Source organism: Tenrec ecaudatus, unplaced genomic scaffold (genome assembly GCF_050624435.1).
Source record: "Tenrec ecaudatus isolate mTenEca1 unplaced genomic scaffold, mTenEca1.hap1 Scaffold_534, whole genome shotgun sequence".
Classification (NCBI taxonomy): domain Eukaryota; kingdom Metazoa; phylum Chordata; class Mammalia; order Afrosoricida; family Tenrecidae; genus Tenrec; species Tenrec ecaudatus.
Window position 1 is genome coordinate 536,482 of NW_027459449.1, and position 72,089 is coordinate 608,570.

Here is a 72,089-nt window from a genome sequence, read left to right on the forward strand (position 1 = left end):
TTATAGAGCTCTAAATATAGGCATGTACATATGTAAATATATTTATATATGATGATGGAGAAATAGAACTATGCATATATTTATAGGTTTAGTATTAAAGTAGCAGATGGACATTTGGCCCCTACTCAAGTACTCTCTCAATGTAAGAACACTTGTTCTATTAAACTGGCATTCCATGATGCTCACCTTCCAGACACAATCACTGAAGGCAAATGTGGTGAAGAAAGTCAATGGTGTCGGCTATCAAAAGATATAGCATCTAGAGTCTTAAAGGTTTGAAGGTAAACAAGTGGCCTTCTAGGCCAACCAAAGCCCACATGGAAGAAGCACACCAGCCTGTGTGATCATGAAGTGTCAAAGGGATCAGGTATCAGGCATCAAAGAACAAAAAATAATATCAAAGCCCATCTGTAGGCAACTGGACACCCCCTTACAGAAGGGTCACGGGGAGGAGATGGGCCAGTCAGGGTGCAGTGTAGCAATGATGAACATACAACTTTCCTCTATTTCTTAAATGTTTCCTCCCCACCACTATCATGATCCCAATTCTATCTTACAAATCTGGCTAGACCGGAGGATGTACACTGGTACAGATAGGAACTGAAAACACAGGGAATCCAGGATAGATGAACCCTTCAGGACCAGTGGTGGGAGTGGCAATACTGGGAGGGTGGAGGGAAGGTGGGGGTAGAAAGAGAGAACCAATTACAATGATCTACATATAACCCCCTCCCTGGGGGATGTACAACTGAAAAGTGGGTGAAGAGAGACGTTGAACAGTGTAAGACATGACTAATAATAATTTATAAATTATTAAGTGTTCATGAGAAAGGGGGGCAGGGAGGGAGGGTAAAAAATGAGCTCATACCAAGGACTCAAGTAGAAAGCAATGTTTTGAGAATGATGAGGGCAACAAATGTACAAATGTGCTGACACAATGGATGTATGAATGGATTGTGATAAAAGTAGTATGAGCCCCCAATAAAATAATTACCCCCAAAAAAGAACTGAACAATAGAATGGAAGAAAATGAAAATTGAATCTATGAACTTGAAGACAACCATGCAGACTTCAGCAAATGAGAGAAACAAACAAAAAAGTAAAATAATCTGAAGTAAACCTGAGGATGATGTGAGAAACCATGAACAGAAGTAATGAATGTCTTGTTTGGAATACTGGAACGGGAAGAAACAAACAAATCTACATATAAATTAGTAAGAGAATTTGTGGAGGAAATTTTCCCCAGTACTATAAAGGAGGAGATAATATCCATTCAGGAGACAGAGAGAACTCCAAGGAGGTTAGACCCGGGGGGTGGGGGTAGGGGACATGTATAGGAGGGCATCAGGACATATGATAGTCAAAATATTCAACTTCAAGGAAAAGGAGAGAATCTTGAGAGCAGCTAGAGAGGGAAAAAGTCACCTTCAGAGGTAATCAGATTGGAATAAGCTCAGAGCTCTCAGCAGAAAATATGCAGGAAATAAGAAAATGGAGCAACATAGATCAAACTTTCAAAGTAAAAACCTGCCAACCAAAATCCTGTATCCAGCAAAGCGATATATCACATATAAAGAAGAAATAAAGGTATTCCCAAACAAGGGAATAGTTAGAGAATTCATAAAAACAAAACCAGCATTGCCGAAAACACTAACCATATCTCTATGGTCAGAAAATCAACAGCACAAAAACATTATGAGATCGCCACAGTCCGTGCTACTATCCAGAAGTCAACACACTAAAACAACACCCAAAACAGTAGATCTAGACGGGAAACAAGGACATGAATAGATTCCTCCCTCCCAAACACAGATAATACAATATGATAGTAACTCACCTGCATTTGGAATTAATACCAATGAAAATCAATGGGCTAACTACCCCAGTCAAAAGACAGAGTAGCAGACTGGATTAGGAAACAAGATCCATCAATCTGCTGCCTTCAAGAAACACACCTCAAACTCACAGACAAAAACAGACTGAGAGTCAAAAGATGGAGAAAAATTTACTAAACCAATGACAATGAAAGGAAGACCTCACACAAATAGAAAACTACAAGCCAATATCTCTCATGAACATAGATTCTCAACAAAATCCTGGCCAGTAGAATTCAACAACATATCAAAATAATAATAATACTTCATGCCCAAATGGGATTCATACCACCATATAAACAAAATATAGAAGAACCAGATGATCATATTGATGGATGTAGAAAAAGCATTTGACAATATCCAACACCCATTCCTAATAAAAACAATAATTAAATAAGGAAATTCTTCAATATACTAAAGTCCATATCTTAATATCCAACAGCCAGTATCATACTGGATGGAGAAAAGCTGAAATCATTGCAATTGAAAATGGGAACCAGACAAAGATGCCCATTATCCCCACTTTTATTCAGCATTGTGCTAGATCCTAGCCAGAATCAAAAGGCAACAAGAGATTAAGGGAGTGCAATTGGGCAAAGAGAAATTAAGCTCTAGTTATTTGCAGATGGTATGATTTTATAGAGAGAGAAAAACCCAAGGTCTCCACAAAACCCTGTTGGAAATAATTGGAGCTTGTTTCAAATAAGCACCCATCTAAGTGAGATGTCAGTAAACTCACCTGGAAGAAGCACACAATCATCGATGATCCAAGGATTATCAATTATATAAACCAGATCTGAAGAAGGGAGTGCTGTCAGAGCTGAAATTTGTGACATTCTGGTGTTCACAAAGCTATGGCTGACAGTGGGAGCCCAAAATACATGTTCAGGTTCTCCACAGGGAATAAGCCTCCAGTGGCCCCCCTCTGACTATCACTGAGAGATAGGAATAACCTGGTTATCAGGCAGCTGGTATTGGAAAGACGATTATAGTAAATTAAAATGATAAATAGGGCTTGAATGGTTAAAATCTTGTTATTTGAGCTCCCTTTAGATACACTTTGACTTTTATCTAGTTTTTAATATTTTCTGGGTTTTGCTGTTGTTTTCTAGATTAGGTCTTATCTCTGCTGTATTTTGTTATTTTGGTACCTTTCTTGATTCTCTGTTATGTATCTTTCTGTGTTTGGGGGTTTATCAAACCCAGATTGGGTGAATCTGTAGAGGTAATAACTGGAGTAAGAGTTCTTGGGGTGTATTGATGGGGAGGAAAGAGGTAATGGGGAGCTGACATCACGTAGTATGAAAAGGAAGAAATTGATTATATGCAGTAATTGCACAACGCTGCTTGATCTGATAGAGCTATTGGTATGATGTCTGGATTATGCCCTAATAAAATGATCTGGGAAAAACATAAATTTTAAAAAATCCATTTTCATTTACATCAGGGCTATCACATTTTTAACAAAACTCAAGTGAATATTCCCAAATTAATTAAGTTTTCCCACAAGTTTACAGGAATGCTGCTGCTCCACATAACACAATACTTTTTAGCGTTTTAATGAAGGTCGGGAAGACCTCAAAGATGAATTCAAGGCAAGTCACCTCAGAAGGCTTTGGAGACTCTCTTTCTGGGTTTCAAAGGAATCCTCTGTATATTTTCTCAAGGATGATCACAGAGACTTCTCAGGAAGACATCTGAAGAGAATGGAAAGCTGCGCTGGGGAGGAGGAAGAAGGACAGGAAAATGTACCACGGCGTGTGTTCTGTTACGGCGCCATACCTGCTCCTCCTGGAGGGTAGCAAGGACTGTCTGACGAGCTCCTCATTGGGAACGACCCATCCACCTGACGCAGCCTTATCTGCCTTCCACACTGCTCTGTGTTCCCAAGCTCAGAGGACATTTAAAACGAACATGATTTGCATCCCTTGAACATGACAAAACTCCCATTTGACATGACATAAATTGAAGAGTGAGAATTCTTTGGGAAATGAATAGAAAGATGAAAACACTTCAGAAGCATATAGGCATAGATAAAGATATGACATGAAACAGTAGCTTCATATTTTGATAGTTTTGTTTAATTAAGGTTTCTTTTTTTAATCCTTTTATTGGGGGCTCATACAACTTATCACATTCCATACATACATTCATTGTGTCAAGCACATTCATACATATGTTTCCATAATCATTTTTAACAAGTTTCTATTATACAATGCTTTGATACTTACCCTTGTGTGTGCGTATTAAACCTACAAGATAAAAATGATATGATTCTGCTCATTGCTGAACCATAGGTATTCACACCAACGTGGGAATACCTTGGAACTGTGGTTGATCTCTCCCCTGAAAACTAATTGTTGTGAGAAAAAAAGAAAGGCAATCCAACAAAAATGTAATTTGATTCTTTTAAATTGCAATTTATTGAAAGATGCTCCTGACCAGTGGTTGACAGTAACTGAAATCTCTATGGTGAAAAACTGAGAAATTTTCTAGCAACTGTTGGAACACACGGCCATTTGTGTATACACCAAGAGGACATCTGTCAGACACTCTAATTTCCTGGCCCAGTGGTACTGAGAATATCAACAACTTACTGCCAGATAGATTTGGATATCAGGGACAGGTCAGAGGTCCTTTTGAAGAGTTTCATATGCTTTAAGTTTCTTCCTCCCCCCCCCTTAACACGATGTTTTAAATAACTTAGATAAAAGTGGGAGGCCTTCAGAACAGTGGTTTGAATGTTCTTAATGGTCTAGATGTATTCTCACTTCTTCTCAGGAATAAAGCAGAGTTCTCAACTTCAGCATCATTGCTGTGTGAGACTGGATAAGTCTGTATAGGGGCTGTCCTATACACTGTAGGATATTTAGTAGCATTTCTACATGTCAGTAGCCACCCCTACCTACCCCAATTATGACAATGAAAAATGCCTCCAGATGTTGCCACGTCCCACAGTGAGACAAAATTACCCCTCATTAACCACTGAAAGGATCTGCTGGGGCTTCGTTTTTGTTTTCAATCATTGTTTTACCCTTTTTTGCTCTAGAGTCAGAAATACAAGGATCAGTTATCTCAGCTCAACCATAGGATCCTTCACCTGGGTGAGGAGGCCTTTGTCCACAAGGCTCAAAATGAGTAAAACCAAGTACCCGTTCAGTTGCTGACACTGAAGATGGATCGGGCTGGTCACCAGGTGAAAGAGCAGGTGAGTGGGCAGTGCAGAGTGGGAATATGAGAGCAACAACTTAAAGATATGGAGACATACACTGCCCCACACATAGCCAGGAAGCCTGGGGGAAAAGAACATGGAATATCATAGTTTTTTATAAATCTGCTTTATTTAGAAGAGTAGCATAAAGGAATTAAATCTTAAAAAGAGAGTAAATTCCTACAACCTTTCTGAAAAGACAAGTTGAAAATATAGATAGCAAGAGCCTCAAGAATCTCATTATAAGAAGTGAAACTTCACTGTTTGCAAATAATATGATTTTATATATTGAGAATCCTAAAGGGTCCACAAGAGACTAGCTGGAAGTCATAGAGGAGTTTAGTAGAGTAGCAGTATACAAGAGTAACAATTGACTTCTTCTATACCAGGGATGGGGGTACAGAAAAAGATACCAAGGAATCAGTATCCTTTGCAAAAGCTGAAATACCTGGGAATAAACTTAACCAAAAACCAAGACTTGTACGAAGAAAACTATAGAACATTACTATAAGAAGCCAACCGGGATCTACACAAATGGAAGCATATTCCGTGTTTGTGGATCAGAAGACTCAGTATTGTGAGAATGTTGATACTATCTAAAACAATCTACAAATAAAATGCATTGCCGATCCAAATTCTAACATCATTCTTCAAAGAAATGGAAACACTGATTATTAACTCCATATAAAAAGGGAAGAAACCCAGGATAAGCAAAGAACTCCCCAAGAAAAAGAACAAAGCAGGTGATCTCACATTACTTGACCCCAAAACCTACTTATACAGCCACAGTTGTCAAAACAGTCTGATACTGGTATACTGATACATGCTCCCTGTCACTAGCCACCCAGGAAATGCGAGTCAAAATGACCATAAGATCCCACCTAATGCCCATAACTAGCCCAATTAAAAAAAACCAGAATGTGAAAGGGAGGATAGGGCGGAGGTAGGGGGAGGAATGAGGAGCTGATGCCAAGGGCTCAAGTAGAAAGAAAATATTTTGAAAATGATGATGGCAACAAATGAACAAATGTGCTTGACACAATGGAAGGATTACAATAAGTTGTACAAGTCCCCAATAAAATGATTTTTCAAAAGAAACAGAACAACAAATGTTGGAGAGTGTGTGGTGAGATAGGAACTCTTATCCCCTGCTGGTGGACTGGTAAATATGTACAGGCACTCTGGAAGGCAGTATGGCGATACCTAAAACAGATGGCAGCTGAACTACCATATGATCCAGCAATACCATTGCTGGTATGTACCCCAAAGAAATAAGAAGCAGATCACGGACAGATGTTTCCCTCCCCTATGGTCATCACAGCAGAGTTCATAGTAGCAAAAAGCTGGTGGGTGGGCAGGAAGAAGCTGGAAACAGCCTACATTACCATCAGTACAAGAGTGGATAAAAACTCTGGTACATACATACAATGGAATACATCCCTAAAAACAGCAATGAAACACCTCAAGTTGTAGAGGCATCTGGAAGATATTATGCTGAGTGAAGCTAGTCAAGCACAGAAGGATAAACACTGTGTGAGTCCACGATAATAGGAACATGCAGCAGAACGGGCACAAGTTCAAGTGTGCAGGCCATCCAGTCGTCTGGCTGGGGACCAGGCAGGCCGCTAAAGAGCCACACATCATCTGCTCAAAGTAAGTATCATGTAGGTCACTTGGCCGAAGGTCACCTCATGAGAGCTGGAATCAGATGGATGGGGTGGGGTTGATGCTGGTCCCTGAGAGGTAGCCATGTGGATTTGGGGTGAGGTCTCCCAGAGAGGGAATCAGCCCTGTCAGAGGAATGGGGCTTACTGATGCGAGGGGCAGCACAGGAAAGAAGAAAGGCAATGGTCAAATTTGGGGGAACATAGGTGCATGCCTGTTGAGGGGAGAAGAGGGAGGGCTGATATTGTGGGGGGAGGGGTGTCCAGTGAGGTTGCTCTTGGGAGGACCTGATGCAGAGGGGTTAAGTGGAGAGCAAATGCTTTGAGAGTGATTAGGGCAAAGAATGTATGGATGTGCTTTATACAATTGATGTATGTATATGTATGGATTGTGATAAGAGTTGTATGAGCCCCTAATAAATTGTTTAAAAAATAATAATAAATTTTTTTTAAAGTTGTATGAGCCCCTAATAAAATGATTTTTTAAAATACTGTAAAAAAAGAAACCAAACTTGACCTACAGTTACCATGGGTGAAGGGGAAAGATCTGTTGCTTTGGGAGCATTGAGTTTCTGTCACTGTGGTCGATAGTTTGAAAAAGGATAACAATGATAGTTGTACAACATGAAGAATATTATTGAGCCTCTTCTCGCTCTGAATTATACAACTAGAAGTTGTGCAATTGGAAAATATTTCTGTATATTTGTGCCACAGTTAGAAAAAAATAAGTACATGAATTACAATGAGTACAAGGAAGAAGAAAAAGGTTTTGAATTAAATATTGTAACAATTGGACAACTTTTCTTGATCTGATTGAATTGTATGACGTGGGTGAAGTGCTAATACAACTGTTTTAAAAGATGTGATGCAAAACAATAATATGGATTATTCGGGAGAACATGATGCTGAGTGAACTTAGTCAATCACAAGAGACAGATATTGTATGAGACCACTTCTGCAAACGGTTTTCATATTGAAAAATAAATAACGAGATAGAAAGAAACTCCATGTGGTTACAGATCAGATCAGGTTTTCTGGGATGTTAGAATTACAGAGTCAGATCATGACCAAGAAAGCCCCATGGAGCACTTCGACTCTGACAAATACATGTGTTGCCGTGAGTTAGAACTAACTCCACAGCATCAGTTTTCGTTATTAACTGCTGTCTCTTGTTCCCATTCAGGATGACGCTTAGGGTTGCCCGTAGGCATGCCCTGTACCCAAGATTAAAGTTTCATGCAGAATAATTTCACTGCCCTTAAAATTCTCTGCTCCACCTGTTTGTTCCTCTATTGTTCCTTGAACTCCTGCTAGTCGCTGACCTTGTTTCTGTCTCTTTAATTTTGCTTTATAATTGGAATCATGCATTATGTAGCTTTTTCAGACTGGTTTCTTGTACTTAATAAGTACTTAAGTTTCCTCCATATTTTTTTCATGGCTTGATGGCTCATTTATTTTTTTTGCTAGATAATATTTCCATGATACAGATATGCTCATTTGTTTAGCCATTGACCTGTTGAAGGACCTCTTGATTACTTCCAGTTTGGGGCAATAATGAATAAAATTACGATAAATATTTGTATGCAGGCTTTTATGTGGATACAGATTTTCAACTCATTTGAGTAAATACCTAGGAACACAACTGCTAAAACATATGACAGGCCTTTGGAATAGTGGTTACATTACCAGATAAGTATTGGACTGCTGACAGCGAGATTGACAGTTCAAATCCACCAGATGATCCGAGGGAAAAAGATAAGCCTATCTATTCCCATAAAGAAATCCTGTCAGAAACTCTATAGAGGGACGCTGTGAGTCAAATTGGCTTGATGGCATTGTTTTTGTTTTTTTGTAAGCCTATGTAAGAAACTGCCACTGTCGGATTCCTATGCAAAACACTACGCCCTGCGCCACACCTATACTCCTGACAGAGCTTGTTAGCATCCCATGTTCAGACAGAGGCTCGTAGCTAGTAACTTGTAGATGTGTACATTTCGCCCAAATACCATTTTAAATGTCTTGAAGTTAGTTCTTTTAAAACATAATTTTTTGATTGGTAACCTCCTTTTGTCAGGAAATACATGAAAAACAACTTAATACCACAGAAAAGCAAGTGGATAAAGTGGAAATGATCTTAAAGAATATGGAAATGCTTCTACAAGAAAAAGTAGATGAGCAGAAGGACCAGGTGAGTGATAAGTTCTTGTCATTTCCTCACAAACATCTTATATCTGCACACTTCTACCTCCTGGGTATTCACACAGCTGGTGTAGTAAGAGACTGTCTGGTCACAGACTCCGAGAGGCCATGTTCATTAGTTACCCCTCAGACTGAGCCTCTGTCAACACCTTATACTTGAACATAAAGTAATTTTCCACAGGATTCATAATTAATAGCAGTCAATAAAAGATTCTATTATATATATATATAACTAGCTTGTTTATTGTACTTATTTTCTTTTGGGTATCATTTTAAGGTTTCTTTTTTGAGATGGCCACATAACCTCAGGAAGGTTATGGATTTATTCATGCATCCATCATTCAGCACATTGCCTACTGAGCACCTACTGTGTAGGAAAGCATTTTTCTAGGTAGACCTGAGATAAATAAGCCCTCATGGAACTTAAATTCTAGAGCTGATGAGAGCTAATAATAAGATTGTAGTTGGCCAAGGGCTTTGAAGAAAACACATTTTCCTGGACTGTAGAGTCAGGGTGTTAGGGGAGACTATACTGCACAGATAAGGTATCTGAGCAGCCCCTTAATCATGACCTAACATATATGAGTGGGTAAAAAAGAAAAACTGGAAAACTCCACTCTGTGGAGCTTTCATAGGATGCATTGTTCCTACTAGCTGAACATCGAGCAACTTGTTCTGAGTTAGTGCACCCAGCGGCGTCGCCTGGGAAGGTTCTCTGGTCACAGTGAATTTTTTCATAAAAGCAGTTTTGCTCACACCTTGTTTTTTTGTGATGGCTCATTTAAGAGAATTGCGTGTGGCTGTGAAAGTTTGCTTTCTGCTCCAGAAAAATGTCACAGAAACTGTTGTGATGTTGAATACAACTTACAAGGATAGCACTCTGAAAAAAACTCAAGTGTACCAGTAGTTTTCTTATTACCAAAAAGGTAAAATGTCGATCGATAACAAACCTTATTCTGGATGTCCATCAACTTTCCAAACAGACAAAAATGTCCAAAAAATTCATCCACTTTTGCTTGAAGACCAATGATGGACCATTAAAAAGATGGGGAAGTTATCTGGACTATCTTGGAGCTTAGTTCAGTGAAGTTTAACAGAAGATTTGTGACAGGCCACCAAGAAGGAGTGTCAACTGGAAACAAGTCATTCTTGGAAAGAACAACTCTGAAGTGATCCAGACTTTTCTCAAGGTCATTACTGGTGACAAGCAAACTTCAGTCAAGCCAGGGGAAGACACCATCATCACCTTGCCCAAGAAAAACTCGTCAAGTGAAATTAAAGATCAAGATTATGCTCATTTGATTTTTTTGATGTCCATAATATAGTGCATTTAGAGTTCCTTCCACTAGGTCAGACTGTTAATCAAACTTTCTATTTAGAGGTTTTGAAAATATTGTGTAACAATGTGCAACAAAAAAGACCTGATTTGTGGCAGATGGGGGACTGGTTTTACCATCATGACAATGCAACTGCTCACATGCCATCTCAGTGTGCCAATTTTTGACAAGAAACAGCATGCCTCTCTTGTCCCATGCACCTTACCTGACTTCACTCCATGCAACTTCTTTGTGTTTCCACCAATGCAGAGGAACATGAAAGGACAGCTAGTTGATGATATAGAAGAGATGAAGCAAAAAAATGAGAGAGGTGCTGTCAGCCGTCCAAACAGCTGAATTTGAAAAAAAACAATGTTTCCAAGAATGGAAGCGCAGAATTGACAAATGTATTAGGTGTAATGGAGAGTACTTTGAAGGTGATAAGGTTGTTTTGTAAAAAAATTTAAATACAAAGCTTTGAAACAAAATTCCAGGTTTTGGGGGTACCCCATCGTATACCTCAAGTAGAAAACAGATTAGCATTGGGGGAAGCATGTTGCTCACTGGTGGAATATCACATGTGTTGTACTTGAGAATCCTTCCTGACAGGTGCTAAATACCGGTAACATACTACTTCCAAACAGCCATTCAGTGCTTCAAAATAAGTACTCATCTAATTTAATTATGACGACTTCACCAGACAGTAACAGCCCAAGATGATGTTTACAAAGGCACTTGTCACTCCCTTTAGAAGTACCAATGTAGTTGGTGGGGGGAGGGGGGTGCGGGGAGTGGGTGTTTCATACTTTCGGTGTGTTTATAGTCTGCAACCAGTGATAAAGTGACACTTGAGATTATTTAAAGAGCAAAGCACTTCAAGTTTGGGACCTCCCGTAAATTATCCTACGTTCACTGGGTTGCCTCAGCCCCCAGGTACCTGGGACAGGTATTCCGAGTCGCCATGTGCTTGTGCTAGGAAGCACTCTAGGAAGGGGCCCCGGGATGCTATTTTACCCGCCGACGACAGGCTCCAACATTAGGAGCTACTCCAGCGGAGCTTGCAGCCACACCACAGCAGCTCGGAAATAAACGTGACCCGCCCAGCAGCCAGGCTTCGGCCAGCGGAGCGAGGTGCAGCCTTCCCAGTCGCTACCATTCACAAGCACTTGCGCTCTGGCCAGGCAACCTTTTGGACACGCATTCTTACCCACTTGGGCAAAGTAGGGCATTAGGGGTGAGGCCCCAGGGCTCCTCGGCGGCGCTGGGATTTAAAAACACGTCCGTGAAGCCCACCACAGGTTTCCCGCTCCTAAAACACACTTCTGCGTGAAGAGACACCTGAGTGGCAGGCGGGTCCGGGGCGCCCGCGTAGACGCGATGGCGCGAACGCCGCTCTCCGCTCAGGCGCCCTCAGGAGGCGCCCGAACGCGCCACCCGCCCGCCAGGGACATCCGGCCGCGCCTCAGCAAGGCGTCCTGTGGGCCGCTCAGCGCGCGTCTTCCGAGCCGGCAGGAAGCGCGGCACGGGCGCCGGAGCCGCCTGCCCGGACCTCCAGGAACTCGCCGCCGGCCAGCGCGGGGCCCAGGCGCCGCCGCGACCACCGCCCTTGGCCGCCCTCAGCCGCGCCGCATCCGGGTCCCGCGCCGCCGCTCTCACCTGCCCGGCGCCCCGCGCAGTGCGCTCCGGATCCGGTGAGCCGTCAGTAGCCCCAGCCGCTGCCCGCCCCGCTCGTCACCTCACGCCCGCCGGGCTTGGCACTCCGCCTGCCCGCCGCCGCGCCGCCTTCGTCCCCGTCGTCATCGTCCCCGCCGCCGCACCGACTGTCGGAGCATGCGCGCCCGCGCCTCCAGTCGAGCTGTATGACTGGCGGGTCCCTGAAGGGCCCCGGGACCCCCAGACCCCCGCCTTCCATGCACGCAATAGGAAGAGGAGGGATTGGGCGTATATTTGTGACAAGATGGGCGGATCCTACATTTAGGATGGCAGTTTAACTTTGACTGGTCTGGATCTCCATATGAACCATATCAGTAGGGTGTGAACTCCACCTACAGGAACCAAGCTATTGGTTGCAAGCTTGAGGGAGAATTAATCCATTGTCTTCAGCAGCAGGGAGCAGAGCACGCCCATCCCAGTCAAGGAGTATTTGTAATTCCTGCATTTAACATTTGAATGCTTACTTTCTTGGAATGTTCGAGCTTGGAGTCTTAAAAACATATTGCCCAGCCCCTCACTTTACACAAAGAACAATAAAAGTAAGGTAAAAATATTTGCATAAGGCCTTCAGTCATCATCTTCAGGCTCTTAAAGGGGTAGGTTTGGCTGCTGGTCTCACATATCAAAGAGCCAGCAAAGCATCAGACATCCTGTCCTGCCCACAGATAGTGGCATGTTCAGTCCCTTTCACTGCCCTTCTTCTCCCAACTGCCTGCAGAGACCTGCACAAAAAAGGTCGAGCAACACACACAGCAATGGTGTGGCCAACAGTGGGAAGAGAAGGAAGGGAAGAAAGGTGGGGGGGGGCAGAGGTGACAGAAGAAGAATAAGCATCAGGTGTCAGGGGAATCCAGCCCCTAACACATCATTATGAGTCCGGTGGGCGCAATTGTATAGCGATAATAAATAAATATTATAGTAAAGTTACAGAGCATAAGAGAAATATTGAAATAAATGGAGTCAGACACAATTCATAGTAGCATACTCAGCTCAGCCCCGCTTGGTGGTCTACGTGGAAAGAGAGATATTTGATGCTAACCCAGGTTTTTATATTCTCTGGGGGCATGCAAGCCCCCTAATGACAGGTGAGGACCCATGTCACAGGAAGGGGATGTGCTATAGGTGATACAGTAATGAGAGGGGATGGTCTATGGAAATGCAATAGCAAGAGTAGAGATTGGGGGGTATACATGTGACAAGATGGGCTGATTCTAGTTTTAGGATGGCAGCCTAACCTTGGTCATCTTTGGATGGGTTTGACCTCTCTGGTGTCTCCTACAAGGAAACAGACAACTACTATCCTTATCAGAAGGGAGTGAATCCTACTTGTTGTGGGATAAGCAGTGGTGTCTGCTTGCACTAGATAGCTGATAACTCTTAGGGAGAATGACCCCTGATCTATTCCTGATGACCTCCAAGTGCATAGTCATTTGCAAGCAGCTGAGTTTGGAATATATTTGGGGTAGACAGCTTGGGAGAAATCCCTCTGTTTCCCACAATCAGGCACTTGGGGAGAGAAAGAAAATCTGCCATAAAAACAAACCAGCTTGGGGAGCTGATTAAGGCACTGTGATGTAATGAGGTAGATCAGGGAGGAGGTGTTGAAACCAAACCCAAACCACATCTACTGTCCTCACTAGTCTATTCTGACTCTCATAGGACAGAGTAGAGTTGCTCTGTGGGGTTTCCAAAAGGATATATCTTCAGGGGAACAGACAGTCTCATCTTCTTTGGAGCATCAGGTGGGTTTGAACTGCCAGTATTTGGGTTAGCAGGCCAATGCCTTCCTCACAGCACCACTGGGTTCCTTGAGGTTGTCAAAAGGGAGGTACAAAGACACAGATTCTTGGATTTTTCTTCAGGCAAGAGTGCACGATTAACGACAATTATTACTACTGGCAAACTCATACATAAAGAATGCTGTCTTTAGAAGCAACATCTGTACAGGTGGGATCAAATTTCCTAGCTTCTATTGGTTTGTCTACTGCTTCCCCATATCTGACATATAGTAGAAACCTGGTAAAAAATAATTTTTTTAATTGACCCAGAAAGGTAAAGAGGCTTGATCAAGGTCAGAGTCAGCTGGTATTCAAATTGCTAAGCCCTTTAATTTGGCTGAAATCCCTACTAGTCATTCCTCATGACCCCCTGAAATGACCTCACCATGCTCCTTGGATTCCCAAATATTTTTGTGCCAACCTTCCTCAGCTTCATAAGAACATAGAGGAACCATTCTCAGACTCAGGAGGCTGGTAGCACCTGGCAGAATTTCTGAGAAGAGTCAGGAAGCATTTTTGTAGAGGCTGTAGGCATGACACAGCCTGCCTGCTGATAGCTCTTCCTCCTTCCTCCCTAGGGAGCGTCAAATGAACTTAAAATTTGTGAGGATCCTGGACCAGGTTATTTTTAATCTTTCCTTCCCTACACCACTCCACATCTGTTTATCTTGACCAAACTTTTCCCAAGGTCTCAGCCTCAAATTCACTTTCCTGTGAAGCTTTCTACTCCTATAAAGAGTTACAGACTCTCCCAGCCCTCACCCCACTATCATGACTCCAGTTCTACCTTACAAATCCGGCTAGACCAAAGCATGTACACTGGTGCAGATAAGAGCTCTGGACACACAGAATTCAGGACAGATAAACCCCCTAGGAACAGTAATGGGAGTAGTGATACCATGAGGGTGGGGGAGAGGTGGGGTGTGAAAGGGGGAACTGACTGCAATGATCACTGTATAACCACGCCGCTCCCCAGGGGGTGACTGGGGGGCATGAACAACAAGAACTTGGGTGAATGGAGACAGCGGATTCTGTACAATATGAAAAATAATAATTAATAATTTATCAAGTGTTCATGAGGTAGGGAGGGTTGGGAGGGAGGGAAATAAAAGGAGTTGATACCAAGGGCTCACATACAAAGAAAATGATGATTGCAACATATGTACAAATGTGCTTGACAAAATTGATGTATGGATTGTTATAAGACCTGTAAGAGCCCCCAATAAAATGATTTACAAAAATAGAGAGTTTCAGACTTGGAAACTCAGAGGTAGTTCTACCCTGTCCTGTGTAAGGTTGCTATGGGTCAGAATCAACTCTATAGCAATGCGTATGGTTTTGGGAGTCAACCTTGAGATTCTTACCTCAGTCTTGCAGGCAATTGCTGGCTTTCCTGAGGTTTCTGCAGTAGTTTACAAGTAATCTGAGGGATGGAATGATCTCTTGGTTCTCTCTACACCATCAAGTGAAATTTAAAATGACAATCGGTTGTAAGCGAAGGCATTCTTTTAAGAACCAATTTCTCTGCTCAACTCATATTTTTAGCTATGCTGTTTAGGAGGGAGTAGTGTTATGGTGTAGTTTTATGTTAGGTAGCTAGAGCTGGGACCAGGGTGTCTACTGGGCAGGCTCCAAATTCAGGCACATGAGGCAGGGAGGCAGTGCACTTAGGTGGGTGCAAACCAGGACAGGTGGGCTTAATTCAGCCAATGGGGTCAACCAATAATGTCAACCACGCCTCCCAGCCGAAGCCACTAAAGGCCGAACCTGGAGACCACCTCCCTGTTTTTCTGTGGGGTCTCTCTCTCTCTCTCTCTCTCTCTCTCTCTCTCTCTCTCTCTCTCTCTCTCTCTCAATCCTTTCTTTCCCCCTTCCCCCTCTCTCCTCTCTTTCTCTTCTCTTCTCCTCTATCACCTTCTCTCCTTAATACAAACCCATTTGGATCAACAATCAGTCTTCGACATGAATTCTTTCTCCTGTGATGCCAAGAACTGAGGTATTTCCCACCCGAGAAACCTAACAGTTATGCTGTGATCCACATGGTTGGCAGTTCAAAACTACCAGCAGCTCTGAGAAAGACTGGTTTTTCTACTACCATAGACAGAGTTTCAGAAACTCAGAGGGTCACTGCAAGTCAACAGTGACTTGATGACAGTGAGTTTGGGTTTTATTTTTTGATTTTAGGGAGAGGGTTCACAGTTCACATACCAGCACACCTGCACAGAGATTGGTTCTGAAGAGGAGGAGGACTCCAGGCCCTAGGATTCAAGGGGTACTAGACTTAAGGTGTCCCTGAAAGCAAACTCAGATATGGTCAATTTTGACAGGAAAATTGGTAAAATACACAGAGAAAAAAGAGAGGTTGGTTAGATGCATTTTATCATAGCTGTATTGTGTAACAGCATGCACTCTTAAATGAATGAGGTCATTCTGTATGAATCCATTTGGAAGAATCTCCAAAATATAATATTTAATGAAATAGGCGATACAAAAGAGTAAAAAGTAAGCTTTACTTGGACATGCGTACATGATCATCAAAAAGAAACAGAAAGGCCATAGTTGCCTCCAAGGTGGAGATTCAAAGGCTAGGAAGCGAGTGGAGGGAATAATGGATTTGTTCTGGTGATCATCCTTTCCCCAGCTTCCTGGGTGACATAACAGCTAACTTCTTGACTACTACCTAAAAAGTTGGCAGCTGGAATACACCCAGAGATGCCTTGTGTTTTAGGGTAAGAGGATATCCCAAATCTCAAAGATAATTTATTAAATCTTAAACAGGACAAACACATGCCATCGAGATGAGGGGAGGGAAACTATTAGCAAGAGGTCTTATTGATATGTAAGGGTTATCTGAGATTCACAGACTTGAAAGGACATGGCGGCAGATCCCAACATCACAGTTCCAGGTGGGACTACAGAAGCAAGAATAGGACAAGGATTGGGACCTGTGTTAAACAGGACAGTTTACAAGAGTGGTCCAGGGCCAAACAACCAAGGCTTTGGGGGCATGACTCATGACTGTGCAGCCCAGAATGGCAGCCTCGATTCAAGGATACACTTAGGCAAGTCTCTAAGCCCCACCATGGGCTGCCTAAGGGCCTAAGGGGTAATCCACTTTCCAATGCCCTCTGCCTGGTGGCAAGAGTGTTCACATCCCTGGTCAATGGTCTGAAGGAATTCACTGGAAGCTTAATCCACGTGGGGACTGTGCAAATAGAATTTTGGCTTTCACTGTTATCCACATACTTCTGAAAATTGTGAATTCTCAGAATTTCAGTTGAAAGGTAGGCTTGATGATCTGCTTCTGAGGGGTCACTATGGTGCACACAGCAGGTCACTGTGCATGCGCACCGGAATCAGTTCAACAGCAGCCAACAGCATTCTCCCTTATGTTGCTTGATGTTTGTTTTATGCCCACATCTCCTCTCTCTCTCTCTCTCTCTCTCTCTCTCTCTCTCTCTCACACACACACACAAACTGGTATTTCAAAAAGTCCCTGAAAAATTCCATTCTCTTTTGATTCCTTGTTCCACTAACTTTTGGGAGCCTGCTTGTGTGCATATATGACACCATTTGTTTGCTGAAAATGAGGAGGAATTGAACTACTTGCTGAAGATCAAGGATTGCAGCCTTCAATATGGGTTACAATTCAATATAAGGAAGACCAAAATCCCCAAAACTGGACCAATAGGTGATAAACAGAGAAAAGGGCTTCAGTTGTCAAGGATTTTGTCTTGCTTAGATCCACTATCAATGTTCATAGAAACAGCAGTCAGGAGATCAAAAGATGTATTGTAATGGGTAAATCTGCTGCAGAAAACCTCTTTATAGTGTTGAAGAACAATGATGTTACTCTGAGGACTAAGGTGCACATGACCTAAGCCATGCTATTTTCCATTGCATCATATGCATGTGAAAGTTAGACACTGAATAAGGAAGGCTGTAGAAGAACAGATGCATCGAATTGTGGTCCACCAGAAGACTACTGACAGTACCATGGACTGCTGAAGGACTGACCAATCTGTATCAGAAGAAATAAGGCCAGAGTGCTGCTTAGAGGCAAGGATGGCAAGACGCCATCTTACATACTTTGGACATGTTGTCAGGAGAGACCAGTCCCTGGAGAAGGACATCCTATTTGGTACAGTGGAGAAGCCATGAAACAGAGGAGGTCCTCGAAGAAGTGGATGGACTCAGTGGCTTCATCGGTGGTTCAGGCACAGGAACAATTGTGAGGATGGTGCACGACCCTACAGTGTTTCATTCGGTTGTATGTGAGGTCACGACGAGTCCAAGTGTCCTCAATGGCACGCAACAACAACTAGCCAGAGCAGAGAGGAGCAATCTGCCCTCTGGGACTTCCCTGGGAAGGTCCTCAATGGAAATTGGGAAAGTCTAAGACCTTGTGGTCATGAGTTATAGTGGTCGGAAGGCCCCAGAACAAATCCAGTAAGCCTTTCTAATCTGTGATCGTCTCCATGTCTCCATAATGGCCCCATTCTCACTTATGTAGTCCTGCCTGAGAGAGTGATGAATTGCTCTGCCTCCAATCACATTTTTGTGGCAGATTTCATCCATTTCTATAATTAGCGACATGGCCACACAGCCTTTGGACCCCATTATGGCCTCATGCTTATGGTCTCCTTCATCTAAATCATTTCTCCTACTTTTGTCTTTCTTCATTAATTGAATATCTGAGATACATATGGAAGGGGCATTATCTCTACAATAAGAGAAAGGGATGAGGTGGTGGTGGTATGGAGTGGGGTGGCACACCATCTCAGAGAATGAGAACAGCTGTTTCAATGGTTCCCACTGCAGTGTGGAAACTGCAGGTACACTAAAAGAGGACAGCAATGACAGCATTAAGGTCTTAGAGCTTAAGGACTCCCTCCCTCCTTAGGCCTCTCTTTCAACTATAAAATGTAGCTCTAAAATGCAGAGCTTCTCGGACACAGCTTGGAGGAAGCCTGTGGATCCAGGAAAGCCCCAATCTCAGCAGAACCAATTTGGCAATCCACAGGTCTGATTTTTGACCAGTCAGCTCACTTGGTCTAGCTCACTTGGTCTAGATCACTCAATTATGTTCACATAAACTACAACAAACAGGTTCACACTGTCACCACATTTTCTATATAAGAAAACTGGAACAGAAATAAGCTGCCAAATTACTTGGCTTCTTATAAAAGAAATAGCCAAGTGAATGTTTGGGAAAACAACAGCTCCCGCTATGTGGCACAGGGAGCCCTGGTGGCATAGTGGTTTTCACTTGGCTGCTACCCACATAGTTCAAAACCACCACCCGCTCTGAGAGAGAAACGTTAGGGCTTTCTACCCCTGTAAAGAGTTGCAGTCTCAGAAACTCACAGGGGCTGCTCTACCCTGTCCAATAGGGTTGCTGAAAGTCAGGGTTGCTGTGAGTCACAAAAGATGCAATGGCAGTGAGTTTTCAGTTTGATTATTAAGCAAAATTATCAAATTCTGAAACTATTGTTTCTCAATCTATCCTCCATCAAGATCTACCTAAACACTTTTAAAAAATTGAGTCATTTTATCGGGGGCTCTTACACCACTTATAACAATGCATACATCAATTGTATCAAGCACATTTGTACCTACGGTACCATCATCATTTTCTTTATACTTGACCCCTTGGTATCAGCTCCTTTTTCCCCCTTCTCTCCCACTCTCCCACCCTCATGAAACCTTGATAAATTATACTTTCATATTTTACAATGTCCAAGGTCTCACTTCACCAATGTTTCTGTTGCTTGTCCCCCTGGGGTGTGAGTGTTAATACATCAATCATTGCTATCAGTTCCCTCTATCTCATCCCTACCCTCATGTTATCACTACTTCCATTACTGTTCCTGAAGGGTTTATCTGTCCTGGATTCTGTGTGTTGAGAGTTCTTATCTGTACCAGTGTACATGCTCTGGTCTAGCCGGCTTTGTAAGGTAGAGCTGAGGTCATGATAGTTGGAGGGAGTGAGCGGGAGAGGAAGCATTGAAGAACTAGACAAATGGTATGTACTGTGGTATGAGTTGGGGTGCCAGCCCCCCACCAGTAATCTTGGGTTCAATAAGCACAATTGTATGGTTGAGATATATAAATATTATATTAAAGTCACCGGGAGCATGAGCGATAGAAGAGACATTACAATAATGCAGTCAGACACAATTCATGGTAGCATGCTCACCTCCTGGATGGCCATGATCTTACCAGCCAGGTCCACGCTCAGTGTGGACGAAGGGAGGTGGGATGGAGACCAGGCAGGAGGCTCAAGGACTGGGCTGGAGGCTGGAGCCCCAGCACAAGGCGGGCTTCCCCAGACAAATGGCGCACAACATGGGACAATATGAGTTATATCCCATATAACAATTATATGGCCCCATTGGTATGTAGAGTGAATTTGAAAATTGTGTGAAGTGAGGATCCGGTGTGGGGATTGACAGAGAAGTAGTGGAAATAGTGAATTAGAATTTTAAAGAGGATAATGGGAGCAAGGTAAAAGTAAACCTGAAACTTATGGTACCATGCTCTCTACTTACTGAAAAGACAAGGTGTAAAAGTAACGAAGAAAAAGATACAATGTTTTCTAAAAGTAGTAAAAAGGTATAATTCATGGTTCTCAGAGGAAGGAACTTTTGATTTAGAGACCTGGGAGGAGGTCATTGTCAACTTAAAGGAAGCACAGAGATGGGGAGAGTATCCCTATGGAGAAGTGGTCTCTGTGGGTACAAGTTAAGATGGTTTTAAAACTTTTGCAGGAGGAAGAGAATAAGGATGAACAGTCTAGTGAGAAGTCTTGTGTCTATTCAAATCTAGAAAAGCAAGCTAAAGTGTCTGTGAATAAGCATGATTTAGGTTATGAAACTTTAGGAAAAACTGAAAAGGCAGGGATTGGTTTGTTATCTAAAGCCTCCAATTCTAGAACAGAACCTCATTGCCAAAGCCTGTATGCTCTCGCGAGACTGCAGACTCCGAAGGTTTAAAGGTGATACAGTACTAGAGGCAGTGGATTGCAAGATCCAAAGCATGGCTATTAAACAATCCCAGGAAGCTCCCTTGCTTTCAAAGGTAGAGAAAGCCAAGAAGCAGAACAGGCAACGTCTAAGATGCCCAAATTTAAATCAGATGAGAAGCAGTGAGAACGGGTTTCAGGCAGATGAGAAGATTTTAGGCAGAGCTAAAAGAATGAGCCTGAGTCAGAAGGGGACATAGTAAAAGCAACTGCTCTCCTGCTGGAATTTAGTGTAAGAAAGGCCAGAGATTGTAAAACAATCAAGCAAGCCAGCCCTGAAGGTAGAGAGATTAGCTCCAAAGAAATGCAAACTAGGAGAGCTAGCACAGAAGGTGAAGTTCAGGAAGTGGAACTCCAAGATATCCAGATTGAAAAGAGTAGCTCAGAGAATAGATGTAAAGAAGCAAAGTATAGGAAAGCACCTTTACTCTCCAGAGTAGGAAGAGGGATTGCAGAAGAAGATTTAGAATGCAAGATGTCTTATCCTGTTAGAACCAAAAGGAATTCACAGTGCCTTTGCCTTTTAAGTTGCTAAAAGATCTCAAGCAGGCAATCAATGACTAGGGCCCAGACTCCCATTTTGTAATTAGCATGATAAGGGCTCTAGCAGAGTCTGACAGCTGGACCCCTACAGATTGGAAAGCTTTAGTGAGAATTTGTCTTTACTCTTCAGAATGCTTGTGATATCAAATGCTATGGAAGGAAGCAGCCCTTGCAAGAGCTGGGAAGAATGCTGAGGATGGGATAGATATAGGAATTCATCAATTGCTAGGGGCTGCAAATTATATTACAGTTGAGTCTCAACTACAGTTTACTGAACAGACAATAGGACAGATACATGAGGTTTGCTTAAGGGCCTGGGAAAAGATAATTCCATCAGAAGAGAGAACGCCGCGTTACAGGGCTATAAGACAACAGAATGATGAGCGTTACGCTGACTTTGTGTCCCGACTGGAAGATGCTATTTCCAAATGTGTGAAGAATGTTCAGGCAGTAAGAGACCTAGTGCACAAGCTATCTTATGATTTCTCTAATAAGCACTGTAAAAATGCCTTGCATCCCTACAGCGAACAGGGCACTTTGCTGGGTTATTTTAGGATATGCAGGAATGTAGAGGCAGAGGAATACAAGGCAGACCTCATGGCAGCTTCATTGGCAAACTATATCAGACCTGGAAGAAAGTGCTTTAGTTGTGGGAAGACAAGTCATCTTCAAAAGAGTGTAGGCAGAGCAGGCTGCGGCCAATGTCAGAGCATGGGCCAGGACCATGGAGATCGGGTTTAAACGAACCTGAACTCTGCCTCCATTGTAGGAAGGGAACTCATTGGGCGAGCCAATGTCGTTCAAAAATCAACAGTGAAGGGTCGCCATTAGCAAAGACTTCCCGGCGGGAAAATAGTGGAAGAAGCTTGATGCAGAGCCCTCATAGCAGAGCGTGGTAGGCAAGGTGTCTGCCTACTGGAGCAAAGAAGATCTTTGAGAGAAATCGCCTTTATCTAGCAGCCTCACAGCAGGAGAACAGACCTAGCCAAAGAGGCAAAAACCTAGTCTCTGTTCTCACTGCAGTTGGTTTGAATAACCAAGAGATGGCTCAGAAGCCTTCACAGGAGCTTGATCCTCAAAAGCAGGGACCTCTTATTGAAAGATTAATACAGTTTCTATCAGGAAGATTTAACCTTAGTACTCAAGAAATTAAAATTGATACTGGAGTTGATAAGAGTTGTAAGAAAAAACCCAAAACTGTGATTGAATCAGAAATGAAGAGCAGTAATTGGGGTCCACTACCTAAAAGAACTATAGGATGTTTATTAAGAAAGTCCAAAAAAAAAAAAAAAAAGAAAGTCCAACATAAATTCTCAATGTGTTGCTGGAGTTATTGGTCAGGATTGTGAAGAAGAAATTAAGGCAGTAATGAGTTCTGATATACCATGGTTTGTAAAAATGTAGGATCGCTTAAGCCAATTTTCCCTTCCTTGCATTTCTAGAGTAAAAATTTATACCTATCAGGAAAGAGTACTTGAGAAGTTTGACCACCCTATAAATCAAGCAGTCTTCTGGACTGCTGTTGTGGAGAAACAGCGCCCCCACATGGAATTAGAAATGGAAGGAAAAAGGTTTGTTAACTGTGGATGCCGGGTCATTTCCTTAGGGCATTCAGGGGGGCCTAGCCCTCCCATTAACTTCCCCTAAAGCCAGCATAGAGGGAATGAGTGAAGTTAACCAAGACAGAACTCTGGGGGCATGCAAGCCCCCTAATGACAGGTGAGGACCCATGTCACAGGAAGGGGATGTGCTATAGGTGATACAGTAATGAGAGGGGATGGTCTATGGAAATGCAATAGCAAGAGTAGAGATTGGGGGGTATACATGTGACAAGATGGGCTGATTCTAGTTTTAGGATGGCAGCCTAACCTTGGTCATCTTTGGATGGGTTTGACCTCTCTGGTGTCTCCTACAAGGAAACAGACAACTACTATCCTTATCAGAAGGGAGTGAATCCTACTTGTTGTGGGATAAGCAGTGGTGTCTGCTTGCACTAGATAGCTGATAACTCTTAGGGAGAATGACCCCTGATCTATTCCTGATGACCTCCAAGTGCATAGTCATTTGCAAGCAGCTGAGTTTGGAATATATTTGGGGTAGACAGCTTGGGAGAAATCCCTCTGTTTCCCACAATCAGGCACTTGGGGAGAGAAAGAAAATCTGCCATAAAAACAAACCAGCTTGGGGAGCTGATTAAGGCACTGTGATGTAATGAGGTAGATCAGGGAGGAGGTGTTGAAACCAAACCCAAACCACATCTACTGTCCTCACTAGTCTATTCTGACTCTCATAGGACAGAGTAGAGTTGCTCTGTGGGGTTTCCAAAAGGATATATCTTCAGGGGAACAGACAGTCTCATCTTCTTTGGAGCATCAGGTGGGTTTGAACTGCCAGTATTTGGGTTAGCAGGCCAATGCCTTCCTCACAGCACCACTGGGTTCCTTGAGGTTGTCAAAAGGGAGGTACAAAGACACAGATTCTTGGATTTTTCTTCAGGCAAGAGTGCACGATTAACGACAATTATTACTACTGGCAAACTCATACATAAAGAATGCTGTCTTTAGAAGCAACATCTGTACAGGTGGGATCAAATTTCCTAGCTTCTATTGGTTTGTCTACTGCTTCCCCATATCTGACATATAGTAGAAACCTGGTAAAAAATAATTTTTTTAATTGACCCAGAAAGGTAAAGAGGCTTGATCAAGGTCAGAGTCAGCTGGTATTCAAATTGCTAAGCCCTTTAATTTGGCTGAAATCCCTACTAGTCATTCCTCATGACCCCCTGAAATGACCTCACCATGCTCCTTGGATTCCCAAATATTTTTGTGCCAACCTTCCTCAGCTTCATAAGAACATAGAGGAACCATTCTCAGACTCAGGAGGCTGGTAGCACCTGGCAGAATTTCTGAGAAGAGTCAGGAAGCATTTTTGTAGAGGCTGTAGGCATGACACAGCCTGCCTGCTGATAGCTCTTCCTCCTTCCTCCCTAGGGAGCGTCAAATGAACTTAAAATTTGTGAGGATCCTGGACCAGGTTATTTTTAATCTTTCCTTCCCTACACCACTCCACATCTGTTTATCTTGACCAAACTTTTCCCAAGGTCTCAGCCTCAAATTCACTTTCCTGTGAAGCTTTCTACTCCTATAAAGAGTTACAGACTCTCCCAGCCCTCACCCCACTATCATGACTCCAGTTCTACCTTACAAATCCGGCTAGACCAAAGCATGTACACTGGTGCAGATAAGAGCTCTGGACACACAGAATTCAGGACAGATAAACCCCCTAGGAACAGTAATGGGAGTAGTGATACCATGAGGGTGGGGGAGAGGTGGGGTGTGAAAGGGGGAACTGACTGCAATGATCACTGTATAACCACGCCGCTCCCCAGGGGGTGACTGGGGGGCATGAACAACAAGAACTTGGGTGAATGGAGACAGCGGATTCTGTACAATATGAAAAATAATAATTAATAATTTATCAAGTGTTCATGAGGTAGGGAGGGTTGGGAGGGAGGGAAATAAAAGGAGTTGATACCAAGGGCTCACATACAAAGAAAATGATGATTGCAACATATGTACAAATGTGCTTGACAAAATTGATGTATGGATTGTTATAAGACCTGTAAGAGCCCCCAATAAAATGATTTACAAAAATAGAGAGTTTCAGACTTGGAAACTCAGAGGTAGTTCTACCCTGTCCTGTGTAAGGTTGCTATGGGTCAGAATCAACTCTATAGCAATGCGTATGGTTTTGGGAGTCAACCTTGAGATTCTTACCTCAGTCTTGCAGGCAATTGCTGGCTTTCCTGAGGTTTCTGCAGTAGTTTACAAGTAATCTGAGGGATGGAATGATCTCTTGGTTCTCTCTACACCATCAAGTGAAATTTAAAATGACAATCGGTTGTAAGCGAAGGCATTCTTTTAAGAACCAATTTCTCTGCTCAACTCATATTTTTAGCTATGCTGTTTAGGAGGGAGTAGTGTTATGGTGTAGTTTTATGTTAGGTAGCTAGAGCTGGGACCAGGGTGTCTACTGGGCAGGCTCCAAATTCAGGCACATGAGGCAGGGAGGCAGTGCACTTAGGTGGGTGCAAACCAGGACAGGTGGGCTTAATTCAGCCAATGGGGTCAACCAATAATGTCAACCATGCCTCCCAGCCGAAGCCACTAAAGGCCGAACCTGGAGACCACCTCCCTGTTTTTCTGTGGGGTCTCTCTCTCTCTCTCTCTCTTTCTCTCTCTCTCTCTCTCTCTCTCTCTCTCTCTCTCTCTCTCTCTCTCTCTCTCAATCCTTTCTTTCCCCCTTCCCCCTCTCTCCTCTCTTTCTCTTCTCTTCTCCTCTATCACCTTCTCTCCTTAATACAAACCCATTTGGATCAACAATCAGTCTTCGACATGAATTCTTTCTCCTGTGATGCCAAGAACTGAGGTATTTCCCACCCGAGAAACCTAACAGTTATGCTGTGATCCACATGGTTGGCAGTTCAAAACTACCAGCAGCTCTGAGAAAGACTGGTTTTTCTACTACCATAGACAGAGTTTCAGAAACTCAGAGGGTCACTGCAAGTCAACAGTGACTTGATGACAGTGAGTTTGGGTTTTATTTTTTGATTTTAGGGAGAGGGTTCACAGTTCACATACCAGCACACCTGCACAGAGATTGGTTCTGAAGAGGAGGAGGACTCCAGGCCCTAGGATTCAAGGGGTACTAGACTTAAGGTGTCCCTGAAAGCAAACTCAGATATGGTCAATTTTGACAGGAAAATTGGTAAAATACACAGAGAAAAAAGAGAGGTTGGTTAGATGCATTTTATCATAGCTGTATTGTGTAACAGCATGCACTCTTAAATGAATGAGGTCATTCTGTATGAATCCATTTGGAAGAATCTCCAAAATATAATATTTAATGAAATAGGCGATACAAAAGAGTAAAAAGTAAGCTTTACTTGGACATGCGTACATGATCATCAAAAAGAAACAGAAAGGCCATAGTTGCCTCCAAGGTGGAGATTCAAAGGCTAGGAAGCGAGTGGAGGGAATAATGGATTTGTTCTGGTGATCATCCTTTCCCCAGCTTCCTGGGTGACATAACAGCTAACTTCTTGACTACTACCTAAAAAGTTGGCAGCTGGAATACACCCAGAGATGCCTTGTGTTTTAGGGTAAGAGGATATCCCAAATCTCAAAGATAATTTATTAAATCTTAAACAGGACAAACACATGCCATCGAGATGAGGGGAGGGAAACTATTAGCAAGAGGTCTTATTGATATGTAAGGGTTATCTGAGGTTCACAGACTTGAAAGGACATGGCGGCAGATCCCAACATCACAGTTCCAGGTGGGACTACAGAAGCAAGAATAGGACAAGGATTGGGACCTGTGTTAAACAGGACAGTTTACAAGAGTGGTCCAGGGCCAAACAACCAAGGCTTTGGGGGCATGACTCATGACTGTGCAGCCCAGAATGGCAGCCTCGATTCAAGGATACACTTAGGCAAGTCTCTAAGCCCCACCATGGGCTGCCTAAGGGGTAATCCACTTTCCAATGCCCTCTGCCTGGTGGCAAGAGTGTTCACATCCCTGGTCAATGGTCTGAAGGAATTCACTGGAAGCTTAATCCACGTGGGGACTGTGCAAATAGAATTTTGGCTTTCACTGTTATCCACATACTTCTGAAAATTGTGAATTCTCAGAATTTCAGTTGAAAGGTAGGCTTGATGATCTGCTTCTGAGGGGTCACTATGGTGCACACAGCAGGTCACTGTGCATGCGCACCGGAATCAGTTCAACAGCAGCCAACAGCATTCTCCCTTATGTTGCTTGATGTTTGTTTTATGCCCACATCTCCTCTCTCTCTCTCTCTCTCTCTCTCTCTCTCTCTCTCTCTCTCTCTCTCTCTCTCTCTTTCACACACACACACACACACACACACACACACACACACAAACTGGTATTTCAAAAAGTCCCTGAAAAATTCCATTCTCTTTTGATTCCTTGTTCCACTAACTTTTGGGAGCCTGCTTGTGTGCATATATGACACCATTTGTTTGCTGAAAATGAGGAGGAATTGAACTACTTGCTGAAGATCAAGGATTGCAGCCTTCAATATGGGTTACAATTCAATATAAGGAAGACCAAAATCCCCAAAACTGGACCAATAGGTGATAAACAGAGAAAAGGGCTTCAGTTGTCAAGGATTTTGTCTTGCTTAGATCCACTATCAATGTTCATAGAAACAGCAGTCAGGAGATCAAAAGATGTATTGTAATGGGTAAATCTGCTGCAGAAAACCTCTTTATAGTGTTGAAGAACAATGATGTTACTCTGAGGACTAAGGTGCACATGACCTAAGCCATGCTATTTTCCATTGCATCATATGCATGTGAAAGTTAGACACTGAATAAGGAAGGCTGTAGAAGAACAGATGCATCGAATTGTGGTCCACCAGAAGACTACTGACAGTACCATGGACTGCTGAAGGACTGACCAATCTGTATCAGAAGAAATAAGGCCAGAGTGCTGCTTAGAGGCAAGGATGGCAAGACGCCATCTTACATACTTTGGACATGTTGTCAGGAGAGACCAGTCCCTGGAGAAGGACATCCTATTTGGTACAGTGGAGAAGCCATGAAACAGAGGAGGTCCTCGAAGAAGTGGATGGACTCAGTGGCTTCATCGGTGGTTCAGGCACAGGAACAATTGTGAGGATGGTGCACGACCCTACAGTGTTTCATTCGGTTGTATGTGAGGTCACGACGAGTCCAAGTGTCCTCAATGGCACGCAACAACAACTAGCCAGAGCAGAGAGGAGCAATCTGCCCTCTGGGACTTCCCTGGGAAGGTCCTCAATGGAAATTGGGAAAGTCTAAGACCTTGTGGTCATGAGTTATAGTGGTCGGAAGGCCCCAGAACAAATCCAGTAAGCCTTTCTAATCTGTGATCGTCTCCATGTCTCCATAATGGCCCCATTCTCACTTATGTAGTCCTGCCTGAGAGAGTGATGAATTGCTCTGCCTCCAATCACATTTTTGTGGCAGATTTCATCCATTTCTATAATTAGCGACATGGCCACACAGCCTTTGGACCCCATTATGGCCTCATGCTTATGGTCTCCTTCATCTAAATCATTTCTCCTACTTTTGTCTTTCTTCATTAATTGAATATCTGAGATACATATGGAAGGGGCATTATCTCTACAATAAGAGAAAGGGATGAGGTGGTGGTGGTATGGAGTGGGGTGGCACACCATCTCAGAGAATGAGAACAGCTGTTTCAATGGTTCCCACTGCAGTGTGGAAACTGCAGGTACACTAAAAGAGGACAGCAATGACAGCATTAAGGTCTTAGAGCTTAAGGACTCCCTCCCTCCTTAGGCCTCTCTTTCAACTATAAAATGTAGCTCTAAAATGCAGAGCTTCTCGGACACAGCTTGGAGGAAGCCTGTGGATCCAGGAAAGCCCCAATCTCAGCAGAACCAATTTGGCAATCCACAGGTCTGATTTTTGACCAGTCAGCTCACTTGGTCTAGCTCACTTGGTCTAGATCACTCAATTATGTTCACATAAACTACAACAAACAGGTTCACACTGTCACCACATTTTCTATATAAGAAAACTGGAACAGAAATAAGCTGCCAAATTACTTGGCTTCTTATAAAAGAAATAGCCAAGTGAATGTTTGGGAAAACAACAGCTCCCGCTATGTGGCACAGGGAGCCCTGGTGGCATAGTGGTTTTCACTTGGCTGCTACCCACATAGTTCAAAACCACCACCCGCTCTGAGAGAGAAACGTTAGGGCTTTCTACCCCTGTAAAGAGTTGCAGTCTCAGAAACTCACAGGGGCTGCTCTACCCTGTCCAATAGGGTTGCTGAAAGTCAGGGTTGCTGTGAGTCACAAAAGATGCAATGGCAGTGAGTTTTCAGTTTGATTATTAAGCAAAATTATCAAATTCTGAAACTATTGTTTCTCAATCTATCCTCCATCAAGATCTACCTAAACACTTTTAAAAAATTGAGTCATTTTATCGGGGGCTCTTACACCACTTATAACAATGCATACATCAATTGTATCAAGCACATTTGTACCTACGGTACCATCATCATTTTCTTTATACTTGACCCCTTGGTATCAGCTCCTTTTTCCCCCTTCTCTCCCACTCTCCCACCCTCATGAAACCTTGATAAATTATACTTTCATATTTTACAATGTCCAAGGTCTCACTTCACCAATGTTTCTGTTGCTTGTCCCCCTGGGGTGTGAGTGTTAATACATCAATCATTGCTATCAGTTCCCTCTATCTCATCCCTACCCTCATGTTATCACTACTTCCATTACTGTTCCTGAAGGGTTTATCTGTCCTGGATTCTGTGTGTTGAGAGTTCTTATCTGTACCAGTGTACATGCTCTGGTCTAGCCGGCTTTGTAAGGTAGAGCTGAGGTCATGATAGTTGGAGGGAGTGAGCGGGAGAGGAAGCATTGAAGAACTAGACAAATGGTATGTACTGTGGTATGAGTTGGGGTGCCAGCCCCCCACCAGTAATCTTGGGTTCAATAAGCACAATTGTATGGTTGAGATATATAAATATTATATTAAAGTCACCGGGAGCATGAGCGATAGAAGAGACATTACAATAATGCAGTCAGACACAATTCATGGTAGCATGCTCACCTCCTGGATGGCCATGATCTTACCAGCCAGGTCCATGCTCAGTGTGGACGAAGGGAGGTGGGATGGAGACCAGGCAGGAGGCTCAAGGACTGGGCTGGAGGCTGGAGCCCCAGCACAAGGCGGGCTTCCCCAGACAAATGGCGCACAACATGGGACAATATGAGTTATATCCCATATAACAATTATATGGCCCCATTGGTATGTAGAGTGAATTTGAAAATTGTGTGAAGTGAGGATCCGGTGTGGGGATTGACAGAGAAGTAGTGGAAATAGTGAATTAGAATTTTAAAGAGGATAATGGGAGCAAGGTAAAAGTAAACCTGAAACTTATGGTACCATGCTCTCTACTTACTGAAAAGACAAGGTGTAAAAGTAACGAAGAAAAAGATACAATGTTTTCTAAAAGTAGTAAAAAGGTATAATTCATGGTTCTCAGAGGAAGGAACTTTTGATTTAGAGACCTGGGAGGAGGTCATTGTCAACTTAAAGGAAGCACAGAGATGGGGAGAGTATCCCTATGGAGAAGTGGTCTCTGTGGGTACAAGTTAAGATGGTTTTAAAACTTTTGCAGGAGGAAGAGAATAAGGATGAACAGTCTAGTGAGAAGTCTTGTGTCTATTCAAATCTAGAAAAGCAAGCTAAAGTGTCTGTGAATAAGCATGATTTAGGTTATGAAACTTTAGGAAAAACTGAAAAGGCAGGGATTGGTTTGTTATCTAAAGCCTCCAATTCTAGAACAGAACCTCATTGCCAAAGCCTGTATGCTCTCGCGAGACTGCAGACTCCGAAGGTTTAAAGGTGATACAGTACTAGAGGCAGTGGATTGCAAGATCCAAAGCATGGCTATTAAACAATCCCAGGAAGCTCCCTTGCTTTCAAAGGTAGAGAAAGCCAAGAAGCAGAACAGGCAACGTCTAAGATGCCCAAATTTAAATCAGATGAGAAGCAGTGAGAACGGGTTTCAGGCAGATGAGAAGATTTTAGGCAGGGCTAAAAGAATGAGCCTGAGTCAGAAGGGGACATAGTAAAAGCAACTGCTCTCCTGCTGGAATTTAGTGTAAGATAGGCCAGAGATTGTAAAACAATCAAGCAAGCCAGCCCTGAAGGTAGAGAGATTAGCTCCAAAGAAATGCAAACTAGGAGAGCTAGCACAGAAGGTGAAGTTCAGGAAGTGGAACTCCAAGATATCCAGATTGAAAAGAGTAGCTCAGAGAATAGATGTAAAGAAGCAAAGTATAGGAAAGCACCTTTACTCTCCAGAGTAGGAAGAGGGATTGCAGAAGAAGATTTAGAATGCAAGATGTCTTATCCTGTTAGAACCAAAAGGAATTCACAGTGCCTTTGCCTTTTAAGTTGCTAAAAGATCTCAAGCAGGCAATCAATGACTAGGGCCCAGACTCCCATTTTGTAATTAGCATGATAAGGGCTCTAGCAGAGTCTGACAGCTGGACCCCTACAGATTGGAAAGCTTTAGTGAGAATTTGTCTTTACTCTTCAGAATGCTTGTGATATCAAATGCTATGGAAGGAAGCAGCCCTTGCAAGAGCTGGGAAGAATGCTGAGGATGGGATAGATATAGGAATTCATCAATTGCTAGGGGCTGCAAATTATATTACAGTTGAGTCTCAACTACAGTTTACTGAACAGACAATAGGACAGATACATGAGGTTTGCTTAAGGGCCTGGGAAAAGATAATTCCATCAGAAGAGAGAACGCCGCGTTACAGGGCTATAAGACAACAGAATGATGAGCGTTACGCTGACTTTGTGTCCCGACTGGAAGATGCTATTTCCAAATGTGTGAAGAATGTTCAGGCAGTAAGAGACCTAGTGCACAAGCTATCTTATGATTTCTCTAATAAGCACTGTAAAAATGCCTTGCATCCCTACAGCGAACAGGGCACTTTGCTGGGTTATTTTAGGATATGCAGGAATGTAGAGGCAGAGGAATACAAGGCAGACCTCATGGCAGCTTCATTGGCAAACTATATCAGACCTGGAAGAAAGTGCTTTAGTTGTGGGAAGACAAGTCATCTTCAAAAGAGTGTAGGCAGAGCAGGCTGCGGCCAATGTCAGAGCATGGGCCAGGACCATGGAGATCGGGTTTAAACGAACCTGAACTCTGCCTCCATTGTAGGAAGGGAACTCATTGGGCGAGCCAATGTCGTTCAAAAATCAACAGTGAAGGGTCGCCATTAGCAAAGACTTCCCGGCGGGAAAATAGTGGAAGAAGCTTGATGCAGAGCCCTCATAGCAGAGCGTGGTAGGCAAGGTGTCTGCCTACTGGAGCAAAGAAGATCTTTGAGAGAAATCGCCTTTATCTAGCAGCCTCACAGCAGGAGAACAGACCTAGCCAAAGAGGCAAAAACCTAGTCTCTGTTCTCACTGCAGTTGGTTTGAATAACCAAGAGATGGCTCAGAAGCCTTCACAGGAGCTTGATCCTCAAAAGCAGGGACCTCTTATTGAAAGATTAATACAGTTTCTATCAGGAAGATTTAACCTTAGTACTCAAGAAATTAAAATTGATACTGGAGTTGATAAGAGTTGTAAGAAAAAACCCAAAACTGTGATTGAATCAGAAATGAAGAGCAGTAATTGGGGTCCACTACCTAAAAGAACTATAGGATGTTTATTAAGAAAGTCCAAAAAAAAAAAAAAAAAAAGAAAGTCCAACATAAATTCTCAATGTGTTGCTGGAGTTATTGGTCAGGATTGTGAAGAAGAAATTAAGGCAGTAATGAGTTCTGATATACCATGGTTTGTAAAAATGTAGGATCGCTTAAGCCAATTTTCCCTTCCTTGCATTTCTAGAGTAAAAATTTATACCTATCAGGAAAGAGTACTTGAGAAGTTTGACCACCCTATAAATCAAGCAGTCTTCTGGACTGCTGTTGTGGAGAAACAGCGCCCCCACATGGAATTAGAAATGGAAGGAAAAAGGTTTGTTAACTGTGGATGCCGGGTCATTTCCTTAGGGCATTCAGGGGGGCCTAGCCCTCCCATTAACTTCCCCTAAAGCCAGCATAGAGGGAATGAGTGAAGTTAACCAAGACAGAACTCTGGGGGCATGCAAGCCCCCTAATGACAGGTGAGGACCCATGTCACAGGAAGGGGATGTGCTATAGGTGATACAGTAATGAGAGGGGATGGTCTATGGAAATGCAATAGCAAGAGTAGAGATTGGGGGGTATACATGTGACAAGATGGGCTGATTCTAGTTTTAGGATGGCAGCCTAACCTTGGTCATCTTTGGATGGGTTTGACCTCTCTGGTGTCTCCTACAAGGAAACAGACAACTACTATCCTTATCAGAAGGGAGTGAATCCTACTTGTTGTGGGATAAGCAGTGGTGTCTGCTTGCACTAGATAGCTGATAACTCTTAGGGAGAATGACCCCTGATCTATTCCTGATGACCTCCAAGTGCATAGTCATTTGCAAGCAGCTGAGTTTGGAATATATTTGGGGTAGACAGCTTGGGAGAAATCCCTCTGTTTCCCACAATCAGGCACTTGGGGAGAGAAAGAAAATCTGCCATAAAAACAAACCAGCTTGGGGAGCTGATTAAGGCACTGTGATGTAATGAGGTAGATCAGGGAGGAGGTGTTGAAACCAAACCCAAACCACATCTACTGTCCTCACTAGTCTATTCTGACTCTCATAGGACAGAGTAGAGTTGCTCTGTGGGGTTTCCAAAAGGATATATCTTCAGGGGAACAGACAGTCTCATCTTCTTTGGAGCATCAGGTGGGTTTGAACTGCCAGTATTTGGGTTAGCAGGCCAATGCCTTCCTCACAGCACCACTGGGTTCCTTGAGGTTGTCAAAAGGGAGGTACAAAGACACAGATTCTTGGATTTTTCTTCAGGCAAGAGTGCACGATTAACGACAATTATTACTACTGGCAAACTCATACATAAAGAATGCTGTCTTTAGAAGCAACATCTGTACAGGTGGGATCAAATTTCCTAGCTTCTATTGGTTTGTCTACTGCTTCCCCATATCTGACATATAGTAGAAACCTGGTAAAAAATAATTTTTTTAATTGACCCAGAAAGGTAAAGAGGCTTGATCAAGGTCAGAGTCAGCTGGTATTCAAATTGCTAAGCCCTTTAATTTGGCTGAAATCCCTACTAGTCATTCCTCATGACCCCCTGAAATGACCTCACCATGCTCCTTGGATTCCCAAATATTTTTGTGCCAACCTTCCTCAGCTTCATAAGAACATAGAGGAACCATTCTCAGACTCAGGAGGCTGGTAGCACCTGGCAGAATTTCTGAGAAGAGTCAGGAAGCATTTTTGTAGAGGCTGTAGGCATGACACAGCCTGCCTGCTGATAGCTCTTCCTCCTTCCTCCCTAGGGAGCGTCAAATGAACTTAAAATTTGTGAGGATCCTGGACCAGGTTATTTTTAATCTTTCCTTCCCTACACCACTCCACATCTGTTTATCTTGACCAAACTTTTCCCAAGGTCTCAGCCTCAAATTCACTTTCCTGTGAAGCTTTCTACTCCTATAAAGAGTTACAGACTCTCCCAGCCCTCACCCCACTATCATGACTCCAGTTCTACCTTACAAATCCGGCTAGACCAAAGCATGTACACTGGTGCAGATAAGAGCTCTGGACACACAGAATTCAGGACAGATAAACCCCCTAGGAACAGTAATGGGAGTAGTGATACCATGAGGGTGGGGGAGAGGTGGGGTGTGAAAGGGGGAACTGACTGCAATGATCACTGTATAACCACGCCGCTCCCCAGGGGGTGACTGGGGGGCATGAACAACAAGAACTTGGGTGAATGGAGACAGCGGATTCTGTACAATATGAAAAATAATAATTAATAATTTATCAAGTGTTCATGAGGTAGGGAGGGTTGGGAGGGAGGGAAATAAAAGGAGTTGATACCAAGGGCTCACATACAAAGAAAATGATGATTGCAACATATGTACAAATGTGCTTGACAAAATTGATGTATGGATTGTTATAAGACCTGTAAGAGCCCCCAATAAAATGATTTACAAAAATAGAGAGTTTCAGACTTGGAAACTCAGAGGTAGTTCTACCCTGTCCTGTGTAAGGTTGCTATGGGTCAGAATCAACTCTATAGCAATGCGTATGGTTTTGGGAGTCAACCTTGAGATTCTTACCTCAGTCTTGCAGGCAATTGCTGGCTTTCCTGAGGTTTCTGCAGTAGTTTACAAGTAATCTGAGGGATGGAATGATCTCTTGGTTCTCTCTACACCATCAAGTGAAATTTAAAATGACAATCGGTTGTAAGCGAAGGCATTCTTTTAAGAACCAATTTCTCTGCTCAACTCATATTTTTAGCTGTGCTGTTTAGGAGGGAGTAGTGTTATGGTGTAGTTTTATGTTAGGTAGCTAGAGCTGGGACCAGGGTGTCTACTGGGCAGGCTCCAAATTCAGGCACATGAGGCAGGGAGGCAGTGCACTTAGGTGGGTGCAAACCAGGACAGGTGGGCTTAATTCAGCCAATGGGGTCAACCAATAATGTCAACCACGCCTCCCAGCCGAAGCCACTAAAGGCCGAACCTGGAGACCACCTCCCTGTTTTTCTGTGGGGTCTCTCTCTCTCTCTCTCTCTTTCTCTCTCTCTCTCTCTCTCTCTCTCTCTCTCTCTCTCAATCCTTTCTTTCCCCCTTCCCCCTCTCTCCTCTCTTTCTCTTCTCTTCTCCTCTATCACCTTCTCTCCTTAATACAAACCCATTTGGATCAACAATCAGTCTTCGACATGAATTCTTTCTCCTGTGATGCCAAGAACTGAGGTATTTCCCACCCGAGAAACCTAACAGTTATGCTGTGATCCACATGGTTGGCAGTTCAAAACTACCAGCAGCTCTGAGAAAGACTGGTTTTTCTACTACCATAGACAGAGTTTCAGAAACTCAGAGGGTCACTGCAAGTCAACAGTGACTTGATGACAGTGAGTTTGGGTTTTATTTTTTGATTTTAGGGAGAGGGTTCACAGTTCACATACCAGCACACCTGCACAGAGATTGGTTCTGAAGAGGAGGAGGACTCCAGGCCCTAGGATTCAAGGGGTACTAGACTTAAGGTGTCCCTGAAAGCAAACTCAGATATGGTCAATTTTGACAGGAAAATTGGTAAAATACACAGAGAAAAAAGAGAGGTTGGTTAGATGCATTTTATCATAGCTGTATTGTGTAACAGCATGCACTCTTAAATGAATGAGGTCATTCTGTATGAATCCATTTGGAAGAATCTCCAAAATATAATATTTAATGAAATAGGCGATACAAAAGAGTAAAAAGTAAGCTTTACTTGGACATGCGTACATGATCATCAAAAAGAAACAGAAAGGCCATAGTTGCCTCCAAGGTGGAGATTCAAAGGCTAGGAAGCGAGTGGAGGGAATAATGGATTTGTTCTGGTGATCATCCTTTCCCCAGCTTCCTGGGTGACATAACAGCTAACTTCTTGACTACTACCTAAAAAGTTGGCAGCTGGAATACACCCAGAGATGCCTTGTGTTTTAGGGTAAGAGGATATCCCAAATCTCAAAGATAATTTATTAAATCTTAAACAGGACAAACACATGCCATCGAGATGAGGGGAGGGAAACTATTAGCAAGAGGTCTTATTGATATGTAAGGGTTATCTGAGATTCACAGACTTGAAAGGACATGGCGGCAGATCCCAACATCACAGTTCCAGGTGGGACTACAGAAGCAAGAATAGGACAAGGATTGGGACCTGTGTTAAACAGGACAGTTTACAAGAGTGGTCCAGGGCCAAACAACCAAGGCTTTGGGGGCATGACTCATGACTGTGCAGCCCAGAATGGCAGCCTCGATTCAAGGATACACTTAGGCAAGTCTCTAAGCCCCACCATTGGCTGCCTAAGGGGTAATCCACTTTCCAATGCCCTCTGCCTGGTGGCAAGAGTGTTCACATCCCTGGTCAATGGTCTGAAGGAATTCACTGGAAGCTTAATCCACGTGGGGACTGTGCAAATAGAATTTTGGCTTTCACTGTTATCCACATACTTCTGAAAATTGTGAATTCTCAGAATTTCAGTTGAAAGGTAGGCTTGATGATCTGCTTCTGAGGGGTCACTATGGTGCACACAGCAGGTCACTGTGCATGCGCACCGGAATCAGTTCAACAGCAGCCAACAGCATTCTCCCTTATGTTGCTTGATGTTTGTTTTATGCCCACATCTCCTCTCTCTCTCTCTCTCTCTCTCTCTCTCTCTCTCTCTCTCTCTCTCTCTCTCTCTCTCTCTCTCTTTCACACACACACACACACACACACACACACACACACACACACACACAAACTGGTATTTCAAAAAGTCCCTGAAAAATTCCATTCTCTTTTGATTCCTTGTTCCACTAACTTTTGGGAGCCTGCTTGTGTGCATATATGACACCATTTGTTTGCTGAAAATGAGGAGGAATTGAACTACTTGCTGAAGATCAAGGATTGCAGCCTTCAATATGGGTTACAATTCAATATAAGGAAGACCAAAATCCCCAAAACTGGACCAATAGGTGATAAACAGAGAAAAGGGCTTCAGTTGTCAAGGATTTTGTCTTGCTTAGATCCACTATCAATGTTCATAGAAACAGCAGTCAGGAGATCAAAAGATGTATTGTAATGGGTAAATCTGCTGCAGAAAACCTCTTTATAGTGTTGAAGAACAATGATGTTACTCTGAGGACTAAGGTGCACATGACCTAAGCCATGCTATTTTCCATTGCATCATATGCATGTGAAAGTTAGACACTGAATAAGGAAGGCTGTAGAAGAACAGATGCATCGAATTGTGGTCCACCAGAAGACTACTGACAGTACCATGGACTGCTGAAGGACTGACCAATCTGTATCAGAAGAAATAAGGCCAGAGTGCTGCTTAGAGGCAAGGATGGCAAGACGCCATCTTACATACTTTGGACATGTTGTCAGGAGAGACCAGTCCCTGGAGAAGGACATCCTATTTGGTACAGTGGAGAAGCCATGAAACAGAGGAGGTCCTCGAAGAAGTGGATGGACTCAGTGGCTTCATCGGTGGTTCAGGCACAGGAACAATTGTGAGGATGGTGCACGACCCTACAGTGTTTCATTCGGTTGTATGTGAGGTCACGACGAGTCCAAGTGTCCTCAATGGCACGCAACAACAACTAGCCAGAGCAGAGAGGAGCAATCTGCCCTCTGGGACTTCCCTGGGAAGGTCCTCAATGGAAATTGGGAAAGTCTAAGACCTTGTGGTCATGAGTTATAGTGGTCGGAAGGCCCCAGAACAAATCCAGTAAGCCTTTCTAATCTGTGATCGTCTCCATGTCTCCATAATGGCCCCATTCTCACTTATGTAGTCCTGCCTGAGAGAGTGATGAATTGCTCTGCCTCCAATCACATTTTTGTGGCAGATTTCATCCATTTCTATAATTAGCGACATGGCCACACAGCCTTTGGACCCCATTATGGCCTCATGCTTATGGTCTCCTTCATCTAAATCATTTCTCCTACTTTTGTCTTTCTTCATTAATTGAATATCTGAGATACATATGGAAGGGGCATTATCTCTACAATAAGAGAAAGGGATGAGGTGGTGGTGGTATGGAGTGGGGTGGCACACCATCTCAGAGAATGAGAACAGCTGTTTCAATGGTTCCCACTGCAGTGTGGAAACTGCAGGTACACTAAAAGAGGACAGCAATGACAGCATTAAGGTCTTAGAGCTTAAGGACTCCCTCCCTCCTTAGGCCTCTCTTTCAACTATAAAATGTAGCTCTAAAATGCAGAGCTTCTCGGACACAGCTTGGAGGAAGCCTGTGGATCCAGGAAAGCCCCAATCTCAGCAGAACCAATTTGGCAATCCACAGGTCTGATTTTTGACCAGTCAGCTCACTTGGTCTAGCTCACTTGGTCTAGATCACTCAATTATGTTCACATAAACTACAACAAACAGGTTCACACTGTCACCACATTTTCTATATAAGAAAACTGGAACAGAAATAAGCTGCCAAATTACTTGGCTTCTTATAAAAGAAATAGCCAAGTGAATGTTTGGGAAAACAACAGCTCCCGCTATGTGGCACAGGGAGCCCTGGTGGCATAGTGGTTTTCACTTGGCTGCTACCCACATAGTTCAAAACCACCACCCGCTCTGAGAGAGAAACGTTAGGGCTTTCTACCCCTGTAAAGAGTTGCAGTCTCAGAAACTCACAGGGGCTGCTCTACCCTGTCCAATAGGGTTGCTGAAAGTCAGGGTTGCTGTGAGTCACAAAAGATGCAATGGCAGTGAGTTTTCAGTTTGATTATTAAGCAAAATTATCAAATTCTGAAACTATTGTTTCTCAATCTATCCTCCATCAAGATCTACCTAAACACTTTTAAAAAATTGAGTCATTTTATCGGGGGCTCTTACACCACTTATAACAATGCATACATCAATTGTATCAAGCACATTTGTACCTACGGTACCATCATCATTTTCTTTATACTTGACCCCTTGGTATCAGCTCCTTTTTCCCCCTTCTCTCCCACTCTCCCACCCTCATGAAACCTTGATAAATTATACTTTCATATTTTACAATGTCCAAGGTCTCACTTCACCAATGTTTCTGTTGCTTGTCCCCCTGGGGTGTGAGTGTTAATACATCAATCATTGCTATCAGTTCCCTCTATCTCATCCCTACCCTCATGTTATCACTACTTCCATTACTGTTCCTGAAGGGTTTATCTGTCCTGGATTCTGTGTGTTGAGAGTTCTTATCTGTACCAGTGTACATGCTCTGGTCTAGCCGGCTTTGTAAGGTAGAGCTGAGGTCATGATAGTTGGAGGGAGTGAGCGGGAGAGGAAGCATTGAAGAACTAGACAAATGGTATGTACTGTGGTATGAGTTGGGGTGCCAGCCCCCCACCAGTAATCTTGGGTTCAATAAGCACAATTGTATGGTTGAGATATATAAATATTATATTAAAGTCACCGGGAGCATGAGCGATAGAAGAGACATTACAATAATGCAGTCAGACACAATTCATGGTAGCATGCTCACCTCCTGGATGGCCATGATCTTACCAGCCAGGTCCACGCTCAGTGTGGACGAAGGGAGGTGGGATGGAGACCAGGCAGGAGGCTCAAGGACTGGGCTGGAGGCTGGAGCCCCAGCACAAGGCGGGCTTCCCCAGACAAATGGCGCACAACGTGGGACAATATGAGTTATATCCCATATAACAATTATATGGCCCCATTGGTATGTAGAGTGAATTTGAAAATTGTGTGAAGTGAGGATCCGGTGTGGGGATTGACAGAGAAGTAGTGGAAATAGTGAATTAGAATTTTAAAGAGGATAATGGGAGCAAGGTAAAAGTAAACCTGAAACTTATGGTACCATGCTCTCTACTTACTGAAAAGACAAGGTGTAAAAGTAACGAAGAAAAAGATACAATGTTTTCTAAAAGTAGTAAAAAGGTATAATTCATGGTTCTCAGAGGAAGGAACTTTTGATTTAGAGACCTGGGAGGAGGTCATTGTCAACTTAAAGGAAGCACAGAGATGGGGAGAGTATCCCTATGGAGAAGTGGTCTCTGTGGGTACAAGTTAAGATGGTTTTAAAACTTTTGCAGGAGGAAGAGAATAAGGATGAACAGTCTAGTGAGAAGTCTTGTGTCTATTCAAATCTAGAAAAGCAAGCTAAAGTGTCTGTGAATAAGCATGATTTAGGTTATGAAACTTTAGGAAAAACTGAAAAGGCAGGGATTGGTTTGTTATCTAAAGCCTCCAATTCTAGAACAGAACCTCATTGCCAAAGCCTGTATGCTCTCGCGAGACTGCAGACTCCGAAGGTTTAAAGGTGATACAGTACTAGAGGCAGTGGATTGCAAGATCCAAAGCATGGCTATTAAACAATCCCAGGAAGCTCCCTTGCTTTCAAAGGTAGAGAAAGCCAAGAAGCAGAACAGGCAACGTCTAAGATGCCCAAATTTAAATCAGATGAGAAGCAGTGAGAACGGGTTTCAGGCAGATGAGAAGATTTTAGGCAGGGCTAAAAGAATGAGCCTGAGTCAGAAGGGGACATAGTAAAAGCAACTGCTCTCCTGCTGGAATTTAGTGTAAGATAGGCCAGAGATTGTAAAACAATCAAGCAAGCCAGCCCTGAAGGTAGAGAGATTAGCTCCAAAGAAATGCAAACTAGGAGAGCTAGCACAGAAGGTGAAGTTCAGGAAGTGGAACTCCAAGATATCCAGATTGAAAAGAGTAGCTCAGAGAATAGATGTAAAGAAGCAAAGTATAGGAAAGCACCTTTACTCTCCAGAGTAGGAAGAGGGATTGCAGAAGAAGATTTAGAATGCAAGATGTCTTATCCTGTTAGAACCAAAAGGAATTCACAGTGCCTTTGCCTTTTAAGTTGCTAAAAGATCTCAAGCAGGCAATCAATGACTAGGGCCCAGACTCCCATTTTGTAATTAGCATGATAAGGGCTCTAGCAGAGTCTGACAGCTGGACCCCTACAGATTGGAAAGCTTTAGTGAGAATTTGTCTTTACTCTTCAGAATGCTTGTGATATCAAATGCTATGGAAGGAAGCAGCCCTTGCAAGAGCTGGGAAGAATGCTGAGGATGGGATAGATATAGGAATTCATCAATTGCTAGGGGCTGCAAATTATATTACAGTTGAGTCTCAACTACAGTTTACTGAACAGACAATAGGACAGATACATGAGGTTTGCTTAAGGGCCTGGGAAAAGATAATTCCATCAGAAGAGAGAACGCCGCGTTACAGGGCTATAAGACAACAGAATGATGAGCGTTACGCTGACTTTGTGTCCCGACTGGAAGATGCTATTTCCAAATGTGTGAAGAATGTTCAGGCAGTAAGAGACCTAGTGCACAAGCTAGCTTATGATTTCTCTAATAAGCACTGTAAAAATGCCTTGCATCCCTACAGCGAACAGGGCACTTTGCTGGGTTATTTTAGGATATGCAGGAATGTAGAGGCAGAGGAATACAAGGCAGACTTCATGGCAGCTTCATTGGCAAACTATATCAGACCTGGAAGAAAGTGCTTTAGTTGTGGGAAGACAAGTCATCTTCAAAAGAGTGTAGGCAGAGCAGGCTGCGGCCAATGTCAGAGCATGGGCCAGGACCATGGAGATCGGGTTTAAACGAACCTGAACTCTGCCTCCATTGTAGGAAGGGAACTCATTGGGCGAGCCAATGTCGTTCAAAAATCAACAGTGAAGGGTCGCCATTAGCAAAGACTTCCCGGCGGGAAAATAGTGGAAGAAGCTTGATGCAGAGCCCTCATAGCAGAGCGTGGTAGGCAAGGTGTCTGCCTACTGGAGCAAAGAAGATCTTTGAGAGAAATCGCCTTTATCTAGCAGCCTCACAGCAGGAGAACAGACCTAGCCAAAGAGGCAAAAACCTAGTCTCTGTTCTCACTGCAGTTGGTTTGAATAACCAAGAGATGGCTCAGAAGCCTTCACAGGAGCTTGATCCTCAAAAGCAGGGACCTCTTATTGAAAGATTAATACAGTTTCTATCAGGAAGATTTAACCTTAGTACTCAAGAAATTAAAATTGATACTGGAGTTGATAAGAGTTGTAAGAAAAAACCCAAAACTGTGATTGAATCAGAAATGAAGAGCAGTAATTGGGGTCCACTACCTAAAAGAACTATAGGATGTTTATTAAGAAAGTCCAAAAAAAAAAAAAAAAGAAAGTCCAACATAAATTCTCAATGTGTTGCTGGAGTTATTGGTCAGGATTGTGAAGAAGAAATTAAGGCAGTAATGAGTTCTGATATACCATGGTTTGTAAAAATGTAGGATCGCTTAAGCCAATTTTCCCTTCCTTGCATTTCTAGAGTAAAAATTTATACCTATCAGGAAAGAGTACTTGAGAAGTTTGACCACCCTATAAATCAAGCAGTCTTCTGGACTGCTGTTGTGGAGAAACAGCGCCCCCACATGGAATTAGAAATGGAAGGAAAAAGGTTTGTTAACTGTGGATGCCGGGTCATTTCCTTAGGGCATTCAGGGGGGCCTAGCCCTCCCATTAACTTCCCCTAAAGCCAGCATAGAGGGAATGAGTGAAGTTAACCAAGACAGAACTCTGGGGGCATGCAAGCCCCCTAATGACAGGTGAGGACCCATGTCACAGGAAGGGGATGTGCTATAGGTGATACAGTAATGAGAGGGGATGGTCTATGGAAATGCAATAGCAAGAGTAGAGATTGGGGGGTATACATGTGACAAGATGGGCTGATTCTAGTTTTAGGATGGCAGCCTAACCTTGGTCATCTTTGGATGGGTTTGACCTCTCTGGTGTCTCCTACAAGGAAACAGACAACTACTATCCTTATCAGAAGGGAGTGAATCCTACTTGTTGTGGGATAAGCAGTGGTGTCTGCTTGCACTAGATAGCTGATAACTCTTAGGGAGAATGACCCCTGATCTATTCCTGATGACCTCCAAGTGCATAGTCATTTGCAAGCAGCTGAGTTTGGAATATATTTGGGGTAGACAGCTTGGGAGAAATCCCTCTGTTTCCCACAATCAGGCACTTGGGGAGAGAAAGAAAATCTGCCATAAAAACAAACCAGCTTGGGGAGCTGATTAAGGCACTGTGATGTAATGAGGTAGATCAGGGAGGAGGTGTTGAAACCAAACCCAAACCACATCTACTGTCCTCACTAGTCTATTCTGACTCTCATAGGACAGAGTAGAGTTGCTCTGTGGGGTTTCCAAAAGGATATATCTTCAGGGGAACAGACAGTCTCATCTTCTTTGGAGCATCAGGTGGGTTTGAACTGCCAGTATTTGGGTTAGCAGGCCAATGCCTTCCTCACAGCACCACTGGGTTCCTTGAGGGTGTCAAAAGGGAGGTACAAAGACACAGATTCTTGGATTTTTCTTCAGGCAAGAGTGCACGATTAACGACAATTATTACTACTGGCAAACTCATACATAAAGAATGCTGTCTTTAGAAGCAACATCTGTACAGGTGGGATCAAATTTCCTAGCTTCTATTGGTTTGTCTACTGCTTCCCCATATCTGACATATAGTAGAAACCTGGTAAAAAATAATTTTTTTAATTGACCCAGAAAGGTAAAGAGGCTTGATCAAGGTCAGAGTCAGCTGGTATTCAAATTGCTAAGCCCTTTAATTTGGCTGAAATCCCTACTAGTCATTCCTCATGACCCCCTGAAATGACCTCACCATGCTCCTTGGATTCCCAAATATTTTTGTGCCAACCTTCCTCAGCTTCATAAGAACATAGAGGAACCATTCTCAGACTCAGGAGGCTGGTAGCACCTGGCAGAATTTCTGAGAAGAGTCAGGAAGCATTTTTGTAGAGGCTGTAGGCATGACACAGCCTGCCTGCTGATAGCTCTTCCTCCTTCCTCCCTAGGGAGCGTCAAATGAACTTAAAATTTGTGAGGATCCTGGACCAGGTTATTTTTAATCTTTCCTTCCCTACACCACTCCACATCTGTTTATCTTGACCAAACTTTTCCCAAGGTCTCAGCCTCAAATTCACTTTCCTGTGAAGCTTTCTACTCCTATAAAGAGTTACAGACTCTCCCAGCCCTCACCCCACTATCATGACTCCAGTTCTACCTTACAAATCCGGCTAGACCAAAGCATGTACACTGGTGCAGATAAGAGCTCTGGACACACAGAATTCAGGACAGATAAACCCCCTAGGAACAGTAATGGGAGTAGTGATACCATGAGGGTGGGGGAGAGGTGGGGTGTGAAAGGGGGAACTGACTGCAATGATCACTGTATAACCACGCCGCTCCCCAGGGGGTGACTGGGGGGCATGAACAACAAGAACTTGGGTGAATGGAGACAGCGGATTCTGTACAATATGAAAAATAATAATTAATAATTTATCAAGTGTTCATGAGGTAGGGAGGGTTGGGAGGGAGGGAAATAAAAGGAGTTGATACCAAGGGCTCACATACAAAGAAAATGATGATTGCAACATATGTACAAATGTGCTTGACAAAATTGATGTATGGATTGTTATAAGACCTGTAAGAGCCCCCAATAAAATGATTTACAAAAATAGAGAGTTTCAGACTTGGAAACTCAGAGGTAGTTCTACCCTGTCCTGTGTAAGGTTGCTATGGGTCAGAATCAACTCTATAGCAATGCGTATGGTTTTGGGAGTCAACCTTGAGATTCTTACCTCAGTCTTGCAGGCAATTGCTGGCTTTCCTGAGGTTTCTGCAGTAGTTTACAAGTAATCTGAGGGATGGAATGATCTCTTGGTTCTCTCTACACCATCAAGTGAAATTTAAAATGACAATCGGTTGTAAGCGAAGGCATTCTTTTAAGAACCAATTTCTCTGCTCAACTCATATTTTTAGCTATGCTGTTTAGGAGGGAGTAGTGTTATGGTGTAGTTTTATGTTAGGTAGCTAGAGCTGGGACCAGGGTGTCTACTGGGCAGGCTCCAAATTCAGGCACATGAGGCAGGGAGGCAGTGCACTTAGGTGGGTGCAAACCAGGACAGGTGGGCTTAATTCAGCCAATGGGGTCAACCAATAATGTCAACCACGCCTCCCAGCCGAAGCCACTAAAGGCCGAACCTGGAGACCACCTCCCTGTTTTTCTGTGGGGTCTCTCTCTCTCTCTCTCTCTCTTTCTCTCTCTCTCTCTCTCTCTCTCTCTCAATCCTTTCTTTCCCCCTTCCCCCTCTCTCCTCTCTTTCTCTTCTCTTCTCCTCTATCACCTTCTCTCCTTAATACAAACCCATTTGGATCAACAATCAGTCTTCGACATGAATTCTTTCTCCTGTGATGCCAAGAACTGAGGTATTTCCCACCCGAGAAACCTAACAGTTATGCTGTGATCCACATGGTTGGCAGTTCAAAACTACCAGCAGCTCTGAGAAAGACTGGTTTTTCTACTACCATAGACAGAGTTTCAGAAACTCAGAGGGTCACTGCAAGTCAACAGTGACTTGATGACAGTGAGTTTGGGTTTTATTTTTTGATTTTAGGGAGAGGGTTCACAGTTCACATACCAGCACACCTGCACAGAGATTGGTTCTGAAGAGGAGGAGGACTCCAGGCCCTAGGATTCAAGGGGTACTAGACTTAAGGTGTCCCTGAAAGCAAACTCAGATATGGTCAATTTTGACAGGAAAATTGGTAAAATACACAGAGAAAAAAGAGAGGTTGGTTAGATGCATTTTATCATAGCTGTATTGTGTAACAGCATGCACTCTTAAATGAATGAGGTCATTCTGTATGAATCCATTTGGAAGAATCTCCAAAATATAATATTTAATGAAATAGGCGATACAAAAGAGTAAAAAGTAAGCTTTACTTGGACATGCGTACATGATCATCAAAAAGAAACAGAAAGGCCATAGTTGCCTCCAAGGTGGAGATTCAAAGGCTAGGAAGCGAGTGGAGGGAATAATGGATTTGTTCTGGTGATCATCCTTTCCCCAGCTTCCTGGGTGACATAACAGCTAACTTCTTGACTACTACCTAAAAAGTTGGCAGCTGGAATACACCCAGAGATGCCTTGTGTTTTAGGGTAAGAGGATATCCCAAATCTCAAAGATAATTTATTAAATCTTAAACAGGACAAACACATGCCATCGAGATGAGGGGAGGGAAACTATTAGCAAGAGGTCTTATTGATATGTAAGGGTTATCTGAGATTCACAGACTTGAAAGGACATGGCGGCAGATCCCAACATCACAGTTCCAGGTGGGACTACAGAAGCAAGAATAGGACAAGGATTGGGACCTGTGTTAAACAGGACAGTTTACAAGAGTGGTCCAGGGCCAAACAACCAAGGCTTTGGGGGCATGACTCATGACTGTGCAGCCCAGAATGGCAGCCTCGATTCAAGGATACACTTAGGCAAGTCTCTAAGCCCCACCATGGGCTGCCTAAGGGGTAATCCACTTTCCAATGCCCTCTGCCTGGTGGCAAGAGTGTTCACATCCCTGGTCAATGGTCTGAAGGAATTCACTGGAAGCTTAATCCACGTGGGGACTGTGCAAATAGAATTTTGGCTTTCACTGTTATCCACATACTTCTGAAAATTGTGAATTCTCAGAATTTCAGTTGAAAGGTAGGCTTGATGATCTGCTTCTGAGGGGTCACTATGGTGCACACAGCAGGTCACTGTGCATGCGCACCGGAATCAGTTCAACAGCAGCCAACAGCATTCTCCCTTATGTTGCTTGATGTTTGTTTTATGCCCACATCTCCTCTCTCTCTCTCTCTCTCTCTCTCTCTCTCTCTCTCTCTCTCTCTCTCTCTCTTTCACACACACACACACACACACACACACACACACACAAACTGGTATTTCAAAAAGTCCCTGAAAAATTCCATTCTCTTTTGATTCCTTGTTCCACTAACTTTTGGGAGCCTGCTTGTGTGCATATATGACACCATTTGTTTGCTGAAAATGAGGAGGAATTGAACTACTTGCTGAAGATCAAGGATTGCAGCCTTCAATATGGGTTACAATTCAATATAAGGAAGACCAAAATCCCCAAAACTGGACCAATAGGTGATAAACAGAGAAAAGGGCTTCAGTTGTCAAGGATTTTGTCTTGCTTAGATCCACTATCAATGTTCATAGAAACAGCAGTCAGGAGATCAAAAGATGTATTGTAATGGGTAAATCTGCTGCAGAAAACCTCTTTATAGTGTTGAAGAACAATGATGTTACTCTGAGGACTAAGGTGCACATGACCTAAGCCATGCTATTTTCCATTGCATCATATGCATGTGAAAGTTAGACACTGAATAAGGAAGGCTGTAGAAGAACAGATGCATCGAATTGTGGTCCACCAGAAGACTACTGACAGTACCATGGACTGCTGAAGGACTGACCAATCTGTATCAGAAGAAATAAGGCCAGAGTGCTGCTTAGAGGCAAGGATGGCAAGACGCCATCTTACATACTTTGGACATGTTGTCAGGAGAGACCAGTCCCTGGAGAAGGACATCCTATTTGGTACAGTGGAGAAGCCATGAAACAGAGGAGGTCCTCGAAGAAGTGGATGGACTCAGTGGCTTCATCGGTGGTTCAGGCACAGGAACAATTGTGAGGATGGTGCACGACCCTACAGTGTTTCATTCGGTTGTATGTGAGGTCACGACGAGTCCAAGTGTCCTCAATGGCACGCAACAACAACTAGCCAGAGCAGAGAGGAGCAATCTGCCCTCTGGGACTTCCCTGGGAAGGTCCTCAATGGAAATTGGGAAAGTCTAAGACCTTGTGGTCATGAGTTATAGTGGTCGGAAGGCCCCAGAACAAATCCAGTAAGCCTTTCTAATCTGTGATCGTCTCCATGTCTCCATAATGGCCCCATTCTCACTTATGTAGTCCTGCCTGAGAGAGTGATGAATTGCTCTGCCTCCAATCACATTTTTGTGGCAGATTTCATCCATTTCTATAATTAGCGACATGGCCACACAGCCTTTGGACCCCATTATGGCCTCATGCTTATGGTCTCCTTCATCTAAATCATTTCTCCTACTTTTGTCTTTCTTCATTAATTGAATATCTGAGATACATATGGAAGGGGCATTATCTCTACAATAAGAGAAAGGGATGAGGTGGTGGTGGTATGGAGTGGGGTGGCACACCATCTCAGAGAATGAGAACAGCTGTTTCAATGGTTCCCACTGCAGTGTGGAAACTGCAGGTACACTAAAAGAGGACAGCAATGACAGCATTAAGGTCTTAGAGCTTAAGGACTCCCTCCCTCCTTAGGCCTCTCTTTCAACTATAAAATGTAGCTCTAAAATGCAGAGCTTCTCGGACACAGCTTGGAGGAAGCCTGTGGATCCAGGAAAGCCCCAATCTCAGCAGAACCAATTTGGCAATCCACAGGTCTGATTTTTGACCAGTCAGCTCACTTGGTCTAGCTCACTTGGTCTAGATCACTCAATTATGTTCACATAAACTACAACAAACAGGTTCACACTGTCACCACATTTTCTATATAAGAAAACTGGAACAGAAATAAGCTGCCAAATTACTTGGCTTCTTATAAAAGAAATAGCCAAGTGAATGTTTGGGAAAACAACAGCTCCCGCTATGTGGCACAGGGAGCCCTGGTGGCATAGTGGTTTTCACTTGGCTGCTACCCACATAGTTCAAAACCACCACCCGCTCTGAGAGAGAAACGTTAGGGCTTTCTACCCCTGTAAAGAGTTGCAGTCTCAGAAACTCACAGGGGCTGCTCTACCCTGTCCAATAGGGTTGCTGAAAGTCAGGGTTGCTGTGAGTCACAAAAGATGCAATGGCAGTGAGTTTTCAGTTTGATTATTAAGCAAAATTATCAAATTCTGAAACTATTGTTTCTCAATCTATCCTCCATCAAGATCTACCTAAACACTTTTAAAAAATTGAGTCATTTTATCGGGGGCTCTTACACCACTTATAACAATGCATACATCAATTGTATCAAGCACATTTGTACCTACGGTACCATCATCATTTTCTTTATACTTGACCCCTTGGTATCAGCTCCTTTTTCCCCCTTCTCTCCCACTCTCCCACCCTCATGAAACCTTGATAAATTATACTTTCATATTTTACAATGTCCAAGGTCTCACTTCACCAATGTTTCTGTTGCTTGTCCCCCTGGGGTGTGAGTGTTAATACATCAATCATTGCTATCAGTTCCCTCTATCTCATCCCTACCCTCATGTTATCACTACTTCCATTACTGTTCCTGAAGGGTTTATCTGTCCTGGATTCTGTGTGTTGAGAGTTCTTATCTGTACCAGTGTACATGCTCTGGTCTAGCCGGCTTTGTAAGGTAGAGCTGAGGTCATGATAGTTGGAGGGAGTGAGCGGGAGAGGAAGCATTGAAGAACTAGACAAATGGTATGTACTGTGGTATGAGTTGGGGTGCCAGCCCCCCACCAGTAATCTTGGGTTCAATAAGCACAATTGTATGGTTGAGATATATAAATATTATATTAAAGTCACCGGGAGCATGAGCGATAGAAGAGACATTACAATAATGCAGTCAGACACAATTCATGGTAGCATGCTCACCTCCTGGATGGCCATGATCTTACCAGCCAGGTCCACGCTCAGTGTGGACGAAGGGAGGTGGGATGGAGACCAGGCAGGAGGCTCAAGGACTGGGCTGGAGGCTGGAGCCCCAGCACAAGGCGGGCTTCCCCAGACAAATGGCGCACAACATGGGACAATATGAGTTATATCCCATATAACAATTATATGGCCCCATTGGTATGTAGAGTGAATTTGAAAATTGTGTGAAGTGAGGATCCGGTGTGGGGATTGACAGAGAAGTAGTGGAAATAGTGAATTAGAATTTTAAAGAGGATAATGGGAGCAAGGTAAAAGTAAACCTGAAACTTATGGTACCATGCTCTCTACTTACTGAAAAGACAAGGTGTAAAAGTAACGAAGAAAAAGATACAATGTTTTCTAAAAGTAGTAAAAAGGTATAATTCATGGTTCTCAGAGGAAGGAACTTTTGATTTAGAGACCTGGGAGGAGGTCATTGTCAACTTAAAGGAAGCACAGAGATGGGGAGAGTATCCCTATGGAGAAGTGGTCTCTGTGGGTACAAGTTAAGATGGTTTTAAAACTTTTGCAGGAGGAAGAGAATAAGGATGAACAGTCTAGTGAGAAGTCTTGTGTCTATTCAAATCTAGAAAAGCAAGCTAAAGTGTCTGTGAATAAGCATGATTTAGGTTATGAAACTTTAGGAAAAACTGAAAAGGCAGGGATTGGTTTGTTATCTAAAGCCTCCAATTCTAGAACAGAACCTCATTGCCAAAGCCTGTATGCTCTCGCGAGACTGCAGACTCCGAAGGTTTAAAGGTGATACAGTACTAGAGGCAGTGGATTGCAAGATCCAAAGCATGGCTATTAAACAATCCCAGGAAGCTCCCTTGCTTTCAAAGGTAGAGAAAGCCAAGAAGCAGAACAGGCAACGTCTAAGATGCCCAAATTTAAATCAGATGAGAAGCAGTGAGAACGGGTTTCAGGCAGATGAGAAGATTTTAGGCAGGGCTAAAAGAATGAGCCTGAGTCAGAAGGGGACATAGTAAAAGCAACTGCTCTCCTGCTGGAATTTAGTGTAAGATAGGCCAGAGATTGTAAAACAATCAAGCAAGCCAGCCCTGAAGGTAGAGAGATTAGCTCCAAAGAAATGCAAACTAGGAGAGCTAGCACAGAAGGTGAAGTTCAGGAAGTGGAACTCCAAGATATCCAGATTGAAAAGAGTAGCTCAGAGAATAGATGTAAAGAAGCAAAGTATAGGAAAGCACCTTTACTCTCCAGAGTAGGAAGAGGGATTGCAGAAGAAGATTTAGAATGCAAGATGTCTTATCCTGTTAGAACCAAAAGGAATTCACAGTGCCTTTGCCTTTTAAGTTGCTAAAAGATCTCAAGCAGGCAATCAATGACTAGGGCCCAGACTCCCATTTTGTAATTAGCATGATAAGGGCTCTAGCAGAGTCTGACAGCTGGACCCCTACAGATTGGAAAGCTTTAGTGAGAATTTGTCTTTACTCTTCAGAATGCTTGTGATATCAAATGCTATGGAAGGAAGCAGCCCTTGCAAGAGCTGGGAAGAATGCTGAGGATGGGATAGATATAGGAATTCATCAATTGCTAGGGGCTGCAAATTATATTACAGTTGAGTCTCAACTACAGTTTACTGAACAGACAATAGGACAGATACATGAGGTTTGCTTAAGGGCCTGGGAAAAGATAATTCCATCAGAAGAGAGAACGCCGCGTTACAGGGCTATAAGACAACAGAATGATGAGCGTTACGCTGACTTTGTGTCCCGACTGGAAGATGCTATTTCCAAATGTGTGAAGAATGTTCAGGCAGTAAGAGACCTAGTGCACAAGCTATCTTATGATTTCTCTAATAAGCACTGTAAAAATGCCTTGCATCCCTACAGCGAACAGGGCACTTTGCTGGGTTATTTTAGGATATGCAGGAATGTAGAGGCAGAGGAATACAAGGCAGACCTCATGGCAGCTTCATTGGCAAACTATATCAGACCTGGAAGAAAGTGCTTTAGTTGTGGGAAGACAAGTCATCTTCAAAAGAGTGTAGGCAGAGCAGGCTGCGGCCAATGTCAGAGCATGGGCCAGGACCATGGAGATCGGGTTTAAACGAACCTGAACTCTGCCTCCATTGTAGGAAGGGAACTCATTGGGCGAGCCAATGTCGTTCAAAAATCAACAGTGAAGGGTCGCCATTAGCAAAGACTTCCCGGCGGGAAAATAGTGGAAGAAGCTTGATGCAGAGCCCTCATAGCAGAGCGTGGTAGGCAAGGTGTCTGCCTACTGGAGCAAAGAAGATCTTTGAGAGAAATCGCCTTTATCTAGCAGCCTCACAGCAGGAGAACAGACCTAGCCAAAGAGGCAAAAACCTAGTCTCTGTTCTCACTGCAGTTGGTTTGAATAACCAAGAGATGGCTCAGAAGCCTTCACAGGAGCTTGAATAAATTCTCAATGTGTTGCTGGAGTTATTGGTCAGGATTGTGAAGAAGAAATTAAGGCAGTAATGAGTTCTGATATACCATGGTTTGTAAAAATGTAGGATCGCTTAAGCCAATTTTCCCTTCCTTGCATTTCTAGAGTAAAAATTTATACCTATCAGGAAAGAGTACTTGAGAAGTTTGACCACCCTATAAATCAAGCAGTCTTCTGGACTGCTGTTGTGGAGAAACAGCGCCCCCACATGGAATTAGAAATGGAAGGAAAAAGGTTTGTTAACTGTGGATGCCGGGTCATTTCCTTAGGGCATTCAGGGGGGCCTAAGGCCCTCCCATTAACTTCCCCTAAAGCCAGCATAGAGGGAATGAGTGAAGTTAACCAAGACAGAATATTGCAAGGTAAAATCATACAGTGTGAGAAGCCTGAAAGGCAAAACGGCTCAATTGAGCCTATAACCTTATTGGTAAGCCTGGAGAAAAAATGTCTGCTTGGTAAGTTACTTCAAGATCAGCTGAACAAATTTATTAAGAATTTTTTCAGTCTTTCAAAGTATGATAAGAAGTTCTCCCAATTAGTTAGCTCTCTTAATTCTCTGAGGGATGGGAGCCAGTATTTACATAACAATGAAGGTTATCTAACTAGTACTTTTACTGGTTCAAGATCTAGCAATGCTTTACTATTTAAATTGTTAAAACAGAAGGAGGAGAAGAGGAATCTTATGTGTGACAAAGTTCATTTACTCATTTTAACTAAAAAATTTTTCTCCTTACTAAAAGCTTGTAATAAAATTAGGGAAGATAAACACGTTTTCAATTCTACAGAGAAAATTGATCCTAAGAAATCTGAGGATGATGGAAACTGTGTTTGGGATCCAGGTCCATTCACCTGGAGAAAAGGCTATGCATGTATGTTTTTTAAAGAATAAAACTGATGGACTCCCTTTAAAAGGACGCAACCACCTTTGGAGAAAGATGGACAAGGAAGAGATGGAGAGGCCAACCAATATTAATCATAAATCCTTTTTTCAGGTTAATGATACCCCAAAGAGAGGGGCTATTTCTTTATATTTTCACAGGCAAAGGAGATAGGTGGATATCTCTTCAGCCAGCAAGGCCCAGAAGAAAGCGGGTCACTGTTATTGAAGTTATTCAAAACGTCAAGAAGACCTCGAAGATTCCTGAGAATGGCGATTGCTGACTGCTGAGATATTTCTTCCATTGCTGACGCTGTCTAAGAGACACTCTGGGATGCTATCATAACTGAACATTTTATACAATGTGACTGGAATATTACTGCAGACTGCTTTGCTGAAAGATCAAGATTTTGAATTTGCCAATGCTATAATGTGATTGGAATGTAACTGATTTCTGTATAACCACTTATCCTTATAATAAGACATTGCATGATTGGAATTTGATTAGGAAACATTTGCAAGGGTTTAAGGGAAACATTTCATTAGATATTGATCAGCTTAAAAAGGATATTTTCTATACATTCAAAGACAAGCTTGAGGCTTCTCCTGGCTCTGATGTGATTAAGCAATTGATGAGTAGCATGGAAGGGTTGGACCCGCGAGCTTGGGGGCAAAGTACTTCACATAGCTTAAGTTCCAGTCTGACTGTGTTTTTTATCATAATTGTGATGCTTGCAGTCTCATGTCACTTCTATAAGAAGCTAATAGCTATGAAAAGAGACCATGTTGCCTCCGTGACACTATTGAATCTTAAACATAATGCAGAGAGGGGAAATGTGGGATACTAGCACCAAGGGAAATAATACTGGGACTTATTCCCTGACTGGTACAGAGGGAATCTGGGAGACTAATGTTCCATGGCTGGAAGACCACCACTCTGTTAGTTGGAGATATACTCCAAGTTCATGTTCCTGCGGTAATCTATCATTTCCACAGATTCTCCCTTAAAGCTGTGCTGCCTTAAAGTGAGCGCATGGCTGATACATTCTCCCTATAGAAGCAGACATTCCTATTTGGCTCTATTTCTTCCCACCGCAGTATCCAATCTCTCTCATACCTTCCTCCAATAACAGATGGGAATAAGGGGACTTTACCCCCAGTGCCTGGATTCTAAATGTTTCTATCAAGCCTGAATTTTTGGCTATATTAATTGGATCATGAAGTTTTGCCTTTACAGCTTTAAATGTATAGAAAATGATTTAAAAACACGTCAGTCACGCCCACCACAGGTTTCCCGCTCCTAAAACTCACTTCCGTGCAAAAAGACACCTGAGTGGCAGGCGGGTTGGGCCGCCCGCGTAGACTCCATGGCGCCAACGCCGCTCTCCGCTGAGGCGCCCTCAGGAGGCGCCCGAACGCGCCCCGCCCCCCCCCCTGTTGGGGACGTCCGGCGGAGCCTCAGCAAGGCATCCCGAGGGCGGCCAGGCTCGGGCTCGTTCTTCGAGCCGGCAGGAAGCGCAGCATCGGCGCCGGAGCCTCCGGCCTGGATCTCCAAGAGCTAGCCGCCGCGACCCCCCCCCCCACCCTCGGCCGCCCTCAGCCGCGCCGCATCCGGGTCCCGCTGCCGCTCTCACCTGTGCGGCGCCCCGCGCAGTGCGCTCCGGATCCGGTGTGCCGTCAGTAGCCCCAGCCGCCGCGACCGCCCCGCGCGGTCACCTCCCGCCTGCCCGGCGCCGCACTGCGCCCGCCCGCCGCCCGCCGCCCACGGCCAGGGCCCGTTCAGCCGCCCCCGCCGCCCGGACCGGCGGAGCACGTGCGCCCGCGCCTCCCAGCGAGCTGCACGGCCGGCCGGGGCCTCCAGCTGCCTTTCTGGAGCCTCTCCTGGAGGGTCCTGAGGGACCGCAGAGCCCCCGGACCCCTGCCTTCTGGAGCGGCCCGCAGCCGCCTCGCGGGGACCCCTCTGCCTCGGCGTTCCCTCGCAGCCCTTCGCCCCACTTGTGCCCCGCGGCGCCGCAGACCCCAGAACCCCCTTCCTGAGCGTAGGAGTGCGGGGATGTTGCCCCGCACCGTCGATGGCCGTTGAAAGGCTGAAGTTCCCACTTCCAAGTTCAAGAATATTCTGTGTGTTCATTTTTGTGATAACAGCTAACACTTTGCTGCAGTTTCATCGGTTAACCAATTCTTTTCGTATTCTGCTCGCCTGTTCGCTTTTGTCTCAACCAGGAAATGTCACGCCCCTCATTCTTGGATCACAGTTGAATTTTTTATTGATTATAAACCCTAATGTCGACTTTACTGTAAAGCACCTGTACGAGGAAGCTTCAAAAATTCATGGGAAATTATCTTCTCTTTTCATTCCTTTCTCCCACGATCTTTCCGAAGCTCCCGCGTATTGTGATGCCAGTGTACAATTAGTAAAGCCACTCTGGCAAATAATTCAGTAGTCTGGGATATAATTTAGAACTATATGCTATGCAAAGCAAAGGTGGCAAAACAATCCAGTGGTAAAGGAATACTTTGGTTAATGAGTGGTTGAATTGGCTGAATTTACAAGAAATCAAAGGAAGGAGCATACTACATTCAAAAATAAACTCCAGGAGGATTAGAGCGATAAAATATTCAAAGCATTACAAACTTAGAGGGATTTATTTTCGAGAGTAGCAATTTAGCTTTAGTGAGGTGGAAACTTTAAGCAAGACACGAAGGTTCATGTCTTTAAAGGAAAGATAAAGCTATTTGACTATATACAGATGTTTTTACCTTTTAGCATGGTATCACAATGACAAGAAAAGTGTTTTAAAAGAACAATTGGCTATGCAAAACGCATGGCAATCTAACATAAAGTTTCTATAAATTATTTTTCCAGACAAATTGCTCGGTTCTATATGTTTTTAATACAGGCAATGCATACACATAGACAACTAACAGAAGAGAGGTTCATAAGCATGATTCATAAACATTGAAAAGATGCCTAATGTCATTGAAAGCCCTGGAAACATAAAGGGTTGAGATATAAATATTAAAGTCATTGGGAGCATGAGAGATAGAAGAGATATTACAATAATGCAGTCACACACATATCATGGTAGCATTGCTCACCTCAGCCCCACTTGGTGGTCCACATGGAGAGAGGGGGAAGGGAAGGAGGACAAGGGGAATTAGAAACGGGAGGGTAAAGACATACATCACAGGAAGGACTTGGACTATGTTATACAGCAGTGAGAAGGGGTGGTCTAGGGGCATACATGCAATAGGAAGAGGAGGGATTGGGGGTATACAGGTGACAAAATGGGCGGATCCTACATTTAGAATGGCAGCTTAACTTTGACCTGTTTTCTGGATCTCCATATGAACCATTATCAGTAGGGTGTGAACTCCACCTACTGGAACCAAGCTAATGGTTCCAAGTTTTAGAGAAAAGCAATCCATTGTCTCCACCAGCAGGGAGCAGAGACTGCAGTCTGGCAGCATTGCCTTGAGGGACCTTGCAAGCATCTGGCCCACACACATTATCCCTCTAGTAGGAATCAACCCAGTTAACTTACATTGGGGCTTTTTATCTCCAGACTATATATTTTTATTGGAGTAGAAAGCCTCATCTTTCTTCCCTGGAGCTGGCTGGTGGTTTTGAAGAGTGAAACCTTGTGGTTAACCGCCCAACCCATAACCTTCTATGGCACTAGAGCTCCATGACTCTGAACTAGCAACGTAAAATGCTTTGCCCTCAGGCAGAGTTTGTTTGCTTCCACCCACTCCTCTGGCCAGCCTGGTGAGGAGTAGTCTAGCCCTCAAGAACTTGCCTGAGTATGCCCTTGATGGGAATTGGGGTACTGAGGTTGCACGTTCATGCCCTGACCAAGATGGTTGGAGGGCCCTGAACCAGTCCTGTAAACTTTTCTAATCTGCAATAATGTATTTACTCCAATCATGGTCCCTTTCCCATTTCTGTAGTCACATTTCCAACTGTGATGGTCTGATCTGCTGGGAACTTGACTTTTAAAGGGGCTTCCTTTGTTTTCCATGTGACCGAGCTGTTGTGAATCCTTCAGTCCCCATTATGGCCTCATGCTTACGGTCTCCCTCAACCAGATGATTTGTTTTTTCTGGACTTTGTCCCATTCAAGATTTAACAAGGGGGTCTCTGTAAATTATATTTGAACTTCGAGTCTTCTCCCTGATCTAAAACAATGCACACAAAAATATATACCAATTCGATCATTTCTACATGTACAATTTGCTAACATTCATTATATTTCTGAAATTATGTAGCCATTCTCACTGTCCTTTTCCTATTCCAAATTTCCATTACACACATAAGCTCACTGCCCCTTAAACTTTTCACCTAACCTTCCAAGTTCCTGTGTCAATCTGATCACAGACAGATTATTCTTTAAAAGAGCACAATGTCTAAAGCAGATCTTCTTCACTGATTCAGCTTTTGGTTGGCTTTAAAAAGACTTTACAAAAATCAAATCTGCTGCTATCAAGTTAATGCTGACTCATAGTGAATACCCCCTATGGGCTTCTGAGACTGTAACTGTTTACAGGAGTAGAAAGGCCCACCTTTCTCCTGCAGAGCGGCTGGTAGTTTCAAACTGCTGAGCTTGTGGATCGCAGCCCAACATGAGTGCCCAGCAAAGAGCACCCAGAGAAACTGAGCCCCACATCCTTAAGCCACATGAGCCATGGAGTCGGGCAGAGTTGAGATGCAGTCCTCCCCAAAGCCTTCAGAAACAACAAGAAGCCTTCAGAGACATCAAGAAGGATCACTAACTCTTTTGGTAGCCAAAAGAATGATCAGCCCCATAGTCAAGAGGCAGGACAAGTATCAGTGGCTCTGGCCAGACTGGAGGGGCTCACTCAAGGCCATTCCAGGCCAGGGCCAGGTACCTGTGTCTGGCTTCGAGTACTCCAGGCACAGAATCTCTGACTCATGGGCCTCCACCTTCAGCATTTCACTCAGGAACTGCAATTCGTGGACCCTGCAAAATGAGAAGAGAGGAGAGGCCGTTCAGTGCCAGGCAGCGGGGGGAAAGAATCATCACCCACCCCCTTCCACCTTTTCCTCTCCATCAAGAGCTGTTTTACTTTACCTTTTGGGTTGAACCTTTAGAAAAATGAGTCAAGATATGTCACATTCAACTCTCTCACCTGGTCTCCCTTCGTATTAATGTTTTATGCACTACAGTACACAGTGATAAGGACCACGGAGGTCACACTGGTACAACATTATTAGACTTTATTTAAATGTCACCAGCGGGGGTTGCTCTGAGTTGGAATCAACCCAATGCCAATGAGTTTGTTTGTTTATCCCACGAATGTACTTCTTCTGCTCCAGGATCCTAGGAGCCCCCACGGCACATGGGTGTCATCTGTCCCAGTCTAGAACGGCTTTCAGTCTTTGCTTGTCTTTCCTACCCTGACACCTGGGAGAGTGTGATAAGTTACTCTGGCAGGTGTACCTCAAATGAAGGTTGCCTGATGTTTCCTCATGACTATCCTAAGTTCCTTATACATTTGGGTCAAGAATACCAGACACAATGCTAGGAGGAGGCTGCATGGAAAAACAGAACTAAAAGAAACTTTCCATCAACGTTTGTTGTTGTTGTTCAACATTTTATTGGGAGTTCTTAAGAGTCATAACATTTTCTGGGAACATTTTGAAACCTCTCAGTGTACCCTCTCACCAGATTCATGCTGCTGCCACGGGATGTTAACCTTAATGACTTGGCTAAGGGTGGGTTTTGCCGTTTCTTCATTGTCAAGTTAGTATCTTTCCCTTGGAGATAATAAATTTTGTCCCCAACCCTTTTCAGCTAAACCCTCCTGAACCTCTGTCCTTGGGGGCCTAAAGTTCCCCCATCCTGTCCCCTGGAGGCAACGGCTTATCCCATAGCAAGCAAGTCATAATGATTAGCTCTTGTCTTTAACAAGTAAAGGAATATACATTAACCAAGCACCTAGTAAGTACTAGGCATTCTAAATCTCCCACTTACATTGTCTCCTGTTCGTAAAAATCAAATGCATCAGGTATGTCATTTCACAATTGCAGAAACTAAGGTTTGGTCAAGTTCAGGAACATGTCCAAAGAGGCCAAGCTAAGACTGCACAGGGGCATACTGAAAAACGTCTGAGATGAGTCAGCACTAAAATCCCCTCCCATCCTCAGAGCCAATTAACAGATACGAAGGGACCCAGGGGCACAGCTTGGGGAGCAAGGGTGCTGGAGGAAACAAATTCCACACTTGAGGAACCCCAGCTCCTAATGGTAGGCCAGGAAACACGGTCAGTCTCAGCAGACCTGGCCCACGTACCTCTACACTCCAGACGCAGGAGGAATGATACAGAGCTGAATACACCTTGCCCACTTTCTTGGGGTCCTTCACATCCCAGACATAAGTACTATGGTCATTGTACACACAAGACAGCCACTGATTTGCAGGATCAAAGGTCAAGGTGATGGTGTCCCGATACTTCGCATTGGCCACTCCAGCGAAAAGGCGACTGAGGAAAGAGGGGGTCAGGGTGTCCAGGGCAGACAGGGCAAACTGGTGAGTTAGCGCTAATGAAAAGGGGCACTAAAGGGAGGAGCAGGTTGGCCAGCAGTCACTGGAGAAAGAACGCAGCGGCTGGCCTGGCATTCCTTGCCATGGGGCTCTGCAAAAGAACACAAGCTATTTCATAGCCCCCAACATCAGGCGGGGACGGTGTGTGGCCGTGATGCAGCCAAGCAGATGTCAGGCCCTTCTAGACTCACGTCAGAGGAAAAGGAAGGGCACTGTGCAAACCAGTCATGGTCATATATCATTTCCTGCCATTTGCAGATTTAGCCCACTCCTTCCCTGAATGAGAAATTAATATACCCAACTGCAGAACTGCCCCGCTTCCTGACAGCACTGAAACCAGAGCAAAACTTCACTTCCTGCAATCACCCAACCCAAGGCCCGAGGCTACAATAAGACCCTCCTACCTTAGCTGCTACCCAGGACCACCCTGAGGGAGAAAGGCCTGCTCCGTCAGGTTTCGAGCCTCTCTCAGAAACCCTAAGGAACTGCCCGTCTGTCCTAGCTGTGGTGTTTACAGGACAATGCATTACCACACTGCAGACTCAGATTACCACGGTTGCCCACAGTGAGCAACAAATGCTAAAAGACCCACCTGTGCTTGACTGCAAGGGTCTTCCCAGAGGTCTATGTGTGCCCTCCTCTCCTTGCAGCATGCCAGGGACGGCCTGGCACAGAGTGGGGCTCTGACAGGACTCAGGGGCCCACCCACACCGCTCACCTGGCCTCTGTGATGCTGGCAATGTCTGTCCCCAGGGCATGGGGCCGGGGCAGCGTGCTGAGGAAGTGCAGGTTGAAGGGGTTGAAAAGGCACACGGTGCCGTCAGCACAGCCGCAGAAGATGTAGTCCTGGCTCACCGAGATGCAGTGGGCCACTGTGGTCTGTGAGCACAGAAGCCCCAGTCAGCAAAGGCGTCTGCCCATTCCTTCACCCGACACCTCAACAGCCATGAGCCAAGAGGCAGGCCAGCTGCCCTGGGCAGAGCCCCTCAATGCCCCTCCCTCTAAAAGCAGCTGACCAGAGGGCCCACAGCCCCGTGCAATTAGGGGGAAGGAGTCAGCAAGCCTTATAAGGCACCTGAGGTTTGGGCAAAGACACACCCAGAAAAGGCCGGCCCAGAGAAAGGCAGCAGAGGCAGCGGACAGGGCCAGCACACTTACTGTGATGCTGTCTGTGTGCTGAGCAGAAGAGGAAAGCAGAGGAAGAGGCAGAGACAGAGAGCGCGAGCGAGCAGAGAGGTCCCCAAACAGCTTCCTCTGCCTGGGGCCTCCCCCAGCGTGCATGCAGACTCAGGTGCCCTGGAGCCCGGAGGTGACAGACGGGAGGGTGCCGACAAAGCATTCACTTACACTCAGCTCCACCCACTTGTCCAACAGTCTCCGGGTCACTGAACTCGCACAGCTGCCCTGAGGATGTGATACAGAAGGTGCTGTCAGTCTTCTTCCCGCGGCCACAGGCTACATCAGTGAACAGGTTGTTCCGCAGGTTCCCCCAGCAGCCCGGAGCGGCCCAGCAGGGGTACAGTGGCATTCACCTGTGGAGACCCACCACAGGTGCCACCCACACACCCTGCAGGCTACCCCCTGGAAAGCAGGCCCTGGGGAGGGAGGGAGAAGGCTTCCCTTGCATATTGACATAGCACCTGGCCCAGCTGAGACTTCCAAGGGGCTTTTGAGCATGCAAAAGGGGGCGCAGGTGGAACATATCTGGGCAGACCCCACCCTAGTGGCTACTTGCTGCCTCACCTTTGAGGTCTTGCTGTCATCGAGGTACCAGAACTTGATGTGCCGGTTGCCTGCAGTGACAAAGTAGCTGCAGTCCTCAGAGAAGGATACTGCTGTCACCTGACTGGACACCTTGTTGGAAGCCACTACAATGTTTTTCTGGAGAGAAAGTCAAGGGAAATCAAGGCTCTGCTTCTAGGAGCTGAGGGAAAAGAAACTTACACACTGAAGGTTAGACAAGCTGTGAACTTGACCTCTCCTTCTGCCCCTTCTTCAGCATCCTAGATACCCAGTTGCTCCTTTCTGCTCAGAGTTCTCTAGAAAGGGACTGAGGCCAGCAGGCGGAAGTAAAGGCCACCGGTCAGCAGTTTCTTGGCTCCCCTCCCGGCCCCGCCTGTCCTGAGGCCAGCAGCCCACTCACCTTCCAGGCCCAGACATTGACAATCATGTCATGCTGGTAGCCCACTGAGACAATGTACTTGGCACTGGATGAGAAGGCCACACATGCCATGCCATACTTATGCTCCTGAAGCTCCGCCACCAGGCTGCGCTCCGACACGTCCCATACCCGCACAGCAGGCATGTGTCCACTCTGCAGGGACCGAAGACCCCGAAGTAAAGGCCAGAGGCTATCAAAAGAGATAGTGTCTGGGGTCTTAAAGGCTTGAAGGTGAGCAAACAGCCATCTGGCTCAGAAGCAAAAAAGCCCACATGGAATAAGCACACCAGCCTGTGCGATCACAAGGTGCCAAAGGGACCAGGTATAAGGCATTATGCACTATATATATATGGATATATATATATGGTATAAGGCATTATGTGGGGTCCCGTGGTGCTGACCCACACGGCGTCACCGTGAGTTGGAATGGACTCCTTAGAAACGGGTTTAGTAAGCAGCACAAAGAAGAAACTCCTTGGTGAACTGGAGGACACGGTAGCTGAAACCATGGGCTCCAACATACTACCCCTGAGGCTGGCAAAGGACCGGGCAGTGCTGCCTTGTGTTGCAAAGAAGGTCCCTGTGATGTCAGAATGACTGGACAGCACTAACAACAACAAAGGATGTCAGGCCCCTTCACTTCCCCAGACCACTGACCAGGTTCAAAGACCCGCATGCGAGTATAGTTTCACAGTTAGACGTGTTTAGAAAAAATAATGTTTGCAAAAGTAAAATCTTGGTTTACATTTTACAGAGCATGCACAATTAGTAGAACTCTTAAGGTCCACCGGAACCTGTTTAGGGTCCCCTCCACTTGTTCACCACCGATAAGTCGATTCTGACTCATATTGATCCTACAGGAGAGGTTAAAATTTCCCCTGTGGGTATTTCTGAAACTGTAGCTCCTTATGGGAATAGAAAGCCTCCTCTTTCTCTGCAGCTGGTGGGTTCAAACTGCCAACCTTGTCTTTAGCAGCTCAGGACTGACTTGTATCTCTATGAAACCAAAATCTACCTCACTGCCAGGGAGGTGATGCTGACTCATAGTGACCCTATGAGGCAGAGTAGATCTGTCCCTGTGAGTTTCTGAGACTGTAACTCTTTATAGGAGTAGACAGACTCTTCTTCCCACGGAGTGGCTGGTGGTTTCAAAGTGCTGACTTTGGTGTTAGCAGCCCAACATGCAAACACTATGCCACCAAAGCTACTTTTGTACCCCTATAAGTAGATAAATATTTCTCTTATATCTGTGTTTCAACCAAAGGCATGGCTATAAAGGAAAAAAGGCCATGAGTGTCAAGAATGATTTGAAAATGTGGAGTTCTTTTGGGAAAGGATATATATATATACTTGTGTAAATAAATAGAATTCTGACGGCAAGAGTGGTCAGGAGTTGGACTGTTAATCTCAAGGTCAGCAGTTTGAATGACCAACCGCTCCTCTGGAGAAAGAGATTTTCTACTCCTCTAAAGAATCACAGTCTCAGAAACCCACGGGGGCCATTTTACTCAGTCCCATGGGCCTGTGAGTTGGAATGGACTTGATGGCAGTGAGGACATGTAAATATGCAAACACCCACCTCGGACTTAGGATTTGACCTGCTCCCTCAGCCCCGTGAGCATCTGCAGCCATGGACTTGGCCTTCTGTGAAGAACCCATTAGTGCACCACCACAAAGAGAATGAGTTTCCTCTGTGTCAGTCCATTACCCTGCCAACGTTCAGGATGGAGCCAACACCCTTGGTCTCCCAGAGAAATTGGCTCAACATACCCCTGATGTGGTTGCATGACATAGGACACTCATGCAATGCACTGCATGTGCTCTATTTAATGCACTATCACCAACAAGTCTACATGGGTGGTAACTCTGAAAACCTTGCCCAAACAGCTGGCTTCACCAAAGTATATGGAGTCATGTGGAGTCGTCGACCAGTTCGACTCTGCACTGGATGTACGTTGGCATTGCCAAGGGGGCTTTCTCACTGACCGTGACCTGAATCCTGCTTCCACTAAGTCTTGCTTCATTGGTCTGGGATGGCGCCAGGCCAATGGGAGGCTTGAAAGCTCCTAAGGGATTCCAAAGTATGACCAAGGGTGAACACTACTGCTTTTGGCCATCACATCCGGGAAGGCCCTTGGGACTTTGCCACTCAAAGTATGATAGGTCAAGGAACCAGCAACATCAGAATTAGCTTCTCCCATGCTAATGCCATCGAGTTGATGCTGACTCATAGTGACCCTACAGGACAGGGTAGAACTGCCCTTGTGGGTTTCCCAGACTGTCACTCTTGCCCGGAGTCTACAGCCTCATATTTCTCCCAAGGAGTGGCTGGTGGTTTAGGACTACTGTCCTTGTGGTTAACAGCCCAAGAGTACCAGGGCCTCTAGAATTGCTGGATCCTAGACCCCCCACCCTGAACCCACAAAATCAGAATCTGCCCCCCAGCCCGATTTCCAGGAACCTGGGTAAGTGCATGCATGTGAAAGTTTAAGAAATACTTCCTTAGAGACCATTACTTTCCAGAACAAACTCCTCCTGCCAAAGGTGCATAAATGGAAGCCCATTAGGCCATGCTCGCCTAGAAGCAATTTGAGGTCTCAGTGCTCCTATATCCTGGCTGTCATCCAGATTTCCTTATTCTCACCTGGACTGTTGTCACTGCAGCAGGTATTGGTGAGTCCTCAGCACGAACAGCCCCAAATTAGGTCTAGAGACACAGCTCCCATTTCAGAGTAGTACAATCCACAGTTTCCTGTAGAGTTTCTGGCTTTTACTGGCTTGGGGTAGGGTCTAGTGGGAAACGCATCTTAGCAAGAGCCATTATGTATTCTGGATGTGCACAATGAGTTTGTCTTGAGGCATATTTATGTCTGATGTTGTTATGTATTCTCTTTCTATCCCATGCAACGTTATTTTTTTTGAAAATTTATATTTGCTTTTAATTACCCAGACATGTAAGTGATTTATAGCTAGGTCTGATCGATTGGAATCAGATGACCACGCCTGGATTAACCATGGGTCCTGGTGATCATTAGGCACTTCTTTCCATAGTCCAAGTGCCCGTTAGTTAACCTAGATAGTCAAAGTGCCTGCTAGGTAACCTAAATAGTCCAAGTGCCCGCTAGGGAACCTACATAGTCCAAGTGCCCGCTAGGTAACCTAGATAGTCCAATTGCCCGTTAGCTAACCTAGATAGTCGAAGTGTGCGCTAGTTAACCTACATAGTCCAAGTGCCCGCTAGGTAACCTATATAGTCCAAATGCCCGCTAGGGACCCTAATAGTCCAAGTGCCCGCTAGTTAACCTAGATAGTCCAAGAGCTCGCTAGTTAACCTACATAGTCCAAATGCCCGCTAGGTAACCTAGACAGGTCAAGTGACCACTAGGTTACCTACATAGTCCAAGTGCCCGATAGGGAATCTACATAGTCCAAGTGCCCGCTAGTTAACATAGATAGTCCAAGTACCCGCTAGGAAACGTACATAGTCCAAGTGCCTGCTAGGTAACCTAGATAGTCCAAGTGCCCGCTAGTTAACCTACATAGTCCAAGTGCCTGCTAGGTAACCTAGATAGTCCAAGTGCCCAATAGTAAACCTACATAGTCCAAGTTCCCCCTAGGTAACCTAGATAGTCCCAAGGCCCGCTAGGTAACCTACATTGTCCTAGTGCTCCTTAGTTAACCTACATTCTCCAAGTGAACGATAGGTAACCTACATAGTCCAAAGCCCGCTAGTTAACCTACATAGTCCAAGTGCCCGTTAGGTAACCCAGATACTCCTAATGCCCGCTAGGGAACCCACATATCCAAGTGCCCGCTAGGGAACTTATATAGTCCAAGGGCCCGCTAGGGAACCTACATAGTCCAAGTGCCCGTTAGTTAACCTAGACAGTCCAAGTGCCGGCTAGGTAACCTAGATAGTCCAACAGCCCGGTAGGTAAGCAACATACTCCAAGTAACCGCTAGGTAACGTAGATAGTTCAAGTGCTAGCTAGGTAACCTAGAGTGTCAAAGTGCCCGCTAGATAACCTACAAAGTCTAATTGCCCTCTAGGTAATCTATATAGTCCAAATTCCCGCTAGGGAGCCTACATAATCCAAATGCCCGCTGGGTAACCTAGATAGTCCAAGGGCCCGCTAGGTAACCTACATAGTCCTAGTGCCGCTAGTTAACCTACATTCTCCAAGTGCCCGATAGGTAACCTACATAGTCCTAGTGCCCCTAGTTAACCTACATTCTCCAAGTGCCCGATAGGGAACCTACATAGTCCAAGTGCCCGCTAGGTAACCTACATAGTCCAAATACCCTCTCGTTAACCTACATAGTCCAAGTGCCCGATAGGGAACCAACATAATCCAAGTGCCCGCTAGGGAACCTACATACTCCAAGTGCCAGTTAGGTAACCTACATAGTCCAAGTGCCCGCCAGGAAACCCACATAGTCCATGTGCCCGCTAGGGAACTTACATAGTCCAAGGGCCCGCTAGGGAGCCTACATAGTCCACGTGCCCGCTAGGTAACCTAGATAATCCAACAGCCCGCTAGGTAACCTACATACTCCAAGAACCCGCTAGGCAACGTAGATAGTTCAAGTGCCAGCTAGGTAACCTAGATAGTCCAAGTGCCCGCTAGTTAACCTAAGTAGTCCAAATGTCCGATAGGGATCCTACATAGTCCAAGTGCCTGCTAGGTAACCTACATAGTCCAAGTGCCCATTCGTTAACCTAGATAGTCCAAGTGCCCTCTAGGTAACCTAGACTGTCCAAGTGCCCGCTAGGTTACCTATATAGTCCAAGTGCCCGTTCGTTAACCTAGATAGTCCAAGTGCCCGCTAGGAAACCTACATAGTCCAAGGGCCCGCTAGGTAACCTAGATAGTCCAAGTGCCCGCTAGGTAACTTAGAGTCCAAGTGCTCACTAGTTAACCTAGATAGTCCAAGTGCCCGCTATGTAACCTAGATAGTCAAAGTGCCCGTTAGGTAACCTGCATAGTCCAAGTGCCCGCTAGGTAACTTACATTGTACAAGTTCCCACTAGGTAACCTAGATAGTCCAAGTGCCCGTTACCTAACCTAGATAGTCCAAGTGCCCGCTAGGCAACCTACATAGTCCAAGAGCCCGTTCGTTAACCTAGAATTCCAAGTGCCCGCTAGGTAACCTAGACAGTCCAAATGCCCGCTAGGTTACCTGCATATTCCAAGTGTCCGTTCGTTAACCTAGATAGTCCAAGTGCCCACTAGGTAACCTACATAGTCAAAGTGCCCGCTGGGTAACCTATATAGTCCAAGTGCCCGCTAGGTAACCTACATAGTCCAAGGGCTCAGTTGTTAACTTTGATAGTCCAAGTGCCCGCTAGTTAACCTAGATTGTCCAAGTGCCTTCTAGTTAACCTACATAGTCCAATGGCCCACTTGTTAACCTAGATAGTCCAAGTGTCCTCTAGTTAACCTACATAGTCCAAGTGCCCGCTAGTTAACCTAGATCGTCCAAGTGCCTGCTAGTTTACCTACATAGTCCAAGGGCCTGCTAGTTAACCTACATAGTCCAAGGCCCTGCTAGTTAACCTAGATAATCCAAGTGCCCGCTAGTTAACCTAGATTGTCCAAGTTCCGCTAATTAACCTAGATAGTCCAAGTGCCCGCTTAGTAACCTATTAGTCCAAGTTCCCGCTAGGTTACCTACATAGTCCGAGTAACGGGCACTTGGACTATCTAGGTTATCTAGCGGGCCCTTGTACTATGTAGGTTAATAGCGGGACCTTGGACTATGTAAGTTAATAGCGGGCACTTGGACGATCTAGGTTAACTAGCGGGCACTTGGACTATCTAGGTTAACTAGCAGTCACTCGGACTATGTAGGTAACCTAGCGGGAACTTGGACTATCTAGGTTACCTTGCGGGCACTTGGACTATCTAGGTTAACGAACGGGCACTTGGACTATCTAGGTTACCTAGCGGGCACTTGTACTATGTAGGTTAAATAGCGGACACTTGGACGATCTAGGTTAAATAGGGGGCATTTGGACTATATAGGTTACCTAGTGGGCACTTGAAATATTTAGGTTACCTAGCAGGCACTTGGATTATCTAGGTTACCTAGCGGGCACTTGAACTACCTACGTTACCTAGCGGGTACTTGGACAATGTAGGTTAACTAGCGGGCTGTTGGACTATCTAGGTTACCTAGCGGACACTTGGACAATCTACGTTAACTAACGGGCACTTGGACTATGTAGGTTCCCTAGTGGGCACTTGGATTATGTAGGTTTCCTAGAGGGCATATGGACTATGTAGGTTCCCTAGCGGGCACTTGGACTATCTTAGTTCCCTAAAGGGCACTTGGACTATGTAGATTACCTAGCGGACACTTGGACTATCTATGTTAGCTAATGGGCACTTGGACTATCTAGGTTATGTTCGGACACTTGGACTATGTAGGTTAATTAGCGGAACTTGGACAATCTAGGTTAACTAGCGGGCACTTGGATTATCTAGGTTAACTAGCGGGACCTTGGACTATGTAGGTTAACTAGTGGGCCCTTGCACTATGTAGGTTAACTAGCAGGCACTTGGACGATCTAGGTTAACTAGCGGGCACTTGGACTATCTAGCTTAATTAGCGGTCACTCGGACAATGTAGGTAACCTAGCGGGAACTTGGACTAATAGGTTACTTAGCGGGCACTTGGACTATCTAGCTTAACGAACAGGCACTTGGACTATCTAGGTTACCTACCTGGCACTTGTACTATGTAGATTAAATAGCGGACACTTGGACGATCTAGGTTAATTAGCGAGCACTTGGACTATCTCGGTTAACTAGCGGGCACTTGGACTATGTAGGTTCCCTAGCGGGCATTTGGACTATATAGGTTACCTAGCGGGCACTTGAAATATTTAGGTTACCTAGCGGGTACTTGGACAATGTAGGCTAACTAGCGGGCTGTTGGACTATCTAGGTTACCTAGCGGACACTTGGACAATCTAGGTTAACTAACGGGCACTTGGACTATGTAGGTAACCTAGGGGGAACTTGGACTATCTAGGTTACCTAGCGGGCACTTGGACTATCTAGGTTACCTAGCGGGCACTTGGACAATGTACGTTCCCTAGCGGGCACTTGGACTATCTAGGTTAACTAACGAGCACTTGGACTATCTAGGTTAACTAGCGGGCACTTGGACTATGTGAGTTAACTAGCGGGCACTCGGACTATGTATGTTCCTTAGCGGGCACTTGGACATTCTAGGTTACCTAGCGGGCACTTGGACTATCTAGGTTACCTAGCGGGCACTTGGGCTATCTACGTTACCTAGCGGGCACTTGGACTATGTAGGTTAACTAGGGGGCACTTCGACTATCTAGGTTAACTAACGGGTACTTGGAATATCTCGGTTACCTAGCGGGCACATGGACTATATAGGTTACCTAGCGGGCACTTGGACTGTCTTGGATACATAGCGGGCACTTGGACTATCTAGGTTAACGAATGTGCACTTGGAATATGTAGGTTACCTAGCGGGCACTTGGATTATCTAGGTTACCTAACGGGCACTTGGACTATGTAGGTTCCTCGCGGGCACTTGGACTATGGAGGTTAACTAGCGGGCCCTTGAACTATGTAAGTTAATTAGCGGGCACTTGGACGATCTAGGTTAACTAGCGGGCACTTGGACTATCTAGGTTAACTAGCAGTCACTCGGACTATGTAGGTAACCTAGCGGGAACTTGGACTATCTAGGTTACCTAGCGGGCACTTGTACTATGTAGATTAAATAGCGGACACTTGGACGATCTAGGTTAATTAGCGAGCACTTGGACTATCTGGGTTAACTAGCGGGCACTTGGACTATGTAGGTTCCCTAGCGGGCATTTGGACTATATAGGTTACCTAGCAGGCACTTGAAATATTTAGGTTACCTAGCAGGCACTTGGACTATCTAGGTTGCCTAGCGGACACTTGGACAATCTACGTTAACTAACGGGCACTTGGACTATGTAGGTTCCCTAGTGGGCACTTGGATTATGTAGGTTCCCTAGAGGGCATATGGACTATGTAGGTTCCCTAGCGGGCACTTGGACTATCTTAGTTCCCTAAAGGGCACTTGAACTATCTAGGTTAACTAGCGGTCACTCAGAATATGTAGGTAACCTAGGGGGAACTTGGACTATCTAGGTTACCTAGCGGGCACTTGGACAATGTACGTTCCCTAGCGGGCACTTGGACTATCTAGGTTAACTAACGAGCACTTGGACTATCTAGGTTAACTAGCGGACACTTGGACTATGTGTGTTAACTAGCGGGCACTCGGACTATGTATGTTCCTTGGCGGGCACTTGGACTTTCTAGGTTACCTAGCGGGCTTTTGGACTATGTACGTTACCTAGTGGGCACTTGGGCTTTCTACGTTACCTAGCGGGCACTAGGACTATGTAGGTTAACTAGGGGGCACTTCGACTATCTAGGTTAACTAATGGGTACTTGGAATATCTCGGTTACCTAGCGGGCACATGAACTATATAGGTTAACTAGCGGGCACTTGGAATGTCTTGGATACGTAGCGGGCACTTGGACTATCTAGGTTAACGAATGTGCACTTGGAATATGTAGGTTACCTAGCGGGCACTTGGACTATCTAGGTTACCTAACGGGCACTTGGACTATGTAGGTTCCTAGCGGGCACTTGGACTATGGAGGTTAACTCGCGTGCCCTTAAACTATGTAAGTTAATTAGCGGGCACTTGGACTATCTAGGTTAACTAGCAGTCACTCGGACTATGTAGGTAACCTAGCGGGAACTTGGACTATCTAGGTTACCTTGCGGGCACTTGGACTATCTAGGTTAACGAACGGGCACTTGTACTATCTAGGTTACCTAGCGGGCACTTGTACTATGTAGGTTAAATAGCAGACACTTGGACGATCTAGGTTAAATAGCGGGCATTTGGACTATATAGGTTACCTAGTGGGCACTTGAAATATTTAGGTTACCTAGCAGGCACTTGGATTATCTAGGTTACCTAGCGGGCACTTGAACTACCTACGTTACCTAGCGGGTACTTGGACTATGTACGTTCCCCAGTGGTTAGTTAGACTACGTAGGTTCCCTAGCTGCACTTGGACGATCTTCGTTCCCTAAAGGGCACTTGGACTATGTAGGTTCCCTGGCGGCACTTGGACTATGTAGGTTCCCTAGCGGGCACTTGGACTATCTAGGTTAACTAGCGGGCACTTGGACTATGTAGGTTAACTAGCGGACCCTTGCACTATGTAGGTTACCTAGCAGGCACTTGGACTATGTATCTTCCCTAGCGGGCACTTGGACTATCTATGTTAACTAGCGGGCACTTAGACTATGTAGGTTACCTAGCGGACACTTGCACTATATAGGTTACCTAGCGGCACTTGGACTATGTAGGTTAACTGGAGGACGCTTGGACGATCTAGGTTAACAAGTGGGCCCTTGGATTATGTAGGTTAACTAGCCGGCACTTGGATGATCTAGGTTAACTAGCGGGCACTTGGACGATCTAGGTTAACCAGCGGGCACTTGGACTATCAAAGTTAACAAGCGAGACCTTGGACTATGTAGGTTAACTAGCGGGCCCTTGGACTATCAAGGTTACCTAGATAGCACTGGGACTATATAGGTTCCCTAGCGGGCACTTGGACTGTCTTGGATACGTAGCGGGCACTTGGACTATCTACGTTAACGAATGTGCACTTGGAATATGTAGGTTACCTAGCGGGCACTTGGACTATGTAGGTTACCTAACGGGCACTTGGACTATGTAGGTTCCTAGCGGGCACTTGGACTATGGAGTTTAACTAGTGGGCCCTTGAACTATGTAAGTTAATTAACGGGCACTTGGACGATCTAGGTTAACTAGCGGGCACTTGGACTATCTAGGTTAACTAGCAGTCACTCGGACTATGTAGGTAACCTGCGGGAACTTAGACTATCTAGGTTACCTAGCGGGCACT